At 36.9% G+C, this 63871-nt stretch overlaps 3 protein-coding genes across 5 annotated transcripts in view; all 3 read left to right on the forward strand.

The window, feature by feature from the left end:
* The window catches only part of LOC144975233 (dynein axonemal heavy chain 7-like), a 95987-nt gene extending 91469 nt beyond the window's left edge, over positions 1-4518 (forward strand). Inside the window, exons 71-74 of the mRNA XM_078919127.1 lie at positions 1-68; positions 914-1051; positions 2319-2410; positions 2896-4518. The exon at positions 1-68 is cut by the window's left edge and continues 137 nt beyond it. Of these exons, the coding sequence (XP_078775253.1) occupies positions 1-68; positions 914-1051; positions 2319-2410; positions 2896-3160 (563 nt within the window). The 3' untranslated portion in view covers positions 3161-4518. The remainder of the gene's footprint in view (positions 69-913; positions 1052-2318; positions 2411-2895) is intronic.
* Positions 4519-16950: 12432 nt separating this feature from the next.
* LOC144975887 (uncharacterized) lies at positions 16951-21747 on the forward strand. Its single transcript, XM_078920072.1, has 2 exons — positions 16951-17758; positions 19160-21747. Exons 1-2 carry the CDS (start codon positions 16951-16953, stop codon positions 21745-21747), a joined length of 3396 nt encoding a protein of 1131 aa, XP_078776198.1.
* Positions 21748-27369: 5622 nt separating this feature from the next.
* Positions 27370-55536, forward strand: LOC144975234 (protein-serine O-palmitoleoyltransferase porcupine-like). 3 transcript variants are annotated; one of them, XM_078919130.1, is made up of 15 exons: positions 27370-27486; positions 32361-32463; positions 36633-36882; positions 38908-39059; positions 41643-41856; positions 43541-43584; positions 44214-44401; positions 45803-45909; positions 46518-46637; positions 47108-47202; positions 48357-48433; positions 50245-50308; positions 51000-51085; positions 53222-53326; positions 54458-55536. In XM_078919130.1, exons 3-15 carry the CDS (start codon positions 36758-36760, stop codon positions 54461-54463), a joined length of 1383 nt encoding a protein of 460 aa, XP_078775256.1. In that variant the 5' UTR covers positions 27370-27486; positions 32361-32463; positions 36633-36757; the 3' UTR covers positions 54464-55536. The 3 variants fall into 3 exon arrangements, with proteins under 3 accessions (XP_078775256.1, XP_078775254.1, XP_078775255.1); XM_078919128.1 differs by having other exon boundaries at positions 27371-27486; positions 54198-55536; XM_078919129.1 differs by lacking the exons at positions 27370-27486; positions 32361-32463 and adding an exon at positions 32474-32582 and having other exon boundaries at positions 54198-55536.
* The last annotated feature ends 8335 nt before the right edge of the window (positions 55537-63871 follow it).

Here is a 63871-nt window from a genome sequence, read left to right on the forward strand (position 1 = left end):
CCTATCCCTCTCTGAAACCATTAGGCAGCTATGTCAACGACTTTCTTGAGCGCCTTAATTTTTTCCAGGTTAGATAAACATAAATTAAACATGCTCTAGCCCTTTATTTTAGTTCAAATTTACTGTAACCTGACATCATGCATGTATTATTTTTTTTTGCCAAGAGAGCAGATCTGTTTTAACTTAAGACTTCTTTGAAATCTGAATTGTATCATTGTTTCAGCTTGCAAGGAGAAAGGTTATCATTTTAATCGTATTATAGATAAAACTAGATATTTTAATTCAACACATTGCCATAGTGCAGGTTATAAAAATTGTTTTTCCTGCCTACCCCTCCTCCTCCAATATGCTTCTATTTCTAAATGTAAAATCCTGGATATTATAAAAATAGAATTGCCTGTGTATATTATTACAATGCATAGCTTAAAACTTTTGACATACAGAATATTATAATATTTTTATGTATTTTTTTTAAGCTGAGAGAAATGTTTATCAGTAACTCCTATCATGTATGAAAAAACTATAGATAGAATGAAGTTGATGGCACTCTGGCCTTTGTTATTGTTTTTTGCATCTGCGTTTATGAGTAATTCTCACTGCTGTATTAACCAGGCTATAAACGTTTAAAGTTACACATAGTTTTATGTGTTAGTCCATTATACTTCCAGATGACAAAGTTGTGAGCTTCTTAGCCAAGTGCATACTATCTATATTCTGATGTCTACTTGTGGTAAAGCAGTCATGCATTTGAAATGAATTTGCCTATGATTTCACAATCTGATTGTTGAGTCCATTGATTTGGTTAACAAGAAGCAAAAAATGACCTTATGTGTGCCCTCTCTTCTATTCATTGTTTTCCTTTTTTTTTTTTTTTTTTTCTTTTTTTTTTTTTTTGGTTTACCGTCCACTCTAGCTCTGGTTTAGCAAAGGAAAACCTGAGGATTTCTGGGTGTCTGGGTTCTTCTTCACCCAAGCTTTCTTGACCGGAGTCATGCAAAATTTTGCCAGGAGATACACTATCCCCATTGACAAATTGGCCTTTGATTTTGAGGTAAAGTTTATTTATATGGTTGGTGAAGTAGCTCCATGGCTGATTTTTAAAGTTAAAATATCGATTTGGAACACCCTCTGCAGTGACAAATTAGGAAGCAGGCAATGATATAAAGATATAAATATAAAAGATATAAATTCCCTTCATTCATCCCATAGGGGAAATTTGTCTCTAGGGTCTATTCCAATGGAAGACTTGAATAACCCGTCAGCCTCAGTGCACGCTATAAATTGAGCTAGTGCAAGATGACTTGATCAAGGCCATACAGCACAGCTGCGGGTGATCAAACTCGCTACCTTTCGGGTACGAAGCAAAGACCGTACTGCGCTGAGCCACGCTGCCCCAATGGTGTGTTTTTCTTTTATTTTTCTTTCTACTTTGTATGCCATAGTTTTATATAACACACCTTTTCAGATGTTTACCATCTCGGGCCAATGTCAATGAATTTGTTGGGTTCCATTAAATTTCATGAATATAAAGACATAAATTGACAAAGGATATATCTAAACATATTTGGTTTTAACCTTGCTTTAAATGTTTTTTTAAAAATTCATTTTAGATTTCATTGTCAAGATTGTTTGACTCAATGTTGATAAATCATGTAGTCAACACTCTTAAACACTTTACAAGGTGGAACAAATGCTGTAATTCGGCTATGTGATCTAGTGGTATGACACTCGCTTTCGGAATGTAAAGTCTTGGGTTCGAGCCACGCTTTGCGCATAATTGAGTCCTTGGAGAAGGCTCTTTACTCACATTCTCTCACCGTACTCGGGTGTAAAATGAGTACCTGACTGTTAACACTGCTGTCTCTGTCTGAAAAAATTGTAATATCGCCTAACAGACGCCATGTCCTGTCCTTCATGTTAAAGGTTGCTGTGGGCCAGGGACTCTTTGCAAAGCACCCTGAGCACGTTTAGTGGATATTGCGCTATATGAAAGCTCACTTTTTTTTCTTTTTCTTTTTTTAAAAATGAAAATCTTTACTTTAAAACTAGAGTAGAAATTGACAGGTATAAATTTTGTTTGTTTTTTTCCCCATCTTTCATACCAATTTTAATTTGACAAATGAAAAGACGTGAAAGGATTCTTTTAGTAGCATGTCATCATCCCCTAAACTTAGCAGAGTTGTGCAAGAATTAGTAGTTGCCCAACTTAGATGCAAGAATTGGTATGTGCCCAACTTAGATGACACGACTTTAATATATTAAGAATTTCATTGATTCCTTATTATTCTTCTTCATTTTAATTGATACTCAAAATTCAGGTTTTGAAAGAGGATCGAATGACTCAAGCACCGGAGGATGGTGCTTATGTGTATGGCCTTTTTCTGGATGGAGCTCGTTGGGACAAAGACACGTAAGAGTTAACTTGTAGATAAAATTCTAAGCAATTGTGTGTGAGGAGGTATATATGTTGTGTGTGTGTGTGTGTGTGTGTAATTTGCTTTAAGCTATTTACATACTTATTCTTCTTGATCCCTTGTAATCCCTCTTCCAGAATACCCAGTTCTGAACCTTTTCCCTCAATTGAAGCCATGGCAATCCTTCCTCTTTCACCTCTCTGTCCACAGACCATCTTTATGTCTTTTAAAAAATATTCCTTTAACCAGTTCATTCCCGTACTCTGAAAAAAAAACCCCTCGTATTTCGTGAAGACCCGGGTTTGAGAGTTTTTGCCAAGATTAGGTCATTTAAATAGATCGATATTTGAAGGATAAGTTTTCCGCCAAATTTTTTTATACAAATTTTTCCAGAGAATGCCAGTTAACCGGTTAAGCTATTTGTAATACTATCCTCTTTCTGTATTATAAATTGTTTCATTTTCGTATTTCATCCTTCCAGGGATCACCTGGAAGAACAAAGGCCAAGAATTTTATATGAAGCCATGCCAATAATCTGGCTAAAGCCTAAGATGAGCATTGACATTGACCGATCCGATGCTCGCTACGTCTGCCCAGTGTACAAAACATCTGAGCGGAAAGGAGTCCTCTCAACGACTGGACATTCCACCAATTTTGTACTTGCCATCTTTTTACCCACTGGTCCGAAGAGTGTTCAGCATTGGATCAAACGTGGATGTGCAGCTCTTTGTCAAAACAATGATTAAGGTTTTACTATTTAACTCTCTCCTTACCAGCCATTTTCAGGATTTTCCCCAAAACTTCACATCCAACTAACACAAAAATAGATTTTTTATCACTCAAACACAATAGCAATAAGTTGTTGCGATAGATAATTTCTTTAGCAAAACATGCTCTACAACACACTGTTCATTTTCTTTAAGTTTTATGATGTACAAGAGAAATTTGAATAAGAAAAATGTTGGTTGTATTGTAACGAATGTGACGATTTTCCTATAGTTGGTATGAAGGTTAAAAAAATTTAATTAAAAAGCAATATTCAACTTTTATTTCATGGAAAAAAAATATTGCACAAACCATTTTAATGAATGCTAGCTATATCATTTTACTTATCAATAATTGTTGAAGATTGAATGTCTATTTTCAATACCATCCCAAATTTGTCGAAACATACTATTTTTTCCCAAGTTGCTCTATCTACTGAATACTATACCTTTTATTCATTCCTCTAATATTAAGATAACTTGTGCGAGTTAAAATAAAAACATTAGGATATGTCATTTTTCCTCTTTTTTTTCCCCATTTTCTGTTTTGTATTTTTGTTTGTATTGCCAATTGTAATTTTACTTACCCATTGTCTTTCTAAATTAATTATGCCCTTCCGCCACAACATCATAAGATACCGTCGCCTAGGCATTCCACGAAGGAATATTATAGATAATTCATCAAACAAGATGTCTGATGTCAACAGGAATCACCGTGTTGTCCCCGTGAACAGATTGGGGGTTAATAATCTTGCCCAAGGAAAAAGAAACGGGGCTCGAACCCAGGACCTTTCGGGTCACAGTGCAATGCCTTAACCACTCTGCCACTTTGCCCTCTATTGTCTTTCTAGTGAGAGTAATAAATCATCAGCAGACCCACCAACTCTCACGGTTTTATCCGGGAAATTATTGATATTATTTATTGTTCTTATTCCTGTTGTCCCTCATTTCCATCAGTTTTCACGATTTTTGATACTGTATTATTATTCAGCATCATCATCATCATCATCGTCATTATTATCATCATCATCATCACTGTCGTCTTTCTGGTCGTTGCCATCACCATTATCCTTATTATTTGAAATGTATCATGTTTAACATTCGTGACTGTCCACAAATCCCATATAATATTATTCTAATTATGAAATGATGTGATTTATAAAGGCTTCTCTCACAATATTACTGACGTTTTCAGGTCATATTTTACCAAACAACAAAATAATTAAATAAATAAATGAATTAATAAATGAATAAATAAAACTTTTCTCCTCTATCATTTATAAAAACCACATAATATTATGATTTTGTTTTCTTTGTGTGTGTGTGTGTGTGTGTTTGTGTGTTTGTGTGTGTGCGTGAGAGAGTTTGTTTTTGTTTTTTGAAGCGGAATCTACAAGTTTTATATTTTTCTTTCTGTTTTACATAATAAATGATAATATATACATATCAATATTCCTACCTTGTGTCAGTTTTTATCAATAGCATCATTTGAAGGTATACATTTAATTCTTTTTTGTTGTTGTTGTTTTTTTGTTTTTTTTCGTCGTTGATGTAGTCGTCTTCTTCTGGGGCGGGGGCAGAAAAAAATCTCGACTGCACCCGGGATCGATTTCGATCCCTTTGCTTTGAAGCTAGTGCTTTACCATCTGAGCTATAGAGACGCCCAGTTGGGGCCCCGATAGCTCAGTTGGTAGAACCCCTGTTTCACAAGTTTCACTAAGATTGATCGCGGGTGCAGCTATATTTTTTCTGTCCACCTAGCAGTGTTCGGGTAGCAGGGACTGTAAAATCTGATGGAAAGTCTACTTTGCGATAGACCAGCGTCCTGACTGAATGGTAGCAAGCAATTGCTATGATGTTCCTCCGGCCTTTGTTCTTCCTTGGTGCCATCCATGTTTATGACGCTTCAACTTCAACAGTCGTAACGTCACTTCCTTCGTAATGACGCATGGTAACTTAGTAACTGGCTCTAAACTATCGGAACAATGGTGGACGCCCTTATGAAACATTTCTCCGACGAGCATAAAAGCGTATCCAGAGGAAAAAAAAAACCCATTATAACTCTGATCATTTTTGACTTTTACACATTCTGATCACAAGACATGAAAAGTTCTAGCCAGTATGAAGAGTAAAAAGTATCGATTTTCTTTGTATAGAACCACGATGGCCGCCGTTGCTGGGCGACATGACATCAGACTATTGAATATTAACCAGCCTACAAATGTCCATGGTTACACATGGTTGTGAGCTTCTTCGCCAAGCGGAAACAATCAATAGAAAGCGTTTATCCAGCTCCATTGGCCTTGCAGGACTACTGCTTTTTTATTTTTTTAAAATCCTTTCTAAGGCTGCCGTCCCATTCTACAGTATCTTCGTGATTGCTTGATGTGTTTTTGTTTTATCAAATTATCATTATTTGGTGTGTTGTTTTCAATACTATTATGTCAACATGTGTCTGCCCAATAAATTGTGTTTTATAGATATTGATAGAATATATGGCATCCCCATCTGATATTGCACCCGCACACCTACATACACAAACACACACACACCTACACACACACACACACAAATCTCGCTTTGTTGACTTTATCTGTACCTGTGTTGGTATAACTACAAATGAGAATTGAATATCAATTTGGTTGTTTACACAACTCACTTATTGTCAAAGTTTTTGCTGACACGTGTGATGCTCAGAGTAGTTCAGTGAACAATGGGAGCGATCTATAGATAGTATGCAGATGACGCCACTCAGGCCTTTGTTATTGTTTTTGCCATCCGCGTTTGCGAGTTGTTCTCACTAAACTGTATTAACCAGACTATAAAAGTTCATGGTTTCACAGAGTTTGTGTGTTGGTCCGTTATACTTCCGGATGGCAATGTTGTGAACTCCTTGGCCAAGCGCATTCTATCTATATTCATGTTTCCGTCCAACCTAGTCATAAATCACATGATATGTTGCTGTACAACGATTGCATGTATCTCAATATATCTAAACAGGCTGCTTTGTTCAGGAAAGTTGTAGACATACCCATGAGTCATGCTGAGCAAAATGGCCAATTGTGACGTTGGATATTTCTCAAACTCTGAACGCGTTTCACTATGTGGGTCATTCTGAGCCCACTTTGCAATGTGACCAATGACCTCGAGCACATGGAAATGTAATATATAGAAAGGAAAGCATTCTCAATTACCAACAATAAAAAACATATTTTATACCATGAATTTAGTCTTTTACCATCTGGGAGAAGGTTTTGTCTGATTAAATGTAGAACTAACAAGTATAAATCAACGTTCGTTCCATCAGCAATAAAAATTTTGAATATTTCATATGGTACAGAAAAACCAAGGATTGATTCGTTGACTGATTAACTGATTAATTTATTTAATGTAAGATTAACTGACTAATTGATAATGATGATAATTTTTGTTGTCGAATTGCCACAATCGTAACAAATTGAAAACGAAATGAATATGTTTATGTTGTGTTTATCGCACGTGTGAAAGAAAGAGAGAAGAGAAGAGAGAGAGAGAGAGAGAGAGAGAGAGAGAGAGAGAGAGAGAGAGGAGAGAGAGAGAGAAAATAAGTAGGAGTGAAATATCTGTTCAATGTTACAGTTATCGTTTAACGTTATAACAAGTGTAACTAAATGACAAATTGCCATATTTATGGACAATAAAGATCTATTATTATTATTATTATTATTATTATTATTATTATTATTATTATTATTATTATTATTATTAATATAGATCATTCCCATTAGATCTGAAGACTATCGTAGTGTGAGCGCCATTAGAAGAAAGACCCATATATATAAATTTGGCCAGAAAACCCGTCCTTCAAATATCGATCGATTTAAATGACCCTCATCTTGGCAATAACTCTCAAACCTGTGACTTCGCTTGAAGAACAAGTTTTCTGGCCATTTTTTTTTTTTAAATATGGGTTTTTCCAGAGTACGACAGAAAAGGTGTGTCTGACAGAAAGAAGCAGAAATACAAACAAGAAAAACAAAACAAAAACACGAAAAAATCAGCCTGTCTCGACTGGTGGTCGAACATCAGACCTCCCGAATCTGTATGAAGTTGACGTCACTCGGGTGTTTGTTATTGCTTCTTGGCATCCGCGTTTATGAGTAATTCTCACTAAACTGTATGAACCAGACTATAAAAGTTCATGGTTAGACATAGTTTTGTGTGTTTGTCCGGTATACCTCGGGATGGCAATGTTGTGAGCTTCTTAGCCAAGCGCATACTATCTATACAATGTTATCAAAAACGGATAAAAACCCAAATAAAGGTTATACGAACGAGAGTGATAATGGAGATGCTTCGGATTGGAACATTACAGAAAATGGACATTTCGGGTACAAATCATCAGCACAATAGACTATTGCGCTGACGAAGGGTTTGTACCCGAAACGCCCATTGTCTGTATTGTTCCCATCCTAATAACAACAAACATAATAATTTAATAGACTCAGCCAATTTCAAGTATTGCTTTTAATGAGAATTTAACATCATAGAAGCCTGTAGTCCATCGCCCTCAAAGCGATTCACACAGCTTCATTAATTCCTCATCAGGTCATAATACGGAGGAAGAGGAAACAAATGATAATTTCCCAAAGGTCTTCTTCTCTCGACTAACATCGCTAATGTTCATTTGAATGAAATTTCAGTCCCCCCCCCCTCTCTCTCTCTCTCTCTCTCTCTCTCTCTCTCTCTCTCTCTCTCTCTCTGTGTGTGTGTGTGTGTGTGTGTGCGTGGGCGCGCACGTGCGGTGATTGAATTCATCGAAGTAAGATTGACATCAAACATCGTGCGTGATGCGCACTAGGCGTTGCGATACTACCGAAATATATATATGTAATTTACTATAAAAAGAGAAAATGTTATATTTTGACCGATCTTGTATTTATACAGGGATAAACGACGAGTTTTTGTTGTTGTTGTTGTTTGTTTGTTTTATTAGAGTACGGCAGTAACTGGTTAATGTGCCTTATTAAAAGATATTACATTTTAAATGCCATTTCATGAACTGCAGAAAAATGTAATGTTATCCGTGGTTATGTGGTTTTGATAAAAACTTCAATTATTGTTAGCATACAGTTCACTCCGACAACACCATTTTAATAAATGAGCATTTATATGGCGCAATGTCTACTTAAAATGCTCAGAGCACTCTACAAGGGGTCCCTTATCAACAGCAACACTTAACATGTAGGACGAGACATGACGCCTGGTGGGCGATAATGCAATTTTATCTCACAGAGACAATTCTGTTCACCCGTACAACATATTGAGACGATTGGTTAATAATGAGATCAAAGTATGCAGCTATAGCCTATATTGTGGTCGAATTGTTTTTTGCACTCCTGCAGATCGGAAGGTCCTGGGTTCGAGTCCCGCTCTGAGCGGCGCATAGTTGAATCCTTGGAAAAATCGTCTTTACTCCTATTTGGAATCGGGCCATTCCTTCATAATCAGGGCAATTTATATTGGATCAACCCTCGTAATTATGACGTAAATCTTTTGAAGTCTATGAAATAGAATTCACCTTCCTGTAGGAGCGTGTTCTATTAAACCGATGGGGGCCGGTCCTAGACGCTGCCCTGCCACCTGAGCAGGCAGGCTTCAGGGAAGGGAGGTGCACCACGGAGCAGGTCATTGCCCTTACAGAGCATATTGAGCACGGGTTCGAGAGAAAACAGCAAACAGGTGCTGTGTTTATAGACATATCAGCGGCGTACGATACGGTCTGGTGCGATGGGTTAATGCTCAAACTTGCAAAAATCATAAGGTGCAAAAAGACCTTGAAGTTGTTCTCTTCGATCTTAGGGGAAAGGCAATTCCACGTCGCGCTGGGAGACGTCACGAGCAAAGTTAGGAAATTGAAGAACGGGGTCCCTCAGGGGTCGGTACTTGCGCCAATGTTGTTTAACGTTTACATTAGCGATATGCCGAACACTTCCTCCCTGAGGCTGGGATACGCAGACGACTGGGCACTCGTTACTCAGAGTAAAGTGTGGACCCGTCTCGAGAGCGTACTCAGCGAGGACGTCACCAGACTCAAATCCTACTTTGACAAGTGGTACCTGAAGATGAACACTTCAAAAACCGTGGCCACTGCATTTCACTTATGCAGTGGTTGGCACACCCGTAAACTGAATGTCCTAGTCGGGGACCAGCCACTCCCATATGAGCCGCGTCCAAAATACCTAGGGGTGACGCTGGATCGCAGCCTTACCTATCGGGTTCATCTCGAAGGGGTTGCCCGGAAGATAGAGAAGCGGAATAGTCTTCTGAGGAAGCTGGCGGGATCGACTTGGGGCGCTAGCCAAGCGCTCCTGAGAACATCCGCCCTGGCACTATGCTATTCCACCGCGGAGTATTGCGCTCCAGTGTGGGGTAGAAGCAGAAACGTTGAGAAGGTGGATGTAAAACTTCGCAAGTCGATGCACATAGTGTCGGGAACGCTAGCAACAACCCCTAGAGAATGTGGCCCGGTGATGGCAGCGATCCAGCCCCCCGATGTCCGGAGGGAGAACCATTACGGGAAACTGGCTGAGTAAGATCAAAGAGAGGGAATGGGGATACCCCTCTCATGCGCATAATGAACGGTGCCCCCGTTTCGAGCCGAAATAAGTCCCGGCAACCCTTGTACGCAGAATCCCTGACTACGGACAGAGCTGCACATACGAGATGGAAGTCGGTTTGGACGAATTCAATCCCTCGTGGGGGCGGGGACCTACACTCCTCTAAGCTTGGTGAGAAGTTGCCAGGCTTTGATACCAGTAAGAGGAGACACTGGGTAGCTGCGAATCGGCTTCGGTCGAGGAGCTGCCTAACGGCCGGTGCGTTACATCAGTGGGGTCTAACTTCCTGTCCTTTATGTCCACGCTGTGGGCAAGAACCCGAAACGGCAGAGCATCTAGTCGAAAGGTGTGTTGTGACGATGCTACCAGGCGGGTTCGCGACGGTGCACGAATGCGGACCGGACTTTGCTGATTGGGTCGATCGTCATAACATAATAGTGTGAACCATAAGAAGCTGCTACCTTCCTCATACTTATTTCATAAGTAGTAGTAGTAGTAGTAGTAGTAGTAGTGGTAGTAATAATAATAATAATAATAATAATAATAATAATAATAATAATAATAATAATAATAATAATAATAATAATAATAACAACAACAACAACAACAATAATAATGATATTATTATTATTATTATTATTATTATTAGTAGTAGTAGTAGTAGTAGTAGTAGTAGTAGTAGTAGTAGTAGTAGTAGTAGTAGTAGTAGTAGTAGTAGTAGTAGTAGTAGTAGTAGTATTATCCCCCCCCCTCCTCTCTCTCTCTCTCTCTCTCTCTCTCTCTCTTTCTTTCTATCTATCTATCTCTCCATTTTTTAAAAAGATTCTCCTTTTTTATTCTCTGAAAATTACAAATGTAAACAATTACGTTTATCAAGCAGAAAACATACAGTTGAAAATGAAATGCGTTGTGTCAACATTGAAGCCGTTCGTCATTCACCGATATACTCTCTCCCCGATCCTGTTTGAATCAATATTTACCGTTAACACATTCAACAGTCTGTTGGGGAAGCATTTTTTTAATTTTGATTTTATTGACACGCACGTTTCATTGGCTCATTAATCGAGAGGGCATAAATTAATGTCTACCGTGTTTTATTTATCACACGTATTGGCCTAGCTGAGCGTGGTGATTTTGATTACCGCAGAGGACATTGAGTGTTAATTATTTTTGGACGAGGTCTGGATAATATAGGCACGTAATATTCTCTGATAGAGATTGTAGTGACAGTGAGTGGTTATGGTGATGATGGAGGTGGTGGTGGTAGTAGTGCTGCTGCTGCGGCTGCTGCTGCTGCTGCTGCTGCTGATGATGATGATGATGATGATGATAATGATGATGATGGTGATAATGATGATGATGATGATAGGTATACCCAACCTCACATCAGTCTCCTGGTCGCGTCGATTGCAGAGGAGACATGGGAGCTGACATATCAGCTATTTAGCACAATTCACATGTTTTTTTTTGTTTTTTTTGTTTTTTTTTTCCTTCCCTATTGTTTGAGAGAGGAACTGTCCATCCTTGCCCATTCTTTGATGTTGTCGACCCATTTCTTGTTTTGTCGACCTTTTTTTTCTCTCCCTATTTCAGTATTCCCTGTAATATTATTTTGGCCATTGACTCGTGTTGTGTCACACGATGGTGGCAAGATGCGCTCTTGAGGACCTACCAGTAATCTATTTCATTGAGCACATAATATTATTCAATTGTCTTGTGGTCTTTCCACGAAATGTCGAGGAGTTTTCTGTGATATTTTTCCTCGAAGGTTTGCAGTCATTTCATTGACTCTGTTGACAGTGCCCAGATTTCGCAGTCGTTAAAAACCATCGATGAAATGATGGATTTGAATAGCTTCAATTTTGATGGAAATGTGACGTTGATGCTCGTGAAAATTTGATTTAGTTTGGCCATTGGCGAAATAGCAAAAATATATCCGAATTCTTATTTCAGATGTTCATTTTCAATCTTTACTAACGGAGCCGCCCAGATATTTGATTGAGTTGACCTCTTCTGGTAGTCCTCCATTCATGAAGATCTGGGCAGTGATATTTGATGTGCTGTTCACAAGTTCTGTATTTTGCTTTTTTTCTGTGCCAAACTATCCCATACGATTTTGCATTTTTTTAAATTTTTTTATTGGGGGGGGGGGGGGGGGGGGGAATCTATCTGTCAGTTCTTGCATTCTTGGTTGCTTTCCCTAATAAGGTCAATATAATCCGTAAAGTGGATGTTACTTAATGGCCGCCCACTAATTGATGTTGTAGAGTGAAACATGTGAGGTGTTTCATGATGTTTTCCACAAGGGCAAAAGGAGGCACCCCAATCTTATTCTTACTGTGGTTTTCAAATACTCACCAATCCGATTATTGAATTGAAGAAGATAGCGATGATTTGTGTAGCGTTTGAATTGTCAGGATGTGTCCTTTCTCGATCCCAACGTTCCTTAGTTCCAGCCAGAGACCGCCATGCCACACTCGGTCAAATGCCTTTTTTTTTTTTTTTTTTTTTGTTTGTTTGGTTTTTTAAATCAATGGAATTAAAGACTATTTTTGGTGTTGAAAATGTCTTTCCATTTGTAATCGGCAGTTAAATATACGTTCCGTTGATTTCTTTTGGCTCTGAACCCAGCATGTTCATCAGTTGAGTGGTCTTCAGCTTCCCCTTTCAGAATGGTCATCAATATTATGGAAATAACGATAAACTGCAATTATATACATTAACCCGATCCATTCGCTCGTCATCCGATGGAAAATTGTTTGTTACTCAAGGAAAGATCCCTTACGAGTCATTGGAGGACAATCTTTTTATAGTTCTGGAGCAAGGTTCCAAAAACAATAAATTAGAAAATAGCGGCATTGTTCATCGGAAGATATGTTTAAAAAGACTTTGTTCTTATCCAAATTGCATTGTTGATGTACATGTAAAGAGCTCTGAGCACTTCCTCGTGAAAGAGCGCTCAACAATTACAATGTATTATTATTATTATTATTATTATTATTATTATTATTATTATTATTATTATTATTATTATTATTATTGTTATTAACATGATTTTTCTTTCTTGCATGATTAATAAGACTGATTGTACGATAGTTTTGGCACTGTCTCAGATATGCTTTTTTTTTTGGGGGGGGGGGGGGGGGGTTGGATGATGGGAGGTTGGGTCTGTACCGCAGGTCATTAATTCATTTCTCAGATTTGCTGACAGATAGCTGTTACGAATTTAATATGGCCATTGCTTCACTACTAACTGGATAATAGAAACAGACTGACAAACTCGAAGTGACGCACACATTCACGGCAAGCGTCCATAGAATCTGCCCAGCCATATTATTATTATTATTATTATTATTATTATTATTGCTTCACGACCGTGTTTTATGAGCTCTCTGGGTATGTTATGAGCTCCTGGATATATACCAAACTGTGGGTTGCGGATGACCTATTCTACTTCGTTTATGTGTGTGTGTGTGCGCGCGTGTTTGTGTGTGTGTCTATGGGTAAATGTGAAGCTACCCATTAAGGTTATGTTCTTTCAATAATGCCCTTTTTTCTGGCTGGGTATTGTAGTTCAGTTATAGATTGTCTTGACAATATTCAGTCAATCTCTTGAGAACCATTGTGTCTCCTAAACTAATATTAGACGTACTGTTTGTTTGTTTGTTTTTTAATCTTGAGGCGCCAAATAGCAGTGAGGGCTTGATGATGATGAGTCAGCAAAATATATATATAACAATTAATTAGCAGTTATAGATAGAACGAAGTTGACGCCACTCAGGTCTTTTCCACGTTTATGAGTAATTCTCATTTAATTGCATCAACCAGACTATAAACGTTCAAGGTTTCACATAGTTTTGTGTGTTGAGTTGGTCTGTTATATTTCCGGATTGCAATGTTGTGAGTTTCTTAGCCAAGCCCACAGTATCTATAGATAGTACGCAGATGACGTCACCCAGGCCTTTGTTATTGTTTTTGCCATCCGCGTTTGTGAGTTGTTCTCACTAAACTGTATTAACCAGACTATAAAAGTTCATGGTTACACAGAGTTTGTGTGTTGGTCCGTTATACTTCCGGATGGCAATGTTGTGAACTCCTTGGCCAAGCGCATTCTATCTAGTTAGTATGCGCTTGGCTAAGAAGCTCACAACATTGCCATCCGGAAGTATAACGGACCAACGCACAAAACTATGTGTGTAACCTTGAACAATTATAGTCTGGTTAATACAGATTAGTGAGAATTACTCATAAACGCTGATGGCAAAAAGCAATAACTAAGACCTGAGTGATGTAAACTTCATTCTATCTACAGATAGTATGCGCTTGGCTAAGAAGCTTAAAACATTGCGGGTGATGTAAGCGCTTGTTTGATTTGCCTTTGAAGCCGGGCCGGGTGACATATTTAGTCGTTCCATTTGAGGTTTTTAGCAAACTCAATGCCAAGGTATTTTACTGTCTTTACATGTTCTAGGTTTTGACCATGAAGTTGGTATTCAAATTTAATAGGTGCTTTCTTATTTGTGATTGTTAGAACATTGCACTTTGATACGTTAAATTCAATTTGATTTATTGTTTCCCATTCTTGTAATTTAGCTAGATCGTCATTTAGTGTTTTGCAGTCGTCTGTTGTTCTTATCTGATTATGTAATGCTGTGTTGTCAGCAAAGAGGCGCACTTTTGACCTTATAACTCGTGGAAGATCATTTATGTACACTAAAAATAGGACGGGCCCAAGGACTGAGCCCTGAGGTACGCCCGGTGTCACCATCCCGATAGTGGAAGTCTCGCCGTCGATAAGAACTTGTTGGGTGCGATTGTCCATAAAAGTTGCAATCCATTGTAAGGTTTTGTTCCTGATACCAACGTGATACAATTTATGGATTAACCGATGGTGAGGAACCTTGTCGAAGGCCTTGGCAAAGTCCAGTAGTACTAGATCAATTTGACCTCCTTTATCAATAGCAGCTGACAGATCATGTTTTAATGATATAAGTTGAGTTTGACATGAGCGGTGCTTCCTAAATCCGTGCTGTTCATCACAAAAAATACTGTTAGTTTCGAGATATTCAGTTATTGAGGATCTCACTATGCTCTAACAGTTTGCAGCAAATGCAAGTTAAGGAAATTGGACGGTAGTTTTGAGCCCTACTTCTATCACCTTTCTTGCAGATGGGTTGGACAAGAGCGTGCTTCCAAAAAATTGGTATGTCTCCCGATTCAAGAGAGAGTTTGAACAACTGTGTGAGGGCAGGTGCAAATTCGTTACTCAATATCTTTAAGAGACGGGATGGTATTTTGTCTGGGCCACATGCTTTCTTTGGATCTAGAGTGGCGAGGAGTTTGGAAACGCCCTCTACTGTCACATTGATTTCGGCCATACTGTTGGAATCGTTTTCTTCGCCTTGTAGTTGTTGAGTGGAAATTTTGGTATGAGCTTTTGAAGCAAAAACAGAGCAGAATTGGTTATTAAGTATGTCTGCTTTTTCCTTTGCGTCAGAGTATAATACACGATCATGCTCAATGGGCGCTATACCAACCGAATCGCACCTCCTACTTTTTATAAATTTCCAGAGCTTTTCGTTTGAGTCTTCACTGACAAGTTCCTTAGCATGATTATGATAGGCTCTTCTACTCTCTCTTTATGTTTCTTTTTTTTTCAGTCGGGTGTAATTGTACCAGTCTTTCTTACTGTTGGACTTTCTCGGTCTGCTCCATGCCTTTTGTTTCCGGCTGGATAATCGTTTGACGGTAGTGTTTATCCATGGTTGGTGAAGTTTCCCTGAGCTTTCCTTCGTTGGTACATGTTTGGTCATCATTTTGTTTAGGTGGTCGTTGTTGGCAGTCCAAACGTCCTCAGTGCTTTCTAGATGTTGATTAATCATGTTTTCACTAAAAAGACATGTTTCTGTCCGCACTTCGGCGATATTTGACTTTTTCTAAATAGTAATTGGGTGCGATTTTTGTGTGATATTGTTTGCTTTGATATTGCTTTCCGTGATGAGGATGTCATGGTCACTCATGCCTGGAATGGTTGTACACTTGACAATTAAATTTGGTCGATTTGTGATAAATAAGTCGAGGATATTTGTACCCCTTGTTGGATTTTTGTTTATTTGACTAAGGCCAAAATCTTGCAATTTGTTAATAAATGCTTGGTTTATAAATGAAGGGTATTGGTAACTGGTTATTTTTTTCTTGTTCCCAATTGATATCAGGTCTCCGCTTAACCTGAAGTACATTTTTCGGGTCTAGGCTATCAATACAGCGTGTTATCTCAGTCATTTGTTCCATAGTTGAGTTTGAAGGTGTTCTGTACATAGCCCACAGTGAGTAGGCCTTGTTCTGTTTTGATATTTACGAACTCAGATTCTGATTTTGTTTGGATGTCAAGCTTTAATACTGAGAGGTTCGTTGTTGTTGCAACCAGCACCCCACCATAGGCTACATATCTCCTCTGTCTTTCCTGAACACGTTGAGATCTGTCTCTGGTGGAAATATTTCACTGTCCTTTATTTCGGAATGTAGCCATGTTTCAGTACCTATAGTTTTGTCTGATTTTATGTCTGATATCAATTTCCAAAATTCAGGTAGTTTTGGAATTATACTTTGAAAGTTTATGGTCATAGTTCTAAGCATGTTTCTCGGTTCACCATTACGATCGCTGTTAGTTTGCCTGTTTGCTATATTAAGCGTGTTATGATTTGAGTTGATTCGGTTATTGATTCTTTTCATTTCATTTGGCCTCATATTGAGCCTTCTTCCCCTCTTTGTTGTTATTGTCTTATTTTCACAAGTCACATTCTCGTTATGTTTACTTTAGTCCTGCATACCATCAACGTGATCAGCTGGTGTCATTATGTTTTGTTGATGTGTTGATTTGTCGTTTACTATCGGCATGTTGTTGTGAGTGTCGTTGACTGGTATGTTGGTCAGAGACCTTGGGTACCGTTGTGTGTTATGTCCTGTGAGTGCTCGATTAGAATGAAAGGGCGGTGGTCTGTGACCTATTTGAATATTTATTTTTCTTCGTTTCCGCACACCACCACGACTTGGTCGTAGCCGCTGGATAGTACTGCTATTATTGTTACCCTGATACCAAGACGATTCTGTGTTACTATTGAAGTTGATGAGTGCAAAGTATGTCACCAAGAGTTCAGTGATCCAAACCATGAAATGATTATTTGTGACAGATGTGATTGCTATGTTTGCAGAGTTTGTAGTGAAATAACAATAGAACAATATGCCCTCTTGATAGATGATTCCTGCAAGTTTCACTGGTTTTGTGAGGAGTGCGAGCGACCAGCTATGTCAGCAGTCAAAAAAGATAAATTAATAGAACAAAAATGCAATGAAATCCTGGATGATTTTAAAAGGAATGTTCTAGAAGATTTGAAGTCCCAAATTTTAAATCTCAGGGAAGAAATTGATACTTTGAAAAGAGATAAGAGTGTCCCACGAAACCCAACAGCAAATGCCCAACAAAGTTATGCAGAAGAGGTTAGAAAAGACTTAGCTAGCCAAGTGACAGCAGAGAGTGCAAAGGAACTAGCAGAAAGAGATAGGAGGAAGAATAATATTGTCTTTTTCGGTATCCCAGAGAGCAGTGCTGAGGAACTAGACCAGCGTATTAGAGATGATAAGACCTTTCTCATCTCGCTTTGTAAAGAAACTTTAGACACTGATGTTGACATATCAACCTGTAAGCGCCTACACTCCAAAGCCCCTGGTACAAGACCTCTTCTGATATCAATTAAGAATGAGGAGCAGGCTTCTGGAGTTCTGAGAAATGGTCGTAAACTCCGCCAATCAGAAATACATAAAAATATTTTTTTAAAAAAGGATTACACCCCTTTAGAAAGGGAAGAGATGAGGAAATTGGTAGAGATGAGAGACAAAAAAAGGGAAGAGACAATACAGAAAGGGGGAGAGGAGAAGTGGACAATATGGAGGGGGAAAGTTGTAGATTCCAATCGAAGACAGGGCAGGCCAGCAGACAGAAAGAGAGAGGAGGAGGAAAGAAAATAACCAACGATTTTAGTTCTAATGTACAGAATGTTTTTAACCCCCATCAGACGGACAGTTTTAAGTGCTTGTACAAAAAATTAGACCGTCATCGTACAGACATTTTAAACAACAAGATATGAAGTGAGTAGAAAAGTGCCAGAAGACAATAGAGAATAAAAATTATTCGCGGCGGTGGTGGGGTTCGAACCTGCGACCTTATTGGTACGACAACTCCGCCTGGCAGGTGAGAGCGTGGCTCTACCGTGTGAGCTATCCACGAACACAAAAATATTCGTTTCAAACCCAAGTCATTACTAGATCCCTCTCTCACCCACTTCTTGAGATCGCCGATTCGTTCGCACACCACCATCGCGAAGTAATTTTTGACCAGCAGTTAAGCTTAATAGCCAATATTCTCAACACAAACATATAACATAGAAACGATTGAGACATTGAGTATGCTCCGGTGTATGGGGTGAATTTTTAATTCAGAAAAGTGAGTGGAGCAGGCACTTATGTTGGTAACAACAAGATATGAAGTGAGTAGAAAAGTGCCAGAAGACAATAGAGAATAAAAATTATTCGCGGCGGTGGTGGGGTTCGAACCTGCGACCTTATTGGTACGACAACTCCGCCTGGCAGGTGAGAGCGTGGCTCTACCGTGTGAGCTATCCACGAACACAAAAATATTCGTTTCAAACCCAAGTCATTTCTAGATCCCTCTCTCACCCACTTCTTGAGATCGCCGATTCGTTCGCACACCACCATCGCGAAGTAATTATTGGTCAAAAATTACTTCGCGATGGTGGTGTGCGAACGAATCGGCGATCTCAAGAAGTGGGTGAGAGAGGGATCTAGAAATGACTTGGGTTTGAAACGAATATTTTTGTGTTCGTGGATAGCTCACACGGTAGAGCCACGCTCTCACCTGCCAGGCGGAGTTGTCGTACCAATAAGGTCGCAGGTTCGAACCCCACCACCGCCGCGAATAATTTTTATTCTCTATTGTCTTCTGGCACTTTTCTACTCACTTCATATCTTGTTGTTACCAACATAAGTGCCTGCTCCACTCACTTTTCTGAATTAAAAATTCACCCCATACACCGGAGCATACTCAATGTCTCAATCGTTTCTATGTTATATGTTTGTGTTGAGAATATTGGCTATTAAGCTTAACTGCTGGTCAAAAATTACTTCGCGATGGTGGTGTGCGAACGAATCGGCGATCTCAAGAAGTGGGTGAGAGAGGGATCTAGAAATGACTTGGGTTTGAAACGAATATTTTTGTGTTCGTGGATAGCTCACACGGTAGAGCCACGCTCTCACCTGCCAGGCGGAGTTGTCGTAGACATTTTAAAGTGCTTTTATACAAATTCAGATTCTTTTATCAACAAGAGAGATGAACTTTTATTAACGATTGATGCTGAGAGTGTTGATGTTATAAGTATAACTGAAGTGTTACCTAAAAATCAGCAAAGAGGTAAAATCGAGCCGGTAGAACTTCAGATTCCAGGCTTTGATTGTTTTCACAATATTCAGGATAAAAGTTGTCATCGTGGTGTAGCCATATGGGTTCGTTCAAAGCTAAATGCTCAACCAGTCAAGTTGTCAGACAACTTGTCATCATCCAAAGAATCCGTTTGGTGTGAAATAACACTTAGAGACAATGATAGGATGTTAGTTGGCTCGGTTTATCGTTCACCGAATAGCTCTTTTGAAAACAATGATAAGATTAATGAACTTTTAGTTAAAATGACAGAAGGCAAATCACATGTTCTAGTTACGGGAGATTTTAACTTTCCTGAAGTAGACTGGGCAAACGAGTTATCCCCCAAGGACTCAAATCACTCTACTTCTAAATTCATGGAAGCTGTCAGGGATTCATTCTTAACACAGCACGTTAAGCAACCAACTCACTACCGTTCAGAGCAAACCCCAAATATTTTGGACCTGGTTTTTACAAATGAACATTCAATGATTGACTCAATAAGACATGAGGCTCCACTAGGCAAGAGTCACCACCAGGTTTTATATTTTGACTTTAGATGTTACACAAAGAAATGTTACTCGAACGAACCCCGCTACTGTTTCGATAAAGGCGACTACAAACAGCTTTCTAAATTAGTCTCAGCTGCAGACCTAACACAAAAAATAATAAACCTGTCTGTACTCGATGCATGGACTATTATCAAATCTGAAGTTATGTCTGCAGTGGACATCAGCGTACCAAAAGTTAAAAGTAGTTCAGACAGAACTTCACCTCGGTGGATCAATCCTACAGTCTTGGAAAAACTCAAGAAAAAGAAGCAAGCTTACAAAAAGTACTTAGAAACTAGAGAGGGTGCAGACTATATTAATTACACGAGGGCCAGAAATCAAGCCAAAAGCTCATGCAGAATTGCTGTAAAGGACTATGAGAGATCTATTTCTCGTATGGCTAAAGTGAACCCGAAAAAGTTTTTTGCATATGCTAGAACAAAAACGAAGACTAAAGACGGTATTGCGGATTTGTATGATGATCATAAGACAGCCTCATCTAACATTGACAAAGCCAATATTCTTAACAAGTTCTTTAGCAGTGTATTCACCAACGAGGATCTTACTAATATACCTACATGTGAAAGAAAAAGTGTAAACAACATACTATCAGATATAGAATTCGACAAAGACACTGTAAAGAAGAAACTAGACAAACTCAATATGAACAAGTCCCCAGGACCTGACATGTTCCACCCCCGCGTATTATGTCAGTTGTCAGAAGAACTCTCCGAACCATTAGCGTTACTGTTCCAAAAATCACTTGACTCAGGAACTCTTCCACCCGATTGGAAAGAAGCACAAGTTACACCGTTATTCAAGAAAGGAGACAAGAGTAATCCGGGCAATTATCGACCAGTTAGCCTCACCTCAGTGGTTTGCAAAATAATGGAGAGCATTATTAGAGACTATGTCATAACTCACCTAAAGAACAACAAGTTACTGTCTGAATGCCAACATGGCTTTGTTTCTGGCAGGTCATGTTCAACTAACCTCCTAAAGACTTTAAATGATTGGACAGAGTTTCTCGACCAAGGATCTTCGGTTGACGCAATCTACTTAGATTTTGCTAAAGCTTTTGATTCTGTTCCCCATCAAAGACTCTTAAACAAACTGGAAGCTCATGGTGTTCAAGGAAATACTCTAAGCTGGATTAAGCATTTTCTAGTAGGCAGGAAACAGAGAGTTAGCGTGCAAGGCACAGTGTCAAATTGGACAGAAGTTCTTAGTGGAGTGCCACAAGGCAGCGTCTTAGGTCCAACTCTTTTCGTAATCTTCATTAATGATTTACCAAGTATTTTATCTAGCTCATGTTCAATGTATGCCGATGATACTAAAGTATACAGAAAGGTAAACAATCTAGAAAATAGAGACAGTCTTCAGTTAGATATTGACAATCTAGTCAACTGGGCAGACGATTGGCAACTGAAGTTCAACGCTGGAAAATGCACAGTGCTACATCTTGGAACGAAAAACAAAATCTTTCACTACGATATGAGACAGCATCACTGTAGCGACAGAACAGCTCTGAATAAGTCAAAACTTGAGAAAGATTTGGGAGTACATGTTGATACTAAATTAAAATTCTCAAAGCATATAGAAACACAAGTTAATAAGGCAAACAGAATCCTTGGACTCATCAGAAGATCTTTTACCTATTTAGATGCAGCAACTATGAAAATACTATTTACTGCATTAGTCAGACCCCATCTCGAGTTCAGCAACTCAGTATGGTCACCACAATTTGAGAAAGATAAGAAACTTATTGAAGGCGTGCTTCGCAGAGCAACAAAAGTAATTCCTGGGTTGAAAGATAAGCAATATGAGGATAGACTGAAACGTATTGAAATTCCAAGCATGACATACAGACGAGTACGAGGTGATATGATTGAAACATACAAGTTTACACACAGTTTGTATCAAGTCTAGAGTAAACTTTTCGTGTTTGCAAACAATGGAACCAGAGGTCATAATTACAAGCTGCATAAACCAAGGTGTAACACATCGCTTAGGCAACACTACTTTAATCAACGTGTGATCGACCGCTGGAACAGTCTCCCTGAAACGGTGACCAATGCTCCAAGTGTCAACGCCTTCAAAAATAGCTTAGATAGCCACTTAGCAGATTACATGTTTAGCATAGTTGAACCGCCCATTAAGATCCCATCAAAGGGTTAGACGTATATACAGGTCAAAAGATCTGTTAGGGTTAGGGCCTTCAATTTATCAAAAAGTTTATATATTATAGATACAGGTCAAAAGATCTGTTAGGGCTTTTTATTGACTTTTATCTCGATGAACTGAATGCCAAGATCAGCAAAGGCACAAAACGCCTAATACGCTGGAAAACTATACTAACTATACTAACTATACTGTGTCATTCCAATAAATGTTGTCGTAATAAGGATAAAAGTAGATATGGGACATCGTGACTAAAAATCTGAGCGTAAATGTAAACAATATATGGCTAGTAAAATACTTCAAACACTGGGATCTACACCACTAAAATGTTAATTTATCTAAAATTCCTCTAATGAATTTCCTAGAAATATATATCTCAATGTAGAATAAAACTTTTTTAAAACGACTGTATAAAAACATTCCAGACTTTTGTTTTAGAAATCAATAAAAATCACACAATTAGGGAGAGAAATAACAACACGACTGCCGGTTAGGTGAACTACACACTTATCCGTATATTATAAAGTTTGTAAATCTGTCTCCTCTGGTAGTTTTTGTATTCGAAAATGAAAAAAAAAGATATATCTACACGTTGTCCTAAATCAAACTTAATGATTGAACCTAAATTTTTTGTTTTTGTTTTGTTTTGTTTGTTTTTGTTTTGTTAGGTTCGATTTTTAAGGCGGTAGATCACTAATATTGCCGCTGATGTCGTGTTTTATAGAGTCAATACATCAATAACGACAGCTCATTAGTTACAGTGAGCTCATCATCATACAATTGATATAAACCGACTGGTATTTAAACAATACGTACGTAGATTGATGCTATGCATTTATCCAAAAATCTCACATCATTTCGCCAGCCTGATATAGATAGAACGAAGATGACGTCACTCAAGCCTTTGTTAGTGTATTTTGCCATCCGCGTTTGTGAGTGATTCTCACTAAACTGTATCAACCAGACTATAAAAGTTCATGGTTACAGATAGTTTTGTGTGTTGGTCCGTTATACTTCCGGATGGCAATGTTGTGAGCTTCTTAGCCAAGCGCATACATCTATAACGTACCAACACAAAAAACTATGTGTAGCCTTAAACGTTTATAGTCTGATACAATTTAGTAATATCTACTCAAAAAATGGCTGGCTAAAAAGAACAAACAGACGAGTGATGTCAATTTCGTTCTATCTATATGTACGGAACGAGTTTAGATTTAATTTGATTTGTTTTCGCAACTCGCCTCGTCCTAAATAATAAATAATATATATAATAATATATTATTTTAAAAAATTGATATAATTTGTGGTAAAGTGTCAACAGGTGCTGTAATGTTTTGATTAAAGGAATGACAAGCTGAAGGTTTAGTTTGAAACTCAAAGCAACATGTTTATTTCTTAGTCTGGTAAAAAGTGTTGCGTAACCAGAATACAGTTCCAACGGTAGCAGTCTCAATATAAGGGACTTAACCAAGTTAAATTGTACTTGTTAATATACTCAGTTGCAACCCTTAGTCCATGACATCTCCCTTGTTTTCAAATGAAATAGAAATTTTAAAAATAAAATAAAATTTTTAAAAAATAAAACGGGATAGAGTACATCATAATAATAATAATGATAATAATAATAATAATAATAATAATAATAATAATAATAATAATAATAATAATAATAATAATAATAATAATAATAATAATAATAATAATAATAAGTAGCGATAAGTGTTCTCATTTGGTTGACACACTATATTGTTCGTTTTGTTCTATACATAGTCATCAAAACGGCTTGGTCTCCTGGTCGTGCGAATCGGGCGAGATTTTGTTTGTTGTTCATTAGGAGTTTTAGTTTGAGCAGTAGGCTCTTTTGAGTTTGAGGCAGATGGGGATTCAATTTGGGGACAGGTCTTTGTAGAGAGGGGAATAGCGATAGTTTTCTGATATTCCTCTGGGGCAACGGCGGAAGAGGCAGGTATTTCTCTGATGTGTTGTCTGTTCCTTCGGAAGTTGGTCCCGTTCGCGTCTTCGAGAACATATGATCTGGGATCATTCTGAATTTGGCGCATAACAGTTGCAGGGAGCCATTTATGTGTCTCAGGGTGTAAAACTCGTACAGGTTGTCCTGGGTAGAGGTGTGAGAAAGGGGTTGTGCGGGCGGTCTTGTCGAAATAGAACTTTTGTTGAGCTTGACGTTGTTTCAGGTTGTTGTAGATGTCATCTTGGTTGTGTATAGTATTGGATCTTTGCTTTGATGGGATTGTTGTCTTAATTTGTCGACCCATAAGTAGTTGTGCCGGGCTGCCCAAAGACGGGGTGATGGGGGTGGACCTCCAGTGCAGAAGGGCAATATTGGGATCTGTTTTGGCCTGCATAGCCTTTTTGATAATGTTTTTGACAGTTTGGATTTGTCTCTCAATGAAACCATTTCCTTGTGGTCTGTGGGGGGATGATGTGACGTGTGTGAATTGCCACGAATCGGCGAATTCTTTGTACATTTGACTCGCAAAGTGTGGGCCATTGTCGCTTATAACCTTTTCAGGTATTCCGTATTCGGCAAATATATTTTTTGTGATATTTACTATTGAACTACTAGGTGCGGGTTGAGGAAGTTTTCGGATGATCGGAAATTTTGAATGATAATCGGCTATGATGAGGTACTGTTGGCTTTTAATCTCAAAAATATCTGTACCAAGGGTACACCAAGGTCGTAGGGGAATGTCATGAGGTTCGAGTGGTTCGGACGTTTGGGCATTTTGATGTTCTTGGCAGATTTGACAGTTATCAATTATTGCGTCAATATCTTTGTGAATGCCTATCCAGTAGACGGTGACGTTTGCAAGAAGTTTAGTTTTTACCTTGCCAAGGTGGGCGGTATGTAGCTGTTGGAGAGTTTCTTGTTTTTGACTGGGTGGAATCATAATGCATTGACCTTTGAGAATAAGACCATTTTCAGCAGACATTTGGTCACGTATGCTCCAGTAGGGACGGAGATCTGATGTCAGTTCTGATTGTTTGTTTGGCCAACCGTTGATGATGCAATCTTTGAGGCCTTGAAGGACAGGGTCCTTTTGTGTTTCTTCTCTGATGATTGTCGAACGATCATTTGACATGTATACTATATCAACCCTCATGTCGAGGTCGATGTTGTTTTGATTATATTTGTTTGGAAGACGACTGAGCCCATCTGCTAGTTTGTTTTCTGATCCGGGTCGATGTGGAGTGCCACAAGGCAGCGTTTTTAGGGCCAACTTTTTTTCTAATCTTTATTTTTGATTTTCCAAAATTTTTTTATTAGCTCATGTTCAATTTATGCCGATGATAAAAGTATTCAGAAAAGGGAAACAATCTAGAAATTTGAGACAGTCTTCAGTTAATATTACAATCTAGTCAACTGGGGGAGACGATTGGCAACTGAAGTTCAAGGGTGGAAAAAAGCCCAGTGGTTTCACTTGGGAAAAGAAAAACAAAATTTTTTACTACATATGAGACAGCATCACTTTCGAAGAACAAACTCTGAATAAATCAAAACTTGAGAAAGATTTGGGAGTACATGTTGATACTAAATTAAAATTCCCCAAAGATATAGAAAACACAAAATTAATAAGGGAAAAAGTTTCCCTTGGGCTCATCGGGAAAATCTTTTACCCATTTGATGCAGAAAATATTAAAAAACTATTTACTGCATTAGTCAGACCCCATCTCGAGTTCAGCAACTCAGTATGGTCACCACAATTTGAGAAAGATAAGAAACTTATTGAAGGCGTGCTTCGCAGAGCAACAAAAGTAATTCCTGGGTTGAAAGATAAGCAATATGAGGATAGACTGAAACGTATTGAAATTCCAAGCATGACATACAGACGAGTACGAGGTGATATGATTGAAACATACAAGTTTACACACAGTTTGTATCAAGTCTAGAGTAAACTTTTCGTGTTTGCAAACAATGGAACCAGAGGTCATAATTACAAGCTGCATAAACCAAGGTGTAACACATCGCTTAGGCAACACTACTTTAATCAACGTGTGATCGACCGCTGGAACAGTCTCCCTGAAACGGTGACCAATGCTCCAAGTGTCAACGCCTTCAAAAATAGCTTAGATAGCCACTTAGCAGATTACATGTTTAGCATAGTTGAACCGCCCATTAAGATCCCATCAAAGGGTTAGACGTATATACAGGTCAAAAGATCTGTTAGGGTTAGGGCCTTCAATTTATCAAAAAGTTTATATATTATAGATACAGGTCAAAAGATCTGTTAGGGCTTTTTATTGACTTTTATCTCGATGAACTGAATGCCAAGATCAGCAAAGGCACAAAACGCCTAATACGCTGGAAAACTATACTAACTATACTAACTATACTGTGTCATTCCAATAAATGTTGTCGTAATAAGGATAAAAGTAGATATGGGACATCGTGACTAAAAATCTGAGCGTAAATGTAAACAATATATGGCTAGTAAAATACTTCAAACACTGGGATCTACACCACTAAAATGTTAATTTATCTAAAATTCCTCTAATGAATTTCCTAGAAATATATATCTCAATGTAGAATAAAACTTTTTTAAAACGACTGTATAAAAACATTCCAGACTTTTGTTTTAGAAATCAATAAAAATCACACAATTAGGGAGAGAAATAACAACACGACTGCCGGTTAGGTGAACTACACACTTATCCGTATATTATAAAGTTTGTAAATCTGTCTCCTCTGGTAGTTTTTGTATTCGAAAATGAAAAAAAAAGATATATCTACACGTTGTCCTAAATCAAACTTAATGATTGAACCTAAATTTTTTTGTTTTTGTTTTGTTTTGTTTGTTTTTGTTTTGTTAGGTTCGATTTTTAAGGCGGTAGATCACTAATATTGCCGCTGATGTCGTGTTTTTTTGAGTCAATACATCAATAACGACAGCTCATTAGTTACAGTGAGCTCATCATCATACAATTGATATAAACCGACTGGTATTTAAACAATACGTACGTAGATTGATGCTATGCATTTATCCAAAAATCTCACATCATTTCGCCAGCCTGATATAGATAGAACGAAGATGACGTCACTCAAGCCTTTGTTAGTGTATTTTGCCATCCGCGTTTGTGAGTGATTCTCACTAAACTGTATCAACCAGACTATAAAAGTTCATGGTTACAGATAGTTTTGTGTGTTGGTCCGTTATACTTCCGGATGGCAATGTTGTGAGCTTCTTAGCCAAGCGCATACATCTATAACGTACCAACACAAAAAACTATGTGTAGCCTTAAACGTTTATAGTCTGATAAAATTTAGTAATATCTACTCAAAAAAATGGCTGGCTAAAAAGAACAAACAGACGAGTGATGTCAATTTCGTTCTATCTATATGTACGGAACGAGTTTAGATTTAATTTGATTTGTTTTCGCAACTCGCCTCGTCCTAAATAATAAATAATATATATAATAATATATTATTTTAAAAAATTGATATAATTTGTGGTAAAGTGTCAACAGGTGCTGTAATGTTTTGATTAAAGGAATGACAAGCTGAAGGTTTAGTTTGAAACTCAAAGCAACATGTTTATTTCTTAGTCTGGTAAAAAGTGTTGCGTAACCAGAATACAGTTCCAACGGTAGCAGTCTCAATATAAGGGACTTAACCAAGTTAAATTGTACTTGTTAATATACTCAGTTGCAACCCTTAGTCCATGACATCTCCTTGTTTTCAAATGAAATAGAAATTTTAAAAATAAAATAAAATTTTTAAAAAATAAAACGGGATAGAGTACATCATAATAATAATAATGATAATAATAATAATAATAATAATAATAATAATAATAATAATAATAATAATAATAATAATAATAATAATAATAATAATAATAATAATAATAATAAGTAGCGATAAGTGTTCTCATTTGGTTGACACACTATATTGTTCGTTTTGTTCTATACATAGTCATCAAAACGGCTTGGTCTCCTGGTCGTGCGAATCGGGCGAGATTTTGTTTGTTGTTCATTAGGAGTTTTAGTTTGAGCAGTAGGCTCTTTTGAGTTTGAGGCAGATGGGGATTCAATTTGGGGACAGGTCTTTGTAGAGAGGGGAATAGCGATAGTTTTCTGATATTCCTCTGGGGCAACGGCGGAAGAGGCAGGTATTTCTCTGATGTGTTGTCTGTTCCTTCGGAAGTTGGTCCCGTTCGCGTCTTCGAGAACATATGATCTGGGATCATTCTGAATTTGGCGCATAACAGTTGCAGGGAGCCATTTATGTGTCTCAGGGTGTAAAACTCGTACAGGTTGTCCTGGGTAGAGGTGTGAGAAAGGGGTTGTGCGGGCGGTCTTGTCGAAATAGAACTTTTGTTGAGCTTGACGTTGTTTCAGGTTGTTGTAGATGTCATCTTGGTTGTGTATAGTATTGGATCTTTGCTTTGATGGGATTGTTGTCTTAATTTGTCGACCCATAAGTAGTTGTGCCGGGCTGCCCAAAGACGGGGTGATGGGGGTGGACCTCCAGTGCAGAAGGGCAATATTGGGATCTGTTTTGGCCTGCATAGCCTTTTTGATAATGTTTTTGACAGTTTGGATTTGTCTCTCAATGAAACCATTTCCTTGTGGTCTGTGGGGGGATGATGTGACGTGTGTGAATTGCCACGAATCGGCGAATTCTTTGTACATTTGACTCGCAAAGTGTGGGCCATTGTCGCTTATAACCTTTTCAGGTATTCCGTATTCGGCAAATATATTTTTTGTGATATTTACTATTGAACTACTAGGTGCGGGTTGAGGAAGTTTTCGGATGATCGGAAATTTTGAATGATAATCGGCTATGATGAGGTACTGTTGGCTTTTAATCTCAAAAATATCTGTACCAAGGGTACACCAAGGTCGTAGGGGAATGTCATGAGGTTCGAGTGGTTCGGACGTTTGGGCATTTTGATGTTCTTGGCAGATTTGACAGTTATCAATTATTGCGTCAATATCTTTGTGAATGCCTATCCAGTAGACGGTGACGTTTGCAAGAAGTTTAGTTTTTACCTTGCCAAGGTGGGCGGTATGTAGCTGTTGGAGAGTTTCTTGTTTTTGACTGGGTGGAATCATAATGCATTGACCTTTGAGAATAAGACCATTTTCAGCAGACATTTGGTCACGTATGCTCCAGTAGGGACGGAGATCTGATGTCAGTTCTGATTGTTTGTTTGGCCAACCGTTGATGATGCAATCTTTGAGGCCTTGAAGGACAGGGTCCTTTTGTGTTTCTTCTCTGATGATTGTCGAACGATCATTTGACATGTATACTATATCAACCCTCATGTCGAGGTCGATGTTGTTTTGATTATATTTGTTTGGAAGACGACTGAGCCCATCTGCTAGTTTGTTTTCTGATCCGGGTCGATGTGACAATGTGAAGTTGTATCCATTCAGGGAAATAAGCATTCTTTGAAGACGAGGCGGTGCAGCAGTGATTGATTTGTTGACAATCATTTGTAATGGTTTATGATCAGTGATGATTTTGAAAAAACGTCCATAAAGAAAGGTATGGAATCGTTGGACTCCGAATACAATGGCAAGAAGTTCACGTTCGATGCATGCATAGTTTTGCTCCGTTGTTGTTAAACTTTTGCTAGCAAAAGCAATTGGTTTTAGTTGGTTGTTTTCATCAGGTTGGAGTAAGGCTGCACCAATGCCACGAAGGCTGGCGTCACAATGTAGTTCTACTGGTTTGGCAGGATCATAGTATTGAAGGAGGGAGTTTACTGATACTTCACGTTTTAGGTCTTCAAAGGCTTGTCTGTGGTGTCTTTCCCAAAGAAAAATAGAATCTTGTTTTAAAAGATCTCTGAGGGTAGCTGTTTTCTGGCTGAAGTCATGTATAAATTTGGATAGGTATGTTGCGAACCCAATAAAGTGTTGTAGTTCTGTTTTTGATGTTGGCTCTGGCATATTTTCTAGGTCTTTGATTTTCAATGGATCTGGTTTAAGCCCATTACTGGTATATATATGTCCGAAAAATGGTACCTCAGACTGTTTGATTTGACATTTGCTCGAATTTAACACAAGGCCTTCTTCATTTGCGATTTCCATGAACTTGATCAGGTTTTTGTCATGCTCTTCTTCTGTCTTTCCATAAACAATGATATCGTCAGCTATCCCGCATGCATTTTGGCATCTTTGTAGTATTCTATCCATTTCCATTTGAAAAATATCTTGGCTTACTGATAAGCCAAAAGGAAGGCGTTGGAAACAGTATCTTCCAAAAGGGGTTTGGAATGTGGTGAGAGGTTGGCTCTCAGGATGAAGTTTTACAGACCAGTATCCAGATTTAGCATCCAACTTTGAAAAGTACTTTGCACCTGCGAACTCGTGATTGAGTTCCTCCACAGTAGGAATTCTATGGTGTGGTCTCAGAAGCGCTCTGTTTAGGTGTTTTGGGTCAAGGCAGGTTCTCAGACTGCCATCTTGTTTTGTTACATAGGTCAATGAGCTTACCCAACTGGTTGGTTCCTCTATTCGACGTATCACGTTTTGTTCACACATATTGTCGAGCTCCAGTTTGATTTTTTCTTTTAGAGCGATGGGGACTTTTCGAGGGGGGTCGATGCGGGCAGGTACATTGGGGTCAATAGTTAGTTTGTGTTCAGTTTTGAACTCGCCGATGCGGTCAAATTGCGATGGGTACAGCGCTTTCAGGTCGTGGATGTTTCTTATTGTAGTGTTTTTGTTTTTCGTAGCATGGAGGGGGCAGTGGAGGGTGATGATTTTGAATTCTTCGCAGCTCGGGAGACCGAGTATCGCTGGTCCAGCAACATCTACTATGTAGAATTGGGTGTTTATCCATTTTGATTGTCTGTGCTGGCATGGTATGTTTGTGGTGCCGAAGCACTTGATTTCTGTTCCATTGTAAGCAGTGAGGTTTGTGTTTGTATGTTTTAATGTCCCTGCCACCGGTTTCCCTTTGCTGTCAATGTATTTCGGATACATTTGTCTATAAATTCTGAGAGGTAGTGTGTTTGCCTGTGCTCCTGTGTCTAATTTTAGTTGTAAATCATGGATACCTGGAATATCTGAAAGTTCGATTTGTAGTATTGTGAATGCTTCGTTCCTACCGCGTTGTTTTGTTTTGATTTCGGAAAATGAGAAGGAATGTAGTTGTGAATTCATGTCATCTGTTTCTGATTCTGCACCGGATTCGTCTCTTTCTATTGTGTGCATATTGTTTTGCGGTTGTCTTCGGTAACTACGTTGTTGTGGGTTAGTTTGTTGTTGATATTTAGTTGTTAGGCAAAGTTTTGCCCAATGTCCAAGTTTTCCACAAGCGCCACATGTCGATTTGGCAGCTGGGCACTGTCCCCTGTTGAAGGGGTGATCTCGGCCACAGTTTTTGCAAACCGACCGTTGTACTGGTTTGTTATGGATGGGTCGTTGTGCTGATTTGTTACGTAGTGGATGGATAATATCGATTGATTTCTGGTTCGTGGTTGGATGCTCGATTGCTTTCAGTGCAGTTAGATGTTGTAGGGAAGCTTCGTGCGATCTTCCGAGTTGCAGAGCCTCATCTAAAGTATACGTTTGGGGTTTGGTGAGGAGTTCTTTTTGGAAATCAGCGATAGGTGTTGCCGCAATTATTATCTCGATTAGTCTGTTTTGCAATTCATCGTTTGTAAATTTACATTTGTTTGCGATTTGCTTGGCTCTATTCACAAAATCATCCAACGATTCTTCAGTTTGTTGTCGTAAGGTAGAGAGTTTTAGACGATTGATTCGAAAGTTATCAGCGGGATCGAGCTGTCTTGCAAATCTTTCCCAGATTATCTCTGGGTTTGACTTCTCTTGCTCGGTAAGATTCAAGCTGTTGAATCTGGTGAGACCTTCCTCTCCTGATGCTAGGAGTATTGTTGCCACTTTTTCCTCGTTTTTGAGCTTGGAATTAATTATGAAGTAAAGCTCCATTCTCTGTTTAAATAGTCTGAAAGCATCTGACAAATTGGGGGCACCCCAGTCCATTGTTGGAGGTTTATCGGCCATGACGAACAATCAGTTGAATGCCGGTTTGAGGATAGAAGTCAGTACTTCTGACTCGGTAGACCACAGGTGAAAAAATGAAAATAAAATGCTTGGTGGGAAAATACTAAAGTCTTAGAAATTTAAAATACTTATCAAATGGGGAATGAAGATTCGCTGCCACCATGTAATGTTTTGATTAAAGGAATGACAAGCTGAAGGTTTAGTTTGAAACTCAAAGCAACATGTTTATTTCTTAGTCTGGTAAAAAGTGTTGCGTAACCAGAATACAGTTCCAACGGTAGCAGTCTCAATATAAGGGACTTAACCAAGTTAAATTGTACTTGTTAATATACTCAGTTGCAACCCTTAGTCCATGACAGGTGCTAGGACTGCATTGCTGTAACACAGCGCACATTTAACATGCCTCCACTCCCCAATCGGCACGTTCAACTCACTCGTTCTACCTCACTTTTATATTATTAGGTATATTATAGATAGTCTATTACTCTCCAAAGACCGGTTTCATTTTGTTGGACTGTATTCACCGGCAATTGTTTCTAATGCTAATAGTTTTGGATCCTGAATTATGTGTGAAAAGAGAGGTTGTTCTACTAGAATTACTTTTAAATTAGAAATGTTTCAAATTGATATTGCAAGCGACTGCTTCATCAAATTCCGCTGTGATTATCCCCAGTGTCTCGTCTGGGGATAATGAAAATTCGTTACCCTGTCTTGGGATAACCAAATTTCCTTATCCCCAGACACATATTTGAAACTCCGCTCTTTTAAACAATTATCCACATTCCAGAATATGGAATGTTTCCGAATGCACATAGAAATAAGGAAAGTTAATAAAATATCTATCTATAAAAACATAAAATTAACCAACATTAAATCAGTTGTTACTACATATACACAATATGCGTCGACTTTGAAGTGGGTGTCATGGCCGAATGTTTTAATCGTCTGCCCTGGAAGTTTTTCCAGAATCGACGTTGTGGGTTCGAATCCTGGTTCCGCCACTTTTTTTTTTTTTTTAATTCCGTTTTCTTTTATACAGAACGTTGTTAGTTAGGGATAAATGTCCCATCCATCCTCCCCCCACCTCTTTTTTTTTTATGTGCGAGTCTAATATTTTCTCCTTTTTGTTTGACCTTTTGTTCCGTTTCTGAGCATGAATTTCTTAAAATTGTTTTTATTTTTAAAAAAATTATTGTTTGTTTTTTTCTCCTCTATCTGACCATTTGGTCGCTCTCTGAATATTTCTGTTTGTTTGCTTATTAATTATTTATCCTTTTTAGACACTATTTGAGATCGGAGTGGGGACGAATATGACAATTTGCTAGAAACTAGAAAGGAACTAAGAGAGAGAGAGAGAGAGTTTAAAAAAAAAAAGAGGTGGGGGGAGGATGGATGGCACATTTATCCCTTGCACCGTTCTGTTAAAAGAAGACGGAATGTAAAAAAAAGTGGCGGAACCAGGACTTGAACCCGCAACGTCGATTCTGGTAAAACTTCCAGGGCAGACGACTAAACCATTCGGCCATGACACCCACTTCGAAGTCGACGCATATTGTGTATATGTAGTAACAACTGATTTAATGTTGGTTAACTTTAAGATATTTTATTAACTTTCCTTATTTCTATGTGCATTTGGAAACATTCCATATTCTGAAATGTGGATAATTGTTTAAAAGAGCGGAGTTTCAAATATGTGTCGGGGAATAACGAAATTTGGTTATCCCCAGACAGGTGTCTGGGGATAATGACAACCTTCAAATTCACAGTCGATGTGTAGTTATATTATTATATTTGCAGTTCTGATACTGATACTGATAACCCAAATTGTTATGGCGGCACTGATAAAGGAGAGAGGTCCCTGCCGCTACCTTTAATCATAGACTGAGTTGCCACCTTGGCTGGAGGAGGGGGTGGGGGGAGGCATGGCAGCAAAGACATTATAAGAGAAACTTTAACTTACCAAACTTGGTGTTAGCATGAAAAAAGACCTAACATGGGATGAGCATATTATCAAGATCACAAGTAAGGCAAACAAAACACTGGGATTTTTAAGGCGTAACCTAAAAATTAGCTCCTCGAAAATCAAGGAAACGACATACCAAACATTTGTAAGACCTGTTTTGGAATATGCTTCACTGTTTGGGATCCCCACACCCAAAAATATGTCTCAAAAATTGAATCAGTTCAAAGAAGAGCTGCGCGCTACATCCTGAACAGACACCACAACACCAAGTGTATCAGACATGCTAGAAAAACTACAGTGGCCGAAATTAGAACACCGCAGAAAATCAGCAAGATTAACAATGCTATTTAAGATCAAGCACCAACCTCGCTGAATGTGCAGTCATCAAGAAAAAACTAATACCAGCACCTTTGAGACAGAGAAGAGGTAACAACAACCAATACAGCCTCATAACACACAGAACACAATACCGTGGTTTTTCCTTCTTGCTGCGCACGGTCAGGGACTGGAACCAGCTTGACGCTAAAGTGACCGAAGCCATTACAATTGATGCTTTTGTGGCAAGTTGCTATGCAGATACTTAGACCCTACACAAACCATCACTGACCAACGTTGACGACCCCTGAATGTCCCTGGAAATTGATTTTAGACTAACGATTATAAACAAGGAATACAGAGAGATTAGAAAGCAGTGGGCAATCAAAGGAAGAAGAAGAAGAGAGGATATATAATTATTATTATTATTATTATTATTATTATTATTATTATTATTATTATTATTATTATTATTATTATTATTATTATTATTATCATTATTATCATTATTATTATTATTATTATTATTATTATTATTATTATTATTATTATTATTATTATAAGAATTGCCTCACCGATTACAATCTGGATTATAGAGCTAATCATTTAGAATTTTTTAAACTCCTTGAAAACATTTTTCAATTTAATATTTTTTTGGACAATCTTTTTTTCTTTATATACCACAGTAGTATTGGGTTTAATTCTTTTGGATATCACTAACATGGCACGTTTAAAAATGATTATTGGCAAGATTAAAAAAAAAATTGGCTATATTTTTGGTTGCTAAAATAGTATAAATTCTGGTACAGAAAAAAAAAGTTGGCTAATTTTTAACCTTAAAACTCTTCGAATCATCTGGCTACGGTCTCTGTGTAAACAAAGCAAGATGGCGACAGGGACAACTCTCCTTTTTCGCTGTGGGCTCATCATTGTAATGGGAACTCTCAAATCAATTCAAAATATTGTCCATTACAACAATAATTGTGTTCAGTTATCAAACCTGCAAATATGAGCATAGTATTACATTGATGAGTCAAATTCAAATGTCGGACAAAAACTATATATGAATGTTATGTTTCTATTCATGAAAGAAGTGGCAATTTGGACTCGAGTCTGAATAGTCTCCCATGGCTATTCGGACTCAAATTCCATTGTGTGTGCACAGTGAAACACAGTGCGGCAGTGGACAGAGGGCGGAACTGATGTAAAAACAGAAGAAGAGTTGAGAAGAAATTCTGTTTTGCTCATATTCATATCAGACTGACTCAGCTCCTAACCACTGCTTCGGACTGAAGAATGATTTTTGCCTGTCTAGCACTATCAGAATATGTTATTTAAAAAAATTTTCCTGATTTTGTTTGGACATGCATTGTGTTGTTTACAAAGCTTTTCCTTTAGACCACAGTTACTTTAATTGAATTTTATTACTTTTGAAGAATTTTAACTCTTTTCGGCTATGTGGTCTAGTGGTATGACACTCGCTTTCGGATCGGAAGGTCCTAGGTTCGAGCCTCACGCTCGGCGCATAGTTGAGTCCTTGGAAAGGCTCTTTACTCACATTCTCTCAGGTGTAAAATGAGTACCTGGCCATTAACAGGGGTGTCGTCCGAAAAATTGTAATATATCGCCTAACAGGCAGCATGTCCCGTCCTACATGTTAAATGTTGCTGTTGACCAGTGACCCCTTGTAAAGCGCTTTGAGCACATTTAGTGGATATTGCCCTATATAAAGCTCAATTTTGTTTTTCATTTTAATTTCAAACTGGACTCCCAACTGATCCATGATTTAGTCTGTCTTGTCAAATAAGGCGGGTATAGACTACCTGTTGATAGTTACTATAATTGTTTTGTTGATTTGCATCAATCTATATGTATTTATCAATATTTAAAATATATTTAAAAAAAACAAAACTATACTGCCACTATTTCTAAATGTTGGCTGTTGCACACTACAGTTAGAAACTTGAATCAACCTGTCTGTTAAACCAGAGGGCAAAGCATGGATGATGGTGCGTTCCATGTCCCTCTCTCCTTATCAACTAAAGATAAATTGTCACATTCGTTACGATACAACCAACATTTTTCTTTTCCAAATTTCTCTTGTTGTACGTCATAAAATTTAAAGAAAATGAACAGTGTGTTGTAGAGCATGTTTTGCTAAAGAAATTATGTATCGCAAGAACTTACTGCTATTGTGTTTGAGTGATAAAATATATATTTTTGTGTTAGTTGGGTGTGAAGTTTTGGGGAGAATCCTGAAAATGCTGGTAAGGAGAGAGTTAAATAAATTTTTCTAGTTAGAGACTTGGCTTGCCCAAATTAACATGATGTGAATTTTATTTTAATTTTTCAGATTACTAATATTGTAAAGCTGTACAAGACCAAAAAAATAAACGACTAGATAAAGAAACTAAACACTGACTGAATAGTTTAACCACAAGGAAAAAAAGTTGTGATACTTGCCTTGTCAATTTGAAAATGGATGATGAGTACTATGACGAAGGGCCGCAGTATCTTGAGGATGTAATAGAGTACATACAAAACTCTGGCCAGGAAATAACGCCAGACATAATGAACATGTTGCAGCAACAGTATCCAAGAAGGTAAGTGTAAATAAATGTCTTCTTTTTTTTTTTTTAATAAACTGATAGACCGAGATTTTATTCTCAGCCAAAAATTCAAAATATACAGAGGATGTATTGTGAATTTTACAGTTTGCAATATCCATGAAATGTGCTCAAAGCACTTTACAAAGGGTACCTGCCCAACCGCAATGCGTAACATGTAGGCTTAGACGCCTGTTAGGCGATATTACAATTTTTCTGCAACAGAGATAACGCTGTTAACAACTGGGTACTCACTTTACACAGCGAGAGAATATTAGTAAAGAGCCTTTTCCAAGGACTCAACTGCGCACATAGAAGTCAAACCTAAAGGAACAACACAAACAAGATTCTTAGATGATAATTGGAAAAAGGTTACTATTCAACTTAAACTAAAAACAATGTGGAGTGGGGCCAGTTTGGCAGTTTGCAACTAAACATTAAATAAATACAACTAAACTTATTAATCGATACATTACACGTATGTTGATTTAAATCAGTGGTTCTCAAGCATTTCTGAAAATTACAATCAGCAGTCCCCTATGAAATTTTGGACTCTCTTGCCATCCCCAACTCAACTTTTGGTGTCCAACCAAAACAAAATATGAAAAAAAGTGATAAAAACAAAAAGTCCCTTAAATTTAAACTGACTTGAAAAGTAGTTCGTAACTCAACTCTTTCAGCGCGGACGCTATATTTGCATTTCCTTCACAAAATGGCTGATTCCTGATTGAGGCATCATGAATATGTCATCATGACCAAATGATGTCATGTTCATGATAAAGATTGCTGCTCTTTAGTTTCAGAAACAGATTTAATCAAAATTGTGCGGCTATTTGGTCTTGTGGTTTGACACTCGCTTTCGGATCGGAAGGTCCTGGGTTTGAGCCTCGTTCAGCGCATAGTTGAGTCCTTGGAAAGGCTCTTTACTCACAAACTCTCATCGTACTCAGGTGTAAAATGAGTATCTGGCCTTGAACAGTGTTGTTTCTGTTGGAAAAAAAATTGTAATATTGCCTAACAGGCGTCATGGCTCCTATGTGTTACATATTGCTGTTGGTCAGGGATCTTTTCTAAAGCACTTTGAGTATATTTAGCGGATATTGCGCTATATAAAAGCTCAAGTCTTTTGTTTCTTTTTTTATTAAAGCAACCATTTTATGTAACAATTTGGTTTTTATATTTAAAGAAATCAGTGTAAATAACTATATTGATCCTTTGTTTTAATTATAGAAAAAATTTACTAACCTTTTTTCAGTCTTCCCAAAACGGCTTCGTGGACCCCAGTTTTAGAACCACAGCTTTAAGTGCAAATTCCCTTTACGTTTATCTTTTACTATAAAAAATAAATTGAAGAAAAAATAAACAATACTCACATGCACAATGAGATATTACAGCTATTACACTAAAATTCACTTACAACACCAGAGAATTGAATTGTGCAGTTTCAAATGCGCCAGTATTTTCTGCTCATAAGTTGCTTACTGCCTGTTTTTATTTGGATGGTCGATATTTAACGCCACTTCTATAGTCACATTTCATGGTAGATATGTAAAGATATTTGTGCTGCTACGTTGTCTTGTGGTATGACACTCGCTTTCGGATCGGAAGGTCTTGGGTTGGAGCCTCGCTCTGCTCATAGTTGAGTCCTTGGAAAAGGCGCTTTACCACATTCTCTCAACGTATTCAGGTGTAAAATGAGTACCTACTTGGTCGTTAATAGTGTGGTCTCTGTCCGAAAAAATGTACTATTGCCGAACAGGCGTCATGTCACATCCTACATGTTAAGTGTTGCTGTTGGCCGTGGACCCTTTGTAAAGCACTTTGAGCACGTTTAGTGGATATTGTGCTATATAAAAGTTCAATTTAATTTAGATTTACATGATTTTGTTCAACAATTTGTCTTGTTTTATCATGACTAAATTATGAAATATAAATGTAGGCTGGTTGTTTTTTCCAATATATAACTATCTCTCTTCGTGGAATTTCTCTTATATAATTCATGTTTTTTTTTCACTATTTCAGACCAGGACAAATACCTGAGCCAGTTCGCATAGCATTGTCTGAGCTGTTTGAAAATTGTGTCACTCCTTCGGTTACTCAAGCATTTTACACTCTTATGCCTCTTTTAGTCCTCTGCCTTTTGTTCCGCCTCATTTGTCAAATTCACCTTTTGTGTAAGTTTTTCAAGACGGGGATAATGATGAAAATAGTAAGGTCGTTAATATCATCATAATCCTGGAGTCATAATTCACAATTAACTCACTCAACCCTAACACCGACTATATCCGTAGTATAAAGGATTACTTTTACCCCATGCCTATTTATTACATTTTTCTGAGACACATTATAGACGTAGTATCAAAGATAATGTTTTAAATTTTTACATATTAATATTAATGGTAGTTGAATAAAAAGATCTATGTACATCCTCATTTTAAATAAAATTTTTCCAATTTTGAAAAGTAGCAAATATCCCCAGGATTGAGTGAGTTAAACGATTTTATGAAGTTTAACAACAATTATGAAACTATTTCAGAAATTTAATGGTAATAGTAGTAGTAGATAAGATCAGGCTCTTACATGAGAAAACTGATAATTTTTCAACGATATGCAAACGGACCCTATATACATTTACATAGAGAGTCGTGTGGGCTGCCTGAAGCCTGGGATCATGAAAATACTAATGAAAATGTGATAAAGGACAGAAGTCAGATAATGTGTTTTTTTTTTTAGAGAGCGCTGGGGGCTACCTGAAGGATGTGAAAATACTAGCGAAAGAGTGATAATGGAAGGCTTTGGATGGGAACGATACAGACAATGTGTATTTTTTTTCCTAGAGAGGGATGGGTTAGTGTGATAATGGAAGGCTTCGGATGGGAACAATACAGACAATGTGTATTTTTTTTTATAGAGAGCGATGGGTTAGTGTGATAATGGATAGGCTTCCGATTGGAACAATACAGACAATGTGTATTTTTTTTTAGAGAGAGGGATGGGTTAGTGTGATAATGGACAGGCTTCGGATGGGAACAATACAGACAATGTGTATTTTTTTTTAGAGAGAGGGATGGGTTAGTGTGATAATGGACAGGCTTCGGATGGGAACAATACAGACAATGTGTATTTTTTTTTAGAGAGAGGGATGGGTTAGTGTGATAATGGAAGGCTTCGGATGGGAACAATACAGACAATGTGTATTTTTTTTTTTAGAGAGAGCGATGGGTTAGTGTGATAATGGACAGGCTTCGGATGGGAACAATACAGTACAGACAATGTGTATTTTTTTTCTTTTCTAGAGAGCGCTGGGAGCTACCTGAAGCGTGGGATTGTGAAAATACTAGCGAAAGAGTTATAATGGGCAGGCTTTGGATGGGAACAATACAGAGAATGAAGCATCTCCATTATCATGCATAGCAGAATAATGTGAGGGAATGATAAAAAGGGAGGGCATGCTACTACTTAATTACAGGAATGGCTTCATTATTATCATTAAACTTGATAAAGTCATTTAATGGTGAATTATATATAAACACAAACACACTATTTCTTCCAGTGGGTAGCAATACAAAATTTTCAAAGCTAAGTTTACAATTACAACAGCCATTATCAAAATTTAGTTCAACTCTACCTCATTTGTTAAGTTCCACTGTTTCACGTAGAATTACTTCCATTAAGCTGTTATCCTCCTCCTCTTCATTCTCCTGCACTAGTTTGGTGTAAAACTGCAATATTGCTTGATTGGCACCATCTTCTTCTTCTTCTTCTTCTTCTTCTTCTTCTTCTTCTTCTTCTTCTTCTTCTTCTTCTTCTTCTTCTTCTTCTTCTTCTTCTTCTTCTTCTTCTTCTTCTTCTTCTTCTTCTTCTTCTTCTTCTTCTTCTTCTCCTTCATCATCATCTTCCAATAAAGTGACCAACTGAATTGGATTCACAATTACTAACTGTCAAAATGCATATAAAAATTTATAAAAAAAATTACCTCAAATTTTGAAGTTTTGATTTAAGACATAAGCAATTATTACAAGTGTAATTCGAGTCCAAATCGTGCTATTGATATATATTTATATATTGAATCAAAATGATGGAATGTTATTGTATTTTGAGGTCAAGTGACACTGCTCTTAGAACAGCATAGTGGCTGACTGTCCTGATAAAATCAGTACTGTCCCGATTTGACAATCAAGAGAAAAATTTTTAAAAATCGGATTGTTTATATGTATGCAAATTACCCTTGCATATTTTTGACTAGGAAAGTAAAACGAGGACTTTAAAAAAAGCTCTAAATCTAGATTATGTGCGGCTATGTAATCTTGTGGGATGACACTCGCTTTCGGATCAGAAGGTCCTGGGTTCAAGCCCCGTTCAGTGCATAGTTGAGTCCTTGGAAAAAACTCTTTACTCAGATTCTCTCACCGTACTCAGGTGTAAAATGCTTACCTGGCCGTTTACAGCATTGTCTCTCCGAAAAAATTGTAATATTGCCTAACAGGCATCATGTCATGTCCTACATGTTAAATGTTGCTGTTGACCAGGGACCCCTTGTAAAGCACTTTGAACACATTTAGTGGATATTGCGCTATATAAAAGCTCAATTAAAAAAAACTGTTTTTTTAAAGATTATATAACATTCCAAACATACTGCTGTTTTGGGTCATGTGCATAAGGGTGTCTTGTTTTAGCTCTTTTTAAAATTGGCCGTTATGGAAAATATATCATATAGAATGTAGGCAATAAAAAAAAAAAATTCTCTGCTTTTCCAGGTCACAAAGACCTCAGTATTACACGATGGATGGTTCACTTAACAAGCGTATTTTTTGGTGTGATTGTGCTCAACTCATTCTTCAAGATGACTCTGATGTACCCAGTTATTTGCTGTCTCATCAGCTATCTACTGCTATATAAGGTGTACAAGCATGCTCGTCAATACAGTGCTGTAGCCGTGTCTCTCTTCATCGTTTTGTTTACCATATCATGGTATGTAACATGTATCATCTTAGGATGTTTACTTTTTCAGCTTATGTTTAATTATTGTGCTTTTCATAATAACAATGAAGGGCCATAGCAAGAGTCAGCTGTTCTTGATGGGCATCAGACTTTTTGCTTCTACGCATTGAGTTAATTTTATCTATTTAATGTGCTCTGGGGGTTCCAATAGCTCAGTTGATAGAGCACTCGCTTCACACGCAAAGGGACTGAGATCGATCCCAGGTTCAGTCGAGATTTTTTCTGACCCAGTCTACCCAGGGTAGTTGGATCTGTTAGATCTGGTGGAAGATACATTGCGATAGACTAATGTCCTATCCAAAGGATAGCAAGCAATTGCTATTATCTGTTTCACGAAATAGAAACCAGCTCCATGGGTCTAATGGCTCTGAAGGTATACTATATTATTATATTTATTATTAATGTGCTCTACAAATGATAAATGTATTGTTATTATTATTAATCTTGTAATCAAACACATAGTCTTCACAGCTCCAAGTGCTTGGCTCAGGGTCCCAAATATTTTGCATCACTGAACAAAATGAAAACATGAGTTTATACATTACATATGTTGTACTTTTAAAAATTTCATTTCGGTTCTGGTGTATCGGGGTACTTTGGAATCAATTAATGTATCAATTAATAAAAGATTCCTACATGGCATCAGATTTAGTAAATGAGTTATTTTTAGTGTCAATTAAATTAACACCATGAGCTAGCTAATGTACAGTGAAAATAACAAATTTTATAAATCGATAGTCATGAAATAATACCATTATTTTACCCCAACATTTTATTCCACCCCTCCCATTGGAAAACCCTATCATTTATTAGTAAATATGTAATTGTTTAATAATGCTTTGAACGCGTTGAATAACATTTTTATTCAACGATTGCAGAATATTTGCACATATTTCATTGGTGTGAAATAAAATGTAAAAGACAGCTGATTGGCAATTAATAATAATCATTTGGTGCGCATGAATACAAATCCAACATTTTTATATTTTTTGGGGTCAAATTTTCCTTTAAGCAAAAGGAGAAAAATACAAATTATGGTGAATAGAAGTACTACTACCATACAATTGGTCACGAAATATCTATTAGATCTTATGTGGCGGGTGGAATAAACGTATTCTTTCATTTCTTTGTATTTATTGAACTAGTTCTTTTATTATCATGCAATAACACATACTCGCAAGCTTGTAGTGTTATTGGGCATGATAAAAGATAACTCGCTTAATAAATACAAAGAATTGAAAGACTCGTATATTCAAAAACTTTTAACATTGCATCTCATACATAATACAATTATACTGAGATCGTACTGATCAAAGAACAGAATCTATGAGAACAAAATTGTTTTTTAGACAAAAATCAATGGAGCAAAAGTCAAAGAGTCCAAAACCTTATTAAAATATATTTTTTGTATTTTTTTTTTGCTACATTAAAAAGACCCTCAGAGACAGTAGTGTCATGGATCTGGAGTTTATCCCAGTTTCTATAGCGTGAAACGGAAACGTAAGTTTCTCTTCCATATGATTTAGATGTGATGCTGCAAATAAAGTTTGATTAAAAGGCATTTGAAAAATATTGACTGATTTTATTTTTTTTTCTTCTTGGTTTTTAAGTTTTGTTTGTTATGGATTTTACTTTTTGTTTCTATTATTTTCAGTGAATTATTCTTTGTGAAGACATCAGACTGGCATAAAGTTCGAGGTAAATGACGTGTTCATCATCTTACTCTTCCTCCTATTTCTCTTCTTCTTCTTCTTCTTCTTCTTCTTCTTCTTCTTCTTCTTCTTCTTCTTCTTCTTCTTCTTCTTCTTCTTCTTCTTCTTCTTCTTCTTCTTCTTCTTCTTCTTCTTCTTCTTCTTCTTCTTCTTCTTCTTCTTCTTCTCCTCCTCCTCCTCCTCCGTCTCCATCTCTTTCTTCTTCTTGCAGAAGTCACACAGGTTTAAAAAAAAAAAGATTTTTCTAAAATTCACCTTTCTCACACTTATACAGTAAGAGTGGGATGCCCTCTATTGATGCATTGCGTTTAGATAAAATACTCATAACATCCACCAACCAGATTTAGCATACCAACACACAACAAAACTATGTGTAACCATAAACGTTTATAGTCTGATTGATACAATTTAGTAAGAACTACTCATAAAAATGTCTGGCTAAAAAGAATAACAAAGAGCTGAGTAACGTCAACTTCATTCCTTCTATATGTGTCTGTCTGTACATTTATTATTCATCACCTAAACTGTCTTCACATGATATGGTTTAGTTTTAGGCATTGGGTCACATATTACTATTTTTTTTATTTTTCACCTCTTATTTATTTTCCTTTCAAGGTGCACAAATTATACTGTCAATGAAAATCATCTCTTTGGCATCGGACATCTCCTCTGGCAAAATATCCCTTCTTCCCAACATTCTGGAGTATACTGGCTACTGCTTCAATGTTGGCTCTGTCATTTTTGGCCCATGGATCAGTTACGAAGATTACATGAGGCTTTTGACCGACTACGACAGTCCTATAGTAAGAAATTTTCACTTATCTTTTTGCATAGCAGGGAAATTTGAAATATTTATTTTATATATATGATAAGTCATAATATTCCTCATGGATTCATCGAAGATGATTTTTCATGCAATCTATTAACGTTGTGAGAATAAAAATAAAGCGAATATCAAAATTCTTTAAAAAAGCCATTGATCAAGAATTGATACCATAGTATAGTAAATGAAAGTGATGGCAGAAAATATGTTAGTCATGTCTGTAAATTTCGTTTTTTGATCATTAAGATATATTGTTTCAATGCTGGTCAGGTACTTATTTTACACCTGGGTACGGTGAGAGAATGTGAGTAAAGAGCCTTTTCCAAGGACTCAACTATGCGTTGAGCGAGGCTCGAACCCAGGACCTTCTGATCTGAAAGTGAGTGTCATACCACAAGACCCCATAGCCGCACAAGCATTTGCTAATTTCCGTTTCATGCTATAGAAACTGGGATAAACTCCGGCTCCATGAAACTACTGTCTCTGAGGGTCTTTTTAATGAAAAAAAAAAAAAAAAAAAAATTGGATGTGGGTGTCTGCCTTTTGCCATGCAAGCGCAAATGACCAACAAAGACTAACCTGGACTCATGTGAATGTGAATACAAGAACACAAAGAAAGTATTTCTGTATAATTTCTTCAGATATTGATACAGCATAACTTCCCAAATGTCTGTGAATGTTATCAATGTTTTGTGATGGTTACCCTTGCTGAGGAGTTGTATATTTTCGATAAATTGTCCTGTGAAAGACCTTCTTTCAGTATTCACGTCAAATATATTTTAAAGCTGTTTATGCTTTAATTTCCACTCAAGGCATCCCAAATTATTCTAATAAATTTTAGGTCCCGACTGTAGCTAGGCCTTGGTAGCACTGATACTTTTTAAGATGAAAATCACTCTCTGTGATCCTTGCACTGTGTTTGGACTCATTTTCTGCTACTAGAATCCGTTCATTCCACAAAAGTATCTATGCTGAAGGAAGGAAAAGATTAATACATATATCGTTCAGTGGCGGAATCGTTAGAAAATCTGGAGAATGGTGTGGTTTCCTCATTTCTCTCAACATGTGGAATTTAGGAGCCTTTTTTCCAGCTATGCTATTTTCAGGTGCATTATTGAAAATATTGGGTAGTAGAAAAGGAAGATGACTTGAAAAGAAATAGTGTGCTAAACGTTTTAGGATATGCACATCTACAACTCTTAACAAACCCTTTCCCTGTGCAGGCGATAGTCAAAATGCAATTAATATTAGATAGTGTCTGTTACTTTTTTTTTTTTTTTTTTTTTTGACCAGAGCTTCTAAGTTTGGGTAAAGGACCTATATTAGTTTACTAACTCTTTCAAGCTTTAATATTTTATTTTAACCTCATTTTAACTTGTAGAGCTTCAAGTGGGTGTTTCAAGTCTTGTTGAAGGTGATAATCGCAGGTGTCTGCTTGCTCTACTCCAACTGTGGTACTCATTGGATCATCATGGATAATGCATTCAGGTACATTTATGTTAGTGACCTAATGGTTGATTGATGGGCCCCAAACAAGATTGGGTATTCTCACACTGGTCATTCCCTACCCCTTTCTTGACCCCCCCCCCCCCTTCATTGTATGCTTGTTCTACTCCATGGTACTCATTGGATTAGTGACCCAATGAATGATTGATGGGCCCTAAACTAATTGGTTAATTCTCACACTGATTATTCACTACCCCTTTCTTGACCCATCAACCCCTCTCTACCCACCCCCCCCCCCCCCCCCCCTCTCTCTCTCTCTCCCTCCGTGTTTTGTTGCTTTTTATAAGAACTAAAGAAGAACCCACAACATTTGTGGGGATATCAAGGCTATTACGAACAAGTAGTCATCAATTATAGAAATGAACATAGATCAAGACCAATATTTTGAGCCATTAATGATCAAAATTGGTCAGGCTTCCCAACATCCAAGATTGAAAAAGGTTTACAAATTATTCGTATTTTTAGATTTGAAGGTAATTCTGTGCTTGTCGGCAAATATTTAAAATGAGCTGTATGTACTGAACAATTTTTTTCTGTCTTTTCTTTCTTTCTATCTTTAAAATGGATGTTTATACTTATGTGTTTTGCAGATGGTTGCTGGCTTACAGGGATGCCCAATCTTTCCGATTCAGCCATTACTTTATCAGTTTTACATCGGATGCCTCAGCCACTCTTTCTGGGTTGACAAAACAAGACAGTTTGTGGGATGGGTAAGAACATTTGAATTGAATGGCAGTTTTTATTTGATTTGATTAAATCCTTTTTAAAAAATTGATAATGAATAAAAGTATATTATTATTGGTTATTATGTCATATATCATATCATATATCATATCAGTTGTATTTACAATGGACCAATTGTTTTTTAAATGTCCTTAAAACATAAGGATATTGTACGTTACACATTGCATATTCTTGAAGATAAAAATATTAAATGGGGAGAAACAGATAATAATACAGAAAATTAAAAAAAAAGTTTTTGTTATCTGTTTATTCAGACACATATGAAAAATAAAATTGTAACTAAGATCCTATTTTTCTCTTTTTAAATCATAGATTGGGGAGAAACAGATAATAATACAGAAAATTAAAAGAATTTTTTTGTCATCTGTTTATTCAGACACATATATGAAAAATAAAATTGTAACTAAGATCCTATTTTTCTCTTTTTAAATTATAGATCGGTCTCAAGACCACAGACTATTGAGCTACCACGGTCTCTTGTGGAGGTGGTCACTAACTGGAATCTACCCATGCACTTCTGGCTCAAGACTTGTAATTAATGTCATTTTAAAAATAAAATCATTAATTTTAAGTATTCATCTGTGCTATCCCAGACTCTGGGTGGGCTCTTTTTACCTCCCATTACACGTGGAGAGGTCACCTCTACTGTTTCTTTTCTCCCCATATATATTCTTTTCTAATTTGCTTTCTGTCGTCTTGGTAAGGCCTTGTCTCCCATACCCATAATTTCATGTTTGATATGACAAAGGCACAAACCAACATATTAACGTGTTTGTGTTTGTGTGTGCATCATGTGTCGACATGCTTGTGAATTTCAGTGAATCTTTGCACACACAATACACACTCGAATAATTTTTTTAAAACTTGAGCTTTTATATAGCGCAGTATCCACTAAATGTGCTCAAAGCGCTTTACAAGGGGTCCCTTAACATGTAGGACGGGACATGACGCCTGTTGACGATATTACCATTTTTTTTTGGACAGAGACAACACTGTTAACGGTCAGGTAGTCATTTTACACCCGAGTACGGTGAGAGAATGTGAGTAAAGAGCCTTCTCCATGGACTCAACTATGCGCTGAATGAGGCTCGAACCCAGGACCTTCCGATCTGAAAGCGAGTGTCATACCACTAGACCACATCGTCGCACAATAATATAGCTAATGTTTTCTTAATTGTGGCAAGTGAATGTATTGCGCGATGAGGAGACTAGAAGATGGGAGAGGTGGGGGGGGGGGGGGGGGGGGGGGGGGAATGTATTGCGCGGGTGAGGAACTGGAGAGGAGATGGGAGAAAGTGTGGGGGGGGGGGGGGGGGAGGGGGGAAAGGGAGGTGGAATGATTGAAGGATCAACTTTCATTACCCTGACTACCGTAGTTGCCCAACTCCAGATTGATTGGTTTATCGTATCTGGACTAACTCCAGATTGAGGAGTTTATCCTAAATGTTTTAAATAACTAATAATTTAGAGCAGAAAAATCGGGACCAGCCACAGAGTTTGTTTTAAGCAAGAGTTTTTTTTTGTTAAGAAAATTAGAATATGGCTGCTTGGATTGTTTTTATGGTGCAACAATCAGCCCACAATATGTTATGAATGTCAAGGTTTTGGTAGGGAGATTTTGTTTTATTCAAGGTGACTGGTTTTCAAAGAATAATTTGAATATAAGTACTGCTTTTGTTTTTCAGATGTTTTCAAGCCAATTCGTCCTCACGGTGCCTTTCTAGCTGTGATTATTACCTATGTTGCTAGTTCATTATTACATGTAAGCAACCTTAATACGTTATTATTATATCATTCTGGCTTATGAATTTGGTAAATTTAGCTAAAAGTTTTCTGCATTATGATGATTGAACAGAAGCCATGCATGGGATTCCGGGATTTTGGGATTTTCTCAGTAATTTTCCACTGATCTTGAGGCTGCTGAGTTGAAGAACTGCAGAAAAATCACCATCATATCTTGTGTCATTTTTAGACACCCGTGCCCTGAAACAAATTTTGACAACACTCCCTAAACAGACTGGTGACAAATGTCGAAAGTGACACAAGACCAGCGATGGTCCTAGATGAATTGATGGTGGAAAGTTGATGAGGCCAAAATATTTGAGTCATTAATTACTTTGGCGTAGTAGCCTCTCTCTCTCTCTCTCTCTCTCTCTCTCTCTCTCTCTCTCTCTCTCTCTCTCTCTCTCTCTCTCTCTCTCTCTCTCTCTCTCTCTGTCTCTCTCTCTCTCTCACACACACACACACTCTTCTCTCTCTCTCTCTCTCTCTCTCTCTCTCTCTCTCTCTCTCTCTCTTCTTTCTCTCTCTCTCTCTCTCTCTCTTCTCTCTCTCTCTCTCTCTCTCTCTCTCTCTCTCTCTCTCTCTCTCTCTCTCTCTCTCTCTCAATATATATATGTATATACCTCTCAAACTCAAACTCTCTATCTCTCTCTTTCCCTTATCCTTAACCACCTGTTCTCTCTTCAGGTTTATAGAACTCTAGAACTCACTGGTTACTGAAAGATAATACATTAAGCAAGAGTAATAGACTTAGAAACCAATTATCAGACTTAATTTTAAATTTACTACTTTGACTGACCACTAACTCAATAATTATAATAATAATGCTGAAAACTTATATGGCGCTATAACTCTGAGACACCAGACTCTAAGCACTTAAATTACAAATTACTTTGGTTAAAACATACTCATTCACACACACAATCATACACACAACACACAACACAAACCAGATAGACCTATCTTGCTTCTCATACCATCTACTAAAGACGAAACAGATAAGCAAATGTTTAAAAATAGACAAAGATTCTTGCAGAACTTGCAGTCACAAAGATATTGTAATATTCTTGGTAAAGTATTAACAAATACTTTCTGGGTTTGTTTTTTTTAGCCTAAAGTTTATCGTTATCTCTTGATGCAGGAGTGGTAAAATTAATATTGTGGGCGGTCAAAATTGTTTGGGGAAAGGCCAATTCATTTAATATTTAGAAAAATTAAAACTATGTCTAATGATAAGATGTAGGTACAATACTATTAGTAATAGATTACTTAATATCACAAAACTATTAATCTTATGTGTTATTTTTGTATTCGAATTGACTCTGACAGATGAGCCGATATAGTTTCCTCCTTTTTGCAATTATCATCACTGTTTTATTAGGGATCAAATGCTATTCAATAATTAAAAAGGTACTCAGATCTGGTCTTCAAACTACTTTTGGTCATAAAATATTTGCATGGTGGTGGATTGCTAATTTTTACACACCAATAATTTGGTTGCAGTTTATCACAACTGACAAAATTAGAGTTGAATTAATCTTACTGATATAATGATAGATATTTACAATTGTCATCTGTAGTAACAAACAAATGAAAAGAAGAAAATTGGAGAATCCAGGGTGAGGTTTATGAAAAGTAATTGAAAGTTGCCATTTTGAAGACTGTATATACAAAACCAAAACAAAACCATTTATTCAAATCATTGAATGCTGCAATGTGAGCACCTATAAAATGGATTGTACACTTAGCTCATATATATATATAATCTGTTTGTTTCCTTTTATTTTTCAGGGTTTGAATTTCCAACTTTCAGCAGTTTTGTTGTCTCTAGGTTTTTATTCCTACACAGAATATGGTAAGCACCCAGAACAAAAGGATGTAGTGTTAGCAGATGTAATTTGAAATTGCTGATTTTTCTTCAATCAATTCTTAAATATCTTGTTATGCAATGATAGGATATTAGAATTCTATTTATATTATATATGAGAATTGTATGGGAATTCTTGCTCTCCAACAAAAAAAAAAGGTAGTCCTTCAGAGCCATTGGCCCATGGAACCAGAGTTTATCCCCGTTTCTATAGCATGCTATGGACACAAGCGATTGCTTTCTTCCCTTTGGATGGGGTGCTAGTCTATTGCAAAATACTTTCTGCCAGAGCTAACAGACCCAGCTACCCAATCACTGCTGCGTGGACACGGGGGTTGGAATAATGAAAAATAAACAAACTCTGCTTCACCTGGGATCGATCTCAGTCCCTTTGTGTGCGCTCTTCCAATTGAGCTTTTCAGGGTTTCACTCCTCAACAAAAACCTGATAAATTCTCATTCCCTTAATCAACAATCTTGTTGCCAAAAGTAATTTACAAAGATAACCAAAGAAAAACCCTAAAAAATAAATAATATTACTGACACCCAATTCATGAAATTGTATTGGCTGATTAGACAAAAAAAATAAGCATGATCTTGAATACCAAATAATTTTCTCTTTCTTTAACCAATGTCACAAACTTTTTATGTCTGCATATCTTACTTTTATTCAATTTCAGTATTGCGTAGACGATTGTCACAAATTTTTGATGCTTGCATTCAGGCAAGAAAATGTAAAGAAAAGTGTGATCACAAGTATCAAGCGGTGAGTTTTCATTGCAAGTAATCTTGTATGATTGGTTTATCTGAATGTTTGGAGTTCTTGACTGGAAGGGAAACAGTCAAAATATCACTTGGAGGGAAACAGTCAAAGTATCATTATAGTTTTGGGAGATGATTTTTTTCCCCCTTGTAAATCATATCTCTGTTATGTATTGTTAGTTATGCATTCTGTAAGCATTTGAGTGGGATCCTGTGCTGGTGTCTGGATGAGACTTTAAGTTGATCTCGAACTAAGTACATTGATGGTATGCTCTTGGAATCTACATTTGTTCACTATTTGAACCAATTCCCCTTTGTCTTACTTTTTCTTGAGTGCTTTGGTAAATCTAGAATATTTTGACCATTCCATTTTCTTCATTTCACTGGTGCTGATATGACCTGAATGTGTCGCAAGCGCCCTAAAATCTTTAAAAACAAGCAACCAATTTCTCTCTTTGTTTTGGACTGAGATTGCTTGTTTTTCCCCTGGTCTTGGTGGAAATCCTGAGCTGGGAGGGAGACAGTGAAATGTAATGAATCTTTTTTGAGAGATGATGTTTTTTCTCTCTAAGTAAATCACCTCTCTGTTACTGTTATGATCTATTATAATTATTAGTTTTGAATACTGTGTATTTTTAAATGATACTTTGTAAACATTTGAGCATATCCTTCATAGCAGGATCCTTTGTTTGTGCCTGGATGGGACTATTAGGTCTTCCACCTGTGCTTGTGTCTGGATGAGACTTTGAGATGATCTCAAACTAAGTACTTTGATTGTGTGCTCGTGGAATCTAAATCTGTTTCCTATTTGAACAAATTCCCTTTTGTCTTACCTTTTCTTGTGTGCTTCAATTATTCTAGAACTTTACACTATCCCATTTTCTTCCTTTTTACTGGCGCCGATATGACCTTAATGTTTTGCAAGCGCCGTAAAACCCTTAAAAACAAAAATTAAACAAACAACCAGACTGCTTTATGACATAGAATCACAAACTGCCATGGTGCTGCTTTTCTAAAAAAAAACTGAAGCTTTCAATGAAGTAGTCTGATAGTACTTGGCTTGGCCACAAACTAAACTGGATTGATAAGAACTATTTCTCCTTTGATATCGAGGATTCGTTATTATGTGCGGCTATGTGGTCTAGTGGTATGACACTCGCTTTCGGTTTGGTAGGTCCTGGCTTCGAGCCTCGCTTGGTGCATAGTTCGAGTCCTTGGAAAAGGCTCTTTACTCACATTCTCTCACCGTATTCAGGTGTAAAATGAGTACCTGGCTGTTAACAGCGTTGTCTCTGTCCGAAAAATGATAATATCGCCTAACAGGTGTCATGTCCCGTCCTAAATGTTAAGTATTGCTGTTGGCCAAGGACCCCTTGTAAAGCACTTTGAGCACAATAAGTGGATATTGCGCTATATAAAAGCTCCATTTTTTAATTAAATTTTTGTTTTTTTATTACCAGTAAAAGTTAAATAGTCCTTCATAGTCATAAGCCCATGGGGCTGGAATTTATCCCAGTTTGCATCACATTTAAAGGACAATAGCAATTGCTTGCTATCCTTTAGATAGGAAGCTAGTCTATTGCATAGTACTTTCCACCAAATGTGAGAGACGCAGCTACTCAATCACTGCTCGATGGGCAGAGGGGTCAGAAAAAGTCTTTAACTGCATCTGGGAATGATACTGGGCCCTTTGTGTGTGGAGCGCATGCTCTACCAACTGAACTATCTGCACTCCCTTCAGTAAATGTTGCTGTGTGGTCTTGTGGTATAACACACCGCTTTCAGATTGGAAGGTCCTGAGTTCGAGCCTCGCTTGGTGCATAGTTGAGTCCTTGGAAAAGACTCTTTACTCACATTCTCTCACCGTACTCAGGTGTAAAATGAGTACCTGGCTGTCTACAGCGTTGTCTGTCGGAAAAATTGTAATATCGTCTAATAGGTGTCCTGTCTCGTTCTATATTTTACGTGTTGCTGTTTGTCAGGGGCCCTTTGTAAAGCACTTTGAGCACATTTAGTGGATATAGCACTATATAAATGCTCTAAAATAAGTAAAATAGAAATAAATAAATGTTAGCATTGAGATAACTGGCAATGGATTACAAATGATTTATATAATTGATGTTGTTTTTCTTTCCCACAGCTAAATCCATTGGTGATATTCGTCAACCTTTGCTTCACTCTTCTAGCCATATTCCATCTTGCCTACCTTGGCCTTATGTTTGATAGCAGTGACGATCAGGTGAAGGTATGGAATATATATTCTATTGCGGTTATGTAGTCTAGTGTTATGACTTTCGCCTTTGGATTGGAAGGTCTTGGGTTCGAGTAGTCCCGCTCTGAGCAGTGCATAGTTGAATCTGTGTGGAAAAGTCTCTTTACTCACATTCTCTCACCATACTCAGGCGTAAAATTAGTACCTGGTGGTTAACAGGGTTGTCTCTGTCTTAAAAGAATTGTAATATCGCCTAACACTAACATGCGTCATGTTTCGTCCTACATGTCATGTTGCTGTTAGTTAGTGACCCCTTGTAAAGTGCTTTGAGCACATTTAGTGGGTATTGTGCTATATAAAGAGCTCAAGTTAAGCCAAACTTACTTACAAGATCTTGTCACCCCCTCTGGAGTTTAGGCTGCCAATGATACACCGTAATGTACTCCAGACCTGTACTGTGTGTATGTATGAAACGGTGTCAGACAAAACAGAAAGAAAAATACAATCCTCATACGCCCCCCCCCCCCCCCCCCCCCCCCCCCCCCCCCCCCCCCCCCCCCCCCACCACCAAAAAAAAAAAAAATTAAAAAATTTTAAAAGCCTCAAAAAAACCAAAAAAAAAACAAACCAAATAATATCTATGGTGTAATGGTAGCACATCTGACCTGTAATGCGGAGGTCTAAAGTTTGATCCCCAGTTGAGGCAGGTGAATATTTTGGGATGATATTCTTACCACTTTGTCTGGCTTTGTTTCAGATTTTTGTCTTTTAATCATAAAATTTTAGTTTGGATTGATCCAATTATTTAAAACAAGCATTGTTAAAAATGCCAAATGTTTGAAGATGGTGTGGCTTAAAAAATAATAATAATTGATTTGCTTCTGGTTTTGTTCTTATTTTTCAGGGTTATACCATGTGGCATACACTTGACAAGTGGGCAAATTATGGGTATTTGAGCCATTTTGTGGCTTTGGGATCATTCATCTTCTACTGGCTTATCTAACGGTTATGTTATTTCTGCAATTTGTTTTGTTAATTAAATCAAATTAATACAAGATGGTAGCTGCTTTAACAAGAAGATGGCGATGGGTAGAACCAGAAGTGCTTGATCTATTACTTAACTCTTTCAACACTGACACTATATTTACATTTCCGTCACAAAAGGGCTGACACCTTATTGAGGCAGCATGAGAATGACAAGCAAAGACAAAGCGACATTTGAATTCGGCGCAGAATCTCAATTAAAATACCACCCCCTAGGGCCAATTGAATGTTCTGATGAAAGAAATGATACCATTGCTTCAATTTATAGTACTTTTGTAGAAAGTAGGATTGGATTACATTATTATCTTTGCCTTTCAAGACTAGCTGCACTGTGCGACCATTGGCCTGTAGAACAGATTCTGCTCTGGCCGCACAGTGCGGCCAATGGTGCTGAAAGAGTTAATGCTACTTACAAACGGACAAAGTTAATTGTGCTAATCTGCTGGAAACAGTAGACAGTACAAAGTGTTAACAAAAATGAATATAACAGCTTTAAAAAGGAAATGTTTTGGTCTTTCTGCCATCATTAAACTCGACTGAGACCTTTCTCCCTATGTTTTAGTTGTTTTTCTTGTCAGATAAAGAGCCATCAACCTTATGAATTCAGAGTTTTGTAATTTTTAAATCTGTTTTATTCATTTTGCTCATTACAAACTGTCTCTAGGATTGAGTGAGTTAAAGTTATAAACTGTCTTGTTCAGTACAAATTGATCACTCCTACCATGCCAAAGTCGTTGGTTAGTCTGTGTGACAAAGTAAGATTAGGTATTAGTCTATGCATACAGTATTTATGGAAGGTTACCATCATTAACATCATTCATTGTATTATTTTAAAATGAGAGATTTCCTGATGGATACTTGGTTGGGGATGCCATGTTTTGTTGTTGTTTTTTTGTTTGTTTTTGTTTACATCGTTATAACTTAAAAGTTTGACAACATGAAAAAAATCTCTGACTTATTTTGTAGATAACATTTTAATGCCTCTTCTGTAGTATCAGCTTTTATTTATCTCTAGCTTAAATGAAAAAAAAATATTCATAATGGATGTTTGTTTGGAGAATACCATTTATTTATTTTTTCGACATCATTAAACGTTTGATAATAAGAAAATTTCAAGACTTATTTTTTCAGATACCATTATAATGTCACTTCATTAGTACTGTAAAACATGTTTTAACAAAAGCCAATGGGGGGGGGGGGGGGGGGGGGGGGGTGCATTTTACACCCTATGATCTTTTAACTTTTTTGTCATCCTTCTCCCTGGTGTTGATTTTAAAAATTTGTAACAGCACTCCAGCAGTCCTTAAGACAAATAACTAAACTAGTTTGTTGTTGGGACTTTTAGGTGCTCTCAAGCAGAAAACAAGGAACCTTCTGATGCTTATTTGAACTAGTCCCACTTTGTCTCATTAAAACTTGTGTGTTCGTAAGTGCGTACCTGAACTATCCAATTGTCTTCATTTTACTGGCGCTAAAATGCTTAAAATGTCATGCAAGCATTGTGAAACCCCTGCCTTAAAAACAATCAAAACAAACATTAAAGCTGAATGGTTTTTTTTCAAGGATTATCCTTTATTCCCATAATTGTTTTACTGACATATTTATGCTAATGTTAATTTCTCTTTTTTCTCTCTTTACTTTAATGACCTCTGAATGAATTGGGACTTGTGGAATTATAAGATGTTAATGATATATATATATATATATACATACAATTGTTTTCAATTAGATTTGTCTTTTTTGCCATACAGCATTTATATTTCTTAATTTTTTAATTTTTTTCTGGTGCTCTCTGCTTTATATTTGGATTTTTTATGCTTTTGTCAAATTTCATTCTATACCTATAACATTCTATCGGTTTTGTTCTGACTCAGATACATTATTATTTATTTATTTATTTATTTATTTATTTTATTAATGAATCTCTTCATATTGGTGTTGATTGTTTTTTTTTTGTTTTTGTATTTTTGTTGTTGTTGAAAAAATATGTATGTGAGTGTGTTAAGGACAAATGTTTTTAAGGATAATGTACGGAAATATTTTCAGGAAATTGTAAGCAAATGTTTTAAGGAAAATGTATGCGCAAGAGTATTTATGAAAATAACCGCAGGCGTTTTCAGGAAAATGTATTTGGCTGAAAAAGGACTTTGAGTATGAAATGTTTTGTATTAAGTATTAAATTATTTTTTTTTAATCTCTTAAATTTTCAGTTTTGTGTACTGAGTGGGGTTCCTGACCTCCGATAGTGGGCAGGGAGGTACTTACTGTCTCTATATCTGTTTTTCAACTTGCTTTCTGTCTTTGTCTTGGAATGAGATTACTTGGTTTTGTCCTGGCCTTGGCCGGATACCCTGGCTGGGAGGGAAACAGTCAAATGTATGCTTAGTTTTGGGAGATGATATTTTTTTCATTGGAAATCATCTCTCTGTGTGTTATGTATTATTATATTTGTTGTTTTGAATTTAAATGTAAGCATTTGAGTGTATTCCTCTTGGTAGGGACCTGTGCTCGTGTCTGGATGAGACTTTTAGGTGATCTCAATCTAAGTACATTGATGTTATGCTCTTGGAGTCTACACCAATTCCCTATTAGTACCACTCCCCGTTGTATTTCCTTTTCTTGGATGCTTTAATTGTAATTCTAGGACTTTTTTACTATCCCATATTCTCCCTTTTTACTGGCGCTGATATGACCTAAATGTGTTGCAAGCGCTGTAAAACCCTTAAAAACATACAACATTTCAGTTTTGTTGAGCATTTTTGTGACCAAGTGATCTTCATTCGAACATCTCTTAAAGGTTTTGTTGACAGTTGTTTCTGGAAGAGCACACCAATCTTTGTTGGATAAGGGGCGCAAATAATAAATTTTTAACAATATTTTAGTTGGCCGACTATTGTTTCCATGTTTTTGAGTTGGGTTTTCCTTTGAGTGTGTGGGTTGAAATTATGGACAAAATGAGTCAAATTTACAATTCTTTTTGTTCTTCCCCTATTTGATTATTATTATTATTATTATTATTATTATTATTATTATTATTATTATTATTATTATTATTATTATTATTATTATTATTATTATTATTATTATTATTATTTCTTTCTCTAACTGTTTCCAATTTTATAATGATGCATCTAACTGTTAAGGAAATATTATTTTTTTCTTCTTTAATTAAGCTTAGTTTTCTTGAAGATCAATTGATATTTGGATAAAATGTCTGATTGTCATTGAGTTAAAAAATAAAAAAAATAAAAAATTTTTTTTTGGGGGGGGGGGGAACCTGTTGCTGTAAACACACGATATTCATCATTTGATGAGCCACAGGAAAAGAACTCTTTTGTACATCAATATATATTTACCCTTTTATATAACTTACCGATTTAATGTAAAATAATATTATAGGTCAAATTTAATTTATATTAATATTGTTTTTAAATTGAAATTTTTAAAGTCTTGCTTACAATCAAAAGTTGTGGAAAATGATAAGTCTATTATCAATGACAGATCCTATATTATATGGTTTGTACTATTTTGATTCACTAACATCATGCACTTAAATACTTGCCTAAATTAACAAAGAATTTGTGACAATCTTTCAAATGGTACAATATTATGAAATATCAAATATACATTATAAAGTGCCTTTGCCTGCTAAATTATGATTTGTTACTCGATGAACCGTTCTGTGATATTCTGTTGTTATTGTACAGTCATGATTGATTTTATGTGTGTGTCGTTGAAAATATTTTGAGTGTGCTCCTTTGGTGCTCACTTTACAATAACGTCTATTATTGACATAGGGTGTGTTTTCAGTCTTGGAGGGGTTCCTGACCTCTCATAGTGAGCAGGGAGGTCACATACTGTGTCTTCTATACCATTATATTATCTGTTTTCCAACTTGCTTTTTTTTTTTCATTGAGTTGGAATGAGATTGTCAGAGTCCTTGGCTGGGAGGGAGACAGTCAAATGTACAGCTGCAGTTTTGGGAGATGATACTTTTATTCTTACTGGGTGGGGATCCTGACCTCCCATAGCGGGCAGGGAGGTCCATACTGTGTCTTCTATCCCCTTATATCTGTTTTCCAACATGCTTTCTGTCTTTGTCTTGAAATGAGGTTACTTGATTTTGTCCTGGCCCTGGTTGGAGTCTTGGCTGGGAGGGAAATAGTCAAATGCATAGTTATTGTTTTGGGAGATGATATTTTTTTCCTTGTAAATCATCTCTCTGTTATGTATTATTATATTTGTTATTTTTAGTGTATAATGTAAGCATTTGAATGTATTCCTCTCTGTTGGATTTTGTGCTTGTGTCCGGATGAGACTTATAGGTGATCTCAAACTAAGTACATTGGTGGTATGCTCTTGGAATCTACATCTGATCCCTATTTGTTCCCAGTTCCCCTTTGTCTTACCTTTTCTTGGGTGCTTTAATTGTAATTCTAGAACTTTTTACTATCCATTTTCTTCCTTTTTACTGGTGCTGATATGACCTAAATGTGTTGCAAGCGCCGTAAAACCCTTAAAAACAAAAAAAACAAAAAACCAACAAACTTTTATTCTTACAAACGTCTGTCTGCTACAGTGGTACAGGTTTCCCGCTGAAAGGGACTGATTGCCTGCACAGAGTGACCACAGTTTAAGGCTGTTGAGATGAATGGTTTGAAGTAATTAAGATGGCCAAAAAAATGTTTGTTTATCATTGTTGTTCAGTATTGCAAGCACTGTAAAATCCGTTAAATAACAAAACATTTGTCTTACTTTTTTTTTTCTTCTTAGTTTGATGTCTATCTTATATAATCTATGAACATAATTTTAACTGGTGCTGAAATGATCAACAAAGTACCTACCTCATCACCGTCCATTTTTTGTTGGTATTTAAATGACTTTAAATCGTTGCAATCACAACATATCTCTTAAAAATAAACATTCAGACGCATCATGAATTTTTTATTTTGAGGACTTTGTACGTACACATCTTGCTCAAATAGTAACGGGAAAATGTATGAATATTTACCGAACTGTGTTCAGCATAAAAGGAGACGCATATGTAATTTGTCAATTTATCTTTTCTAAATTCCTCATTTTATGGCCATTTTCTAACACTTTCTTTCTACAGCTCTTTGAGGAATGTAGCAAATAATTTTGATTTACAATAACATAGTTCTCGGTGGGGTTCTTGACCTCCCATAGTGGGCAGGAAGGTCACTTATTATGTCTTCTATACCCCATTTATCTATTTTCCAACTTGCGTTTTGTCTTTGTCGTGGAATAATATTACTTATTTTGTCCTTTCCCTTGGCTGGGAGGGAAACAGCCATATGTTTAGTGACAGTTTTGGGAGATGATATTTCTGTTGTTGTAAATCATCTCACTGTTATGTATTTTTATATGTGTTGCTTTGCATGTATAATGTAAGCGTTTGAGTTGTTCCTCTTAGGCAGGTCCTGAGCTTGTGTCTGGATGAGACTTTTAGGTGATCTTAAACTAAGTACATTGAGAGTATGCTCTAGGAACCTACATGTTCCCTATTTGAACAATCCCCTTTTGTCTTTCTTTTCTTGTGTGCTTCTTATCGTAAATCAGATTTTTTGACTATCCCATTTTCTTCCTTTTTACTGGTACAGAAATGACCTAAATGTGTCGCTAGCACCGTATGACCCTTAAAAAACTAAAAACGAACAATAGCATAGTTATATTTTCAGCTTTGGCAATTCGCTTTCATTAATATATTTAAATATTTTCTTTTTTTTTTTCTTTTAGATTTGGTTGTGTAATTGCCTGGAACATGCTTGATAAATTTTATGATATGGTTTTACAAACGAGCAGTATTTTTGAAAAATACCTTATGGGTGTTTTGTTTATTTAATTTATACTTAAATATTTTCTTCCTTTTTAAGAGAATTTCAAAAGTCCAATCAGGACAACAGGAGCGTACATGTGTTAATACTTACTTTAGTACTACAGTGAATAGATTCTTCCTAGTACTAATACTTAATATTTCTTTGACCTTAACATAAACGCATTATTACAGTCAAAACTAGTTGAACCGAAATACGAGCGTCAAAATTGTTGTCTTTTTCTAGTGTCTGTGCGTTTTGAGGTTGGGTTGGGGATTTGCATACATTGAGAAGACAACCAGGCTTGTCGGTGGAATTCCCTTTAGAGTGGGGGCACATTGGGCGCCCCATGTTTAACTAGTTCTCACTGTAGATGACACATATTTTGCTTGGAGAGAGAGAGAGAGAGAGAGAGAGAGAGAGAGAGAGAGAGAGAGAGAGAGAGAGAGAGAGAGAGAGAGAGAGAGAGAGAGAGAGAGAGAGGAGTTGATTTCATACAAAGTACTGTAGTATGGTCATGTGAATGAAGATTGTATGTTTAAATAACATTTTACTTTTACAGGTTATGGTGATAATGTATTTATTGGCATTGGTTTGATATTTTTGGGGGTAAGTAATCTTTTTACCTCTTTGACATCAGTGTTGGTTGTACAATTAATATATATAATTAAAATGCATACTTACTTTGAACTGACTTAAATGATTTTCTTTTCATTTTATATTCGTTTGACAAACCTCAATCTTCTCTTGTGGATCAGGGGAGGTCAAGTCTTGATTTTCTGGGTGGGGTTCCTGACCTCCCATAGTTAGCAGGGAGGTATATACTTCTATCCCCATATATCTGTTTTCCAACATGCTTTCTGTCTTTGTCTTGGAATGAGATTACTTGGTTTTGTCCTGTCCCTGGCCGGAGTCCTGGCTGGGAGGGAAACAGTGAAATGCATAATTATTGTTTTGGGAGATGATATTTTTTTCCTTGTAAATCATATTTCTGTTATGTATTATTATTTTTGTTATTTTAAATGTATAATGTAAGCATTTGGGTGTATTCCTCTTTGTTGGGATTTGGGCTTGTGTCCGGATGAGACTTAGGTGATCTCAAACTAAGTACATTGATGGTATGCTCTTGGAGTCTACATCTGATCCCTATTTGTTCCCATTTCCCCTATGTCTTATTTTTTTCTTGGGTGCTTTGATTGTAATTCTAGAACTTTTTACTATCCCATTTTCATCCTTTTTTACTGATATAACCTAAATGTGTTGCAAGCGCCTTAAAACCCTTAAAAACAAAACAATGTGTTGCAGGTGCCGTAGAATCCTACAAAAACAAACAAAACAGAGGAGGTCAAGTGATGATTTTGGGTAGAGTTTTTGGATCTCCCATGGTGGGCAGGAGGTTACTTGCTATATCCTCTATCTCCTTATATCTGTTTTCCCAGTTGCTTTCTTTTGTCTTGGAATGCGATTGCTTGATTTTGTCCTGGACCTAGGCAGTGAGGTACATGCTGTGTCTTCTATCCCCCCATACCCGTTTTCCAATTGTTTCCTGTCATTGTCTTGGCGGGTGGTTGGATGGGAGCATCACCCTTGAATCATATACCTATGATGTTCGCATGGGTGTACGATCCGATAGTGATGTCGTTTCTTCTTCTCTTTACTAGCCTATCCTGCTTCTTTGGTTTGTGATTGTATTTTTGACAGGGGATATATTTTTTTTTTCTGTAAATCTTCTGCCTGTTTGTTCTTGGTTATTTATAATTTAGCTTATGATATCTTTAGGTTATGATTTTGATTTACATTTGTACTATTTTTGTTAGATTGCTTGTTTTTTTGTTTCAGCGGTCTCTCATATAACCTCAATTGTGTTGGAAGAGACCTAAAGCAACAAACAAAAATCATTGTCTTGGAATGAGATTACTTTGTTTTGTCTTGACCCTTGCCGGAGTTCCTTGGCTGGGCGGGAAACAGTCGAATGTATAGTTATAGTTTTGGGAGATGATAATTTTTTCCTTGTACATCGTCTCTCTGTTATGCATTGTATTATGTTTAGTTTACGTATTATATTATATGATTGGTAAACATTTGAGTGTATTCCTCTTAGTTGGGACCTGTGCTTGTGTCTGGATGAGACTTTTAGATGATCTCAAACTAAGTACTTTGACGGTGTGGTCTGGGAATCTATATTCTGTTCCCTGTTTGAAACAATTCCCCTTTGTCTTATCTTTTCTTTTGAGCTTTAATTGTAATTCTAGAACTTTTTACTATCCCATTGTCTTCCTTTTTACTGGCGCTGGTATGACCTTAATGTGTTACAAGCGCTTAAAACCCTTAAAAACATTGTCCTGGATCTTGTAGGAGTCCGTATCTGATGGGGAAACAATCAAAGGTTGAGTATTAGTTTTGGAAGATATTTTTTTACCTTGTAAAATCATCTCTTTGTTATGTATTGTTTTGGGTATATTCTGTAAACATTTGAATGTGTTCCTCTTATTGGTATCCTGTGCTGGTGTCTGGATGAAATTTTTAGGTGATCTCAAAGTGCACTGTCCAGTGTGATCTTGGAACCTTTATCTGTTCCCTATTTGAACCAGTCCCCTTTGTCTTTCTTTTTCTTGGCTACCTTTACTTGTAATTCTAGAATTACTTTTTCTCTATCCCTTGGGATTCCTGACCTCCCATAGTGGGCAGGAAGGCACTTACTGTGTCTTCTATCCACCTATATCTGTTTTCCAACATGCTTTCTGTCTTTGCCATGGAATGACATTACTTGGCTTTGTTCTGGCACAGTCAGTTAGTTTAGGGAGATGATATTTTTTTCCATGTAAATCATCTCTCTATTATTATGCTTCGTATTAATAATAATAATAATAATGGTATAGATTTATAGTGCGCCAAACATCCCTTCATCAGGAGGGCTCTGGGCGCATAACATAGATTAACTTAATAATGAAGCCCTAACACAGTACACGAACAACGCTAATTATACACATAATCAACAGAAAGCCTGTCGGAATAAGAATGTCTTCAATCGACGCTTGAATTCCTCTAGTGAAGACGAAGAACGTATCTCTAGTGGTAGTAAATTCCACACACTTATGTTTTCTTTATATTATATATGATTTGTAAAACATTTGAGTGTATTCCTCTTAGTGGGAACCTGTGCTTGTGACTGGATCAGACTTTTAAGTGATCTCAAACTAAGTACATTGATAGTTGTGCTCTTAGAATCTACTCTGTTCCCTATTTGAACCATTCACCTTTATCTTACTTTTTCCTCCAGTCCTTTTAATTGTTCTTCTTGAACTTTTTACTATCCAATTTTCATCCTTTTTACTGGCGCTGATATAACCTAAATGTGTTGCAAGCGCCGTAAAACCCTTAAAAACAAGCAAACATAGATTTAAGATTTTAATCCAAGTGGGAGCGATCTATAATTAGGTTTTAGTCTGATTTGGTTCTAGCAAACGATTGATCATTTCTTAATTAAAGTAAACACGCTGCTCTGTCTATGAAAGTTGTAAACATACTGATCGGTCAAATTAGAAAAGTAACATATTGTGACGTTGGATATTTCAAGAACTGTGAACGTTTTATTATCTAGGCCATTATGAGCACATCTGCAATGAGACCAATGACTCAAGCACGCGGACAATTGATGTAGATCGTCCCAATTGAAATAGAAAAGAAAGATTACAGAGTT

This window comes from Berghia stephanieae, chromosome 6 (assembly GCF_034508935.2).
Source record: "Berghia stephanieae isolate SIO BIC M18660-M18661 chromosome 6, UCSD_Bste_1.3, whole genome shotgun sequence".
In the NCBI taxonomy this organism is placed as follows: Eukaryota; Metazoa; Mollusca; class Gastropoda; order Nudibranchia; family Aeolidiidae; genus Berghia; species Berghia stephanieae.

Bases quoted from the DNA above. Each gene is read 5' to 3' on its own strand.
- LOC144975887 (XM_078920072.1), top strand. From the start codon at position 16,951: ATGATTATTTGTGACAGATGTGATTGCTATGTTTGCAGAGTTTGTAGT. The intron at 17,759-19,159 runs GCAGGCCAGCAG...ATACAAATTCAG, and splicing joins AGATTCCAATCGAAGACAGG to ATTCTTTTATCAACAAGAGA.
- LOC144975234 (XM_078919128.1), top strand. From the start codon at position 36,758: ATGGATGATGAGTACTATGACGAAGGGCCGCAGTATCTTGAGGATGTA. The intron at 45,910-46,517 runs GTACATTTATGT...TGTGTTTTGCAG, and splicing joins ATCATGGATAATGCATTCAG to ATGGTTGCTGGCTTACAGGG. The intron at 53,327-54,197 runs GTATGGAATATA...CTTATTTTTCAG, and splicing joins GCAGTGACGATCAGGTGAAG to GGTTATACCATGTGGCATAC.